General features: G+C 46.1%; 3 protein-coding genes and 1 pseudogene across 3 annotated transcripts; 3 read left to right on the top strand and 1 right to left on the bottom strand.

Moving 5' to 3' along the window:
- The first annotated feature begins 2,926 nt into the window (after positions 1-2,926).
- DEFB132 (defensin beta 132) lies at positions 2,927-6,283 on the top strand. Its single transcript, XM_010361276.2, has 2 exons — positions 2,927-3,033; positions 4,264-6,283. Exons 1-2 carry the CDS (start codon positions 2,976-2,978, stop codon positions 4,482-4,484), a joined length of 279 nt encoding a protein of 92 aa, XP_010359578.2. The 5' UTR covers positions 2,927-2,975; the 3' UTR covers positions 4,485-6,283.
- Positions 6,284-20,474: 14,191 nt separating this feature from the next.
- Positions 20,475-20,934, top strand: LOC115892848 (annotated as a pseudogene).
- A 9,343-nt stretch (positions 20,935-30,277) lies between these two features.
- On the bottom strand, positions 30,278-57,604 carry C13H20orf96 (chromosome 13 C20orf96 homolog). The gene is made up of 12 exons (XM_030915343.1): positions 57,469-57,604; positions 55,053-55,143; positions 50,794-50,842; positions 50,092-50,209; positions 43,803-43,921; positions 38,629-38,787; positions 37,957-38,056; positions 36,855-37,012; positions 36,673-36,774; positions 36,418-36,504; positions 35,596-35,714; positions 30,278-30,338 (listed from the first exon to the last, which is right to left on the bottom strand). The coding sequence occupies exons 1-12, from the start codon at positions 57,602-57,604 to the stop codon at positions 30,278-30,280; spliced, it is 1,299 nt and encodes a 432-aa protein (XP_030771203.1).
- A 5,710-nt stretch (positions 57,605-63,314) lies between these two features.
- On the top strand, positions 63,315-66,664 carry ZCCHC3 (zinc finger CCHC-type containing 3). Its single transcript, XM_010361279.2, has one exon. The coding sequence runs from the start codon at positions 63,947-63,949 to the stop codon at positions 65,153-65,155; it is 1,209 nt and encodes a 402-aa protein (XP_010359581.1). The 5' UTR covers positions 63,315-63,946; the 3' UTR covers positions 65,156-66,664.
- Positions 66,665-71,109: the final 4,445 nt, after the last annotated feature.

Raw genomic sequence — 71,109 nt, 5'->3', positions numbered from 1 at the left:
TCACCTGCCACTCACCTCCTGCTGTGCTCCCAGTTCCTAACAGGCCATGGCCCCCTACCAATCTACAGCCCAGGGGTGGGGACCCCTGGCCTAGAGGACATTATGTTAAGTGAAATAAGTCAGGCACAGTAATACAAATGCTGCACATTCTCACTTATCTGTGGTAACTAAAAAAGTTGAGCTTAACAGGCCAGGTGCTATGGCTCACACCTGTAATCCCAGCACTTTGGGAGGCCAAGGCAGGCAGATCACCTGAGGTCAGGAGTTTGAGACAAGTGCCCTTTCTCCTAGGAGCTGAAAAAAGACCTATCTCTACTAAAAATATAAAAATTAGCTGGGTGTGGTGGCAGGTGCCTGTAATCCCAGCTACTCAGGAGGCTGAGGCAGGAGAATCGCTTGAACCTGAGAGACAGAGATTGCAGTGAACCAAGTTTGCACCACTGCACTCCAGCCTGGGAGACAGGGCGAGACTCCATCTAAAAAAAAAAAAAAAAAAAAAATGTTGAGCTTACAGAAGTAGAGAGTAAAATAATGTAGCAGGTAGAAGGGGATACAGAGAAGTTGGTTAACAAATACAAAATCACAGCTAGATAGGAGGAATAAGTTCTAGGGTTCCGTAGCTCTGTAGGGTGACTGTAGCCAACAATCGTTTATTGCATATTTTCAAACAGCTAGAAGAGAGGATTTTGAATGTTCTCACACAAAGAAATGAGAAATGTTTGAGGTACCCTGATTTGATCATTACACATTGTGTACATGTATTGAAATATCACTCTGTATCCCATAAATATGTATAATTATTATGTCAATTAAAAATAAAATTTTTAATTAAAAAATACATTTTAAAAATCAATACAATATCTGACCTGACACTGCAATCTCAACTGAAGGAGGAAATGAATGCTATAAAAGGCATTATTGGGTCAACTGGCAAATTGGAATACAGATAGATAGATAGATAGATAGATAGATAGATAGATAGATAGATAGATAGATGATAGACTAGATAAAAGTGGTGTCCATTTAAATTTATGGAACTAATAACTGTAGTGTCATATAGAAGAATATCCCTATTCTTAGGAAATACACACTGAACTATTTGGGAGTAAAAGGCCACGATAATATAAGGCAATGAACATATAACTTATGCTTAATAGATTCAAAAAAGAAAATATACAAAGATATATAGAGAGACTAATATAGATATGTATATATCTATAGATACAGAGAGGTGGGGCAAATGCTAAAGCAAGAAAGACAAAATGTCAACAATAGGCAAATCTCAGGGGAGCTGGGAAAAGGGTATTGTACAATTTGTATTTTGTAGCTGGTATGTTTTAAATTATTTTTAAATGAAAAGATTTTTTAATAGGTTGAGGAAATTGGAGTGACTTACATTTATGACATCCAATGGACTGTGCATGCTGTATGGAAACAAGGAGAAAATAAATGGCATCATTGCTTAACAAGTGAAGGGTAAAAAGACAATTAACTCACTTGAAGACTATGCACAGAAACACAAAAGCCTTTGCTTCTGTGGTTGTAGGTTTACCAAAGGCACAAAGGGGGTTGTATATATTTTAGGATTATAATTTACATAACTTAATTGGAAAAATTACAGATTTTAAGATATTTTTACAAATCTGAGCGACTGTAAAGACTGCTAAAGTCTTGGGACATATTCTTACCAAATCCTGGATCTTTTGTTTTGTTTTGTTTTGTTTTGTTTTGTTTTGTTTTGTTTTGTGCCTGCAATCAAACCAGGTTTTTTAGACCAAGAAAACGTGAGAAGCTAGAGTTGCTCTACTCAGTTGACCCAAACCAGGACTCCTGAGATTATTCCCTTATACGACAGGCACCACATCCGAGAAAGGATTCTGGAAAAGTAGCTGGAACACGAAAGAACTGTCTCGACGGGAAACACAGTCCAAAGGACACCACTGTGGGGAGGAAAACACAAAATATTTCTTGAGAAGAATATGGAGATGGCAAAGTCTCTAACCTCCAGAAACCTTAAACTCTAGGGGAAGAAAGCAAAAATTTAGGGGCAAGAGTATTCATATTAAAATTCAAACAATAAGTAGTTTTTCTATAAACTATCTTTTTTTCTAATGGTGAAAGTACACACAATCATTCTCTCCAAACTCAGACATTTTAGACAAATAAATGATAGAGAGAGAAAGAGAGAGAGAGAGAGAGAGAGAGAGAGAGAGATAGATAGATAGATAGATAGATAGATAGATAGACAGACAGATATACGTACATACTATGTACGTATATACTTACATATGTTGGTACATAGATGTTTCTTTATCAAAGATTAAGTTATTCTAGATGCATATCTTGTAGCCTACATTTTTATACTTTTTCATCTTTTTAATAACTGCATACTGCTCTATTATATGCTATATTTTCTGTATTAGATTAGATCCATGTTTTATCACCATTTAGGTGGCTTTTGGTTTTCTGTTACTGTAATGTTGAGATAAACCTCTTTATGTACTTGTTCAATTATTCCCATTAAACAAAAGCCCAAGGTGCAAAGTTTCTGAGTAAAAAATTGGCACATTTTAAGGCTTCTGATGTATATTGCCAAATTGTGCTAAAAAGAAAAACTCTACCAATTAACACTCCCAGCAACAATGTCAAGAGAAAGCTTGTTTCCCTACATCTCACCAACACTGGCTGGAATGCATAGTTTTAGAGATGAATGCTGGGAACCGATGCACTCTTTGCTCTACCTCTCCCCCTCCTAACAGTCTAGAACACAGGAGCTCAATGAATCAATCCAGGCTCCAGTCCAGTAGACATTCTGATCTAATCTGACTGCTCTGGGTAACAGAAAAGTTTCCCTTGGTTCACTGCCCAGTATCCTGGCGTCATGAGAATCCTATAAAGGCAGTAGCTCCAGGCACATTACAGAGGGACCCAACTCCACTAAACCACCACCAGCTCCCCAAGTCACCCCTTCAGCCATGAAGTTCCTGTTCCTGGTCTGGGCAGCCCTTGGATTCCTGACCCAAGTGATCCCAGGTAAACTGGATAAACAGGAGGAAGGGAGAACTGGGAACAAGGAACACTAGCAGATCTGGTTGCTCTGGTGCTAGATGAGCCAGGTTGGGTGGAGGCAGGGCTCACCCCACTAGTTCCAGTCTAAGATAGAGGTCTCCTAACAACCACCACTAGCCTTGATATCCCACACCCAAACACCACCCTATATAACCTTTATAAAAATTTGTTTTCTATTCTAAAATGATAGTCACCCTCAACCTGAACCAAAATATCTTCTTTCAATGTATGTGAGCTCCTTTTATCTAACCTCCCAAGACACACTGAAGGCTTCTGTCATCACCATGTGCATCCACTGAAATCAGCCCTGGGTTGGAGCTCAAAGGAGATATTGAGCCTAGAAGGAAAAGTTTGAGGTTCCCATCCCTATGCTCAACAGAAAGCTGGCAGGTGGGGGATGGAAGTAGACCTCTTAGAGGGCTAGTTCCCACAGGATGGTAAGCAATGGGTTCAGCTCAAACCCTGGGGCTAGGAGATAATGCAGGGTCAGAAAGAGACAGACAGATACACAGAGAGCAGGGAGAGAGAGAGATCAGAGGAGGGCCAGGCAATGGATGTGAAGAAAGCCAGAGAGGCCTGAGGGTGCTCGAAGAGGCCCCTGCTGTGAGCCAATGGCAGACACAGAGCACTGAGGTAAACAGATTTTACCAGAGGGTGAAATGGTGCCCAGCACTGTGTGAATGCAAAAATGCCCTGTCATTAGCAACCATTATTTTCTTTTTAATGGTTTTGGAGAATGATTTGACTCCTCCCACTTTGCCCCAGGTTGACTGATAGTTTTAGAGTCTATGAAAAGAAGTAAGGCAGAAACACCTTAAAAGGGAGCCTGTGGGGTGAGTGAGAATAGCCCCATTTCTCCCTTTTGAGTATCCAAGCTCCTCCCTGACCATGAAGACCTGGCTCGTCACCCCTGTTTTTACCCATACATCTTATTCTGCAGTATCAAATTCAGCAAAAAGCTTCAAAGATGCAGATACTGGCAAAGAAGAAGAGCTCCTCAGACAGAGTTCCCCAAGGCCATCAATCCAGGAAAATTCTGTCTCGTCCTCACTGGGTTTCCCAAGTCTCATTTGCACAACATCCTAAGGATACATCTCAGAACAGAAAGCCAAACACTCCCATCTGGCGCTGACGGGTTAGCAGTCCTGTGCTGCTTCTAACCACGACTTCTCTTTCTTGTCCTCTCCCATACAGCCAGTGGGGGTGGGTCAAAATGTGTGAGTGACACCCCAGGATACTGCAGGACACATTGCCACCGGGAGGAGACAGCATTGTTCATGTGCAACCCTTTCAGAAAATGCTGCATCAACTACTCCTTCCTGCCGAAGCCTGACCTACCACAGCTCATCGGTAACCACTGGCAATCAAGGAGAAGAAACACACAAAGAAAAACGAGAAGCAACAAACGACCATAACATCATAATAACCACTCCTATCACCTCCACCAACTCAGAGAAATATCATTTCCCCGGTTCCAGTTCCTCCTACATTGTTAAGAACTAGCCAAGTCTCCTCCTTATGGGGCAGATATCTATAGCCAACCCCAGAACTTCTGTCTTCTATCATTCTGTCATTCATCTAATAACTAATTTGGAGTTTGTATCTATCTTATGAGAACAATCATCATGCAGACTTGTCCACAGGGGATCTGTCAGTTTGGGTCCTCCAAATGAAAAATGCCAAGACAGAATTAGACATGCGAAAGATTGACTGGGAGAACACACCTCTGATGGACAAAGGTGAGAGAGAGCAACCACAGGCAGGGAGAAGCCTTCAGACTGCAGTGCTGACCTAATACGTATCAAAGGAGAGAGGGATAGAGGAGGACTGAATAGAAGGAGACTGAGACTGCAGCTCTAAGAAAGTCTCAGCCAAACAGATGGGGAGGCCCAAAGCAAGGCTTGCCCCTCAGAGGAGCTCACACAGGGCAGGAATAGCCAGGTTCTCATATCCCAGGGGTTCAGTCTTTGGCTGAGAACAGCCGCTGGAGAACATGGGGCGACGGCTACCATTGGTCTGGAAGTATGACAGCTTGAGGCTGTCCACCAACTATCCCCCTGAAGCAAGTTCTCTTGAAAGGAAATCTGAACGGTGCTGCCATGGAGTATAAGGAGGAAGAGAAAGGAGCTAAAAGTCTAGGTTTGCCCAGCTAGGTAGATTGACTTGTGAGGTATTTATTTATTCATTTGAGTAACAAAGCAGACAGAATACATAGCCACCATTGGTAGTACACCCCGAAAGCAAGGAAGGCATGATGCTGGTGACTCAAACGTATCTACCCATGGTGTAAAATTGGCATAAGCCTCCTGGGAAGCTATGCAGAAATAAGCACAGAGAAGCAGAACTCTACTTGTTTAATCCACTAAACATTACTTCTGGAAATTGGTTCATCATAAATTATCCAAGAGAAGTAAAAAGTTATAGGCACAAAGTTTTTCCCATATAATATTATTTAAAATGCTGAGAAAATGAAAAAATCTAAATGGTGAAATATCATATACTAATGCCATCTATAAATACATACAAATAGAATGCTTATAGAATAATGGAACATAATAATATTATTCAAAATTGCATTTATGCTGTAGTTGTCAAAATTGTCTCCATATATGATACGAAAATCATTAAAATTATGACTTTTTTGTTTGGTTGGAAATCAGAATTACGCATAAATTTCCTCTTACAGTTTGATGCCCATTAGTTTTATATAATATTTATTTGACAGGTACTAACTTCTATTTGAGAAGAACAAACCAAAACACTCAGGCCTAAATAATTAAAAGCAGTCCTAAAAACTAGCAAACCAGATAAGAAAAGATGTTAATGCCTATTCCCTAACTTATATCTTAGACCAAAATTAATTCTAGATGGTTTTAAAATGACAGTGTAAAAGTAAAGTATTAAAAGATTGTGTGGTCAAATATTCAATTTAAGAGCAAGGAAATTCTTATAAATATAACAATAGAGGCAGAACTCATGTAAGATTAATTGATTAGGTGGCATTAAATATTAAGTTCTTGTGTATGTCAAAAGGTATCATTTTGAAATTCATCCATCTTACTGGGTATTGCAGGAATTCATTCCTTTTTGTTTATAAATACTCTTCTGTCATATGAATAGTATTTATTTATACACTGATTTGTTGATGGACATTTGGGTTGTTCCCAGTTTATGGCTATTACAAATAAAGCTTCTATGAACATTTATGTACAAATCTTTGTATGGATATATGCTTTCATTTCCCTAAGGTACATACCTAGGATTGGAATGTCTGAATCATATGGTAGGAGAATGTTTAGCTTTTTTTTTTTTTTTGGGGGATGGAGTTTTGCTCTTGTTGCCCAGGCTGGAGTGCAATGGCGCAATCTCAGCTCACTGCAACCCTCACCTCCCGAATTCAAGTGATTCTCCTGCCTCAGCCTCCTGAGTAGCTGGGATTACAGGCATGCACCACCAAGCCCGGCTAATTTTTGTATTTTTGGTAGAGACGGGGTTTCTCCATGTTGGTCAGGCTGGTCTGGAACTCCCGACCTCAGATGATCCGCCCACCTTGGCCTCCCAAAGTGCTGAGATTACAGGCTTGAGAATGTTCAGCTTTTTAAGGAAATACAAAATTGTTTTCCAAAATGGTTGTGCCAATGGATGTGCCCATCAGCAGTATGTGAAAGTTCCCACTGTTCCTCATCCTCACCAGCATGTGATAGAGTCAGTCTTTTGCATTTTCATCATTCTAATAGATGTGTAGTGGTATTTCATTATGCTTTCAATTTGCATTTTTAATAACTAGTTACCAAAAAAGTATATTCTGTATGATTCTATTTACATAAAGTTCTTAAAATTCTTTTAAAATGACATAAAATGATTTAAACTAGAAAGTAAGAATCTAACGACAGAAAGCAAATCACTGCTTGTCCGGGGATGTGAAAGGTGCATGGAGAGGGCTGAAAGAATGTAAAGGGACCAGAGGACACTTTGAGGGGTGATCAGTCAAGATACATTCATAATCTCGATTGTGGTAATGGCTTAACGGGGATGTACGTAAGTCAAAAAATTACCAAATGGTAAACTTTAAATGTGTTCAGTTTATTGTATATCAATTTAAACTTCCAAAAAAGCTATTATTTTAATAAAATAAATAAATCTCACAGTGAAACAGAAAAATTAAAGTATCATAAATAGTTTAAAGACATACGACAAACTGAGACGTGTGATGAAGTATTGATACCGATAAAATATCACAAGTTAGTATGAAGCAACAGGGAAAACATGAAACCCCTACTCAAAAATGAAAGTGACATGAACTAGCTTTTCAACTCCAAAAACGGCCCGAAAAATGGGAAAAAATCTGTCTGACTTGTGATCAAATAAATGCAGATTAAAACTACAATGAGATCTTGTTTTTTACCTATCAGATTGTCAGAGAATTAACAAACCCAAGTTTGACAAGGCATGAATAGAAATAAGTCTTATCATCAGATGCTCCTGTTTGTAACAAAATATGTCAATTCTGGAAGACATTGATCTATCCACCTTTCAAAACCCTTAAAAATGTTCATGTTCTCTGGCTCAGGAGACTCTACTTTTACGGATATATTCTGGGGAAATAATTAGAGTTCATATCAAAAAGATTAATGTATACACAGCACACTCATAGCTGCACGGTTTAAAGTAGTGAAGAGGCGGTGGTGTAAGATGGCCGAATAGAAGCCTCCACTGTCATGCTCCCCATTAGAACACCAAGTTTGACAACTATCTACACAAAAAAGCGCCTTCATAAGAACAAAAAAATGAGGTGAATGATCATAGTACCTAGTTTTAACTTCATATCACTTAAAGAGGCACTGAGAAGGCAGGAAAGACAGCCCTGAATTGCTGACACCACCTCTCCCGAATCCTCAGGCAACAGCTGTGTGGTGTGGAGGGAGAGTATGTGTACTTGCAGGAGGGACAGCATAGTGATTGTGGGATTTGACATTGGAACTCAGTGCTACTAACACCAGGCAGAACTCAGCAGGTGCCTAGAAAGGGATCATTTAGACCATCCCTAGCCAGAGGGAAATCACCCATCCCAGAGGTCGGAACTTCAGTTTCAGCAAGCCTCACCACCATGAGCTAAAGAGCTCTGGGGTCCTAAATAAACTTGAAAGGCTGTATGGGCCACAAGAATCGCAATTCCTAGGCAACTCCTAGTGCTGTGCTGGGCTCAGAGGCAGTAGACTTAGGGAGCACTCAAACTAGTGAGACACCAGTTGGGGAGCTGGGGTGTGTGTGTGTGTGTGTGTGTGTGTGTGTGTGTGATTCTCATGCCTCAGCCTCCCAAGTAGCCAGTGATGGCAGTGGCGGCCCATCTGGAGTGGACACTGCCATCATGCCAGCTGCAGCAGGGAGGTGCAGCTGGGTCTGTACATTCCACAGAGCTACGGAGCTGGGGACAATGGCAGCCCCACACCTTCCAAGTTGGTGGGGCAGGAGCTCGCCAGGTTCAAATGCAGACACCCAGGTCGCAGTTGTGAAGCCGAGCCTCCCTGTGCTCTTGCGGGTGCTGGGAGCAGGCAGGAGCCCTGCCCTTTTGGGTGTAGCTGCAGGTGCCCAAACCACGGCTGCGGAACCAGGCATCTCTACACTCTTGAGGGTCAGGGAAGTCCCCATTGCCCTCACAGGCTTAGAAGTCCCTGCTCCCATAGCCTGGCATCTCCTTGCTGTCGGTGCCGGCTCTAATCTTGGAGCAAAGTCGAGGCCAAGCCCAGGTGCTGTCATAGCCTGCTGGGTGTGCACACACTTGGGGCAGGGCTGACATACCAGCCCCCTGCCACCTGGGACCGCTACAGACTTTGGGTGCTGATGGGAACCCAAATAGAAGGGAAGCCGAAGTGGGGCTGAGGGCAACTTGGCACCTACAGCCTGGGTGCCATGAATGGCAATAGGAGTCTTCTCAGTTCTGTCTCCCTCCCTTCAGAGTGGATGAAGGGGTGGAAACGAGGTATAGCATCTCTCTTTCCCAGGGGTCGTGTTGCATCTTTTAATGGTTTACCACTGACAGCACCACCAATGATTTGGGGATTGTGTCTCTAGGAAGCAGTTTACCTAAATTTCATGTATCAATGAAACTGTTTCTCCTCATCTTTTATTTATTTATTTATTTATTTATTTATTTATTGTATAAAATAAATATGCTTTTAATATATAATGAAAGCCTGTTGATGTTAACATGCAAGGATTGAAAGAACACCTTGTTGGACTGCAAGATGGCTGCTCCCTCTACCCTCAGCTTCAACTGGCCTGTCAGCCAAGCTTTGATTTCCTAGGCAGAATATAAAAGAATTCCTCTCTGTGGTGGTCCAGGAGACCAAGGGAATTTGGGGAGGTGATAGAATTGCACCCTGATCATGCTGGTGGTGAAAACTCGTGCAACCGTACACCCAAATGTTGTCATTTTTACTGTATGTTAATTTTAGAAATCAAAAAGTAAAAGATACAATCACAAAAATATCATTTGGTGGGGCTAACTTATTCAGTATATGAAGATAATAGAGAACTTTTAATTTATACAAATATGGCTCTTATAAAATAAAATATTAATATAAAATATTAAAATATAAATTCTCAAGAGCTATAACTTAAACTTCTATGTTAATTTAGGTAAGCAATTCTCCTATGAAAAGACTTAAGGATTCTTTCCTTCTCTTTTCCTGTCTTTTCATTTTTCTACAAGGAACAGCATTAAAGCCAACTGAAACAGTTACTGTGACCAACATGTAATGCTTGAAAAGATGAAAATCGAGCTTTAAGTATGCTCAATCTCAATGACTTTTTTTTTTTTTTTTTTTTTTTTTTTTTGAGATAGAGTCTCACCCTGTCGCCAAGGCTGGAGTGCAATGGCACGATCTCAGCTCACTGCAACTTCCAACTCCCAGATTCAGACGATTCTCCTGCCTCAGCCTCTCGAGTAGCTGGGATTACAGGCACCGGCCATCATGCCCAGCTATTTTTTGTATTTTTAGTAAAGATGGGGTTTCACCATGTTGGCCAGGCTGGTCTCGAACTCCTGACCTCATTATCTGCCCGCCTCAGCCTCCCAAAGTGCTGGGATTACAGGCGTGAGCCACCACACCCAGCCTCAATAACTTTTTAATATTTATGTGCTTAGTTTATTCTTGTTTCTTTGCTAGTTTTTTCCCCTGAAAAGAAAAAGAAGAAAAATAATTTTAAATCTTATTTGAAGGATGATTGTACACTGATTGTGTTCTTGGCCTTTGAAAGGAGAGAAGGAGGAAAAGGAGGAGGAAAAGGGAAAATATCTTAAGAGGTTGTACTGTTAATCTACTTCAAGGCAGATTTAACCACTAATGCTAAAATGCTATTATGAAATTGAATATTTCAACTGAATATTGAAAATGGTCTACTGGTGCTGGGTGCAGTGGCTCACGCCTGTAATTCTAGCACTTTGGGAGGCCAAGGTGGTTGGATCACTTAAGGTCAGGAGTTCGAGACTAGCTTGGCCAACATGGTGAAATTCCATCTCTACTAAAAATAACCAAAAATAGCCAGAAATTGCTTGAACCTGAGAGGCAGAGGTTGCAATGAGCTGAGATCATGCCACTGCACTCCAGCCTGGGCAACAGAGCAAGACTCCATCTAAATAAATAAATAAATAAATAAATAAATAAATAAATATATAAATAAAATGGTATAGTGGCTTGAAGATGCAGGGGCCTGTGATGAAGAACGTGGATTTCCCCTAGAAACTGAAAGCAGCCCCCAGGTGGCAGCCAGCAAGGAAGTGGGGTCTTCAATTCTACACCTGCAAGGAACTGAATTCTGTCAACAACCTGAATGAGCTTGGAAGCTGATTCTTATCCAGATGCCTCAGATAAGAACTCAGCCTGCTGACACTTTGTTTTCAAATTCGTGATACCCTGAGTATAGAACTCACCTGAGCTTGCCCAGACTTCTGAGCTAACAAATAGGTAATGTTTTAAGTTGCTAAATTTGTGGTAATTTGTTATGCAGCAATGGCAAACTAATACAGATTTCCAACTAAAATATGTTTTGATTTCATGAACTGGCACCTTACAAATTTTGCTTCAAACAGCAGAAGGAATGGGAGATGACAAAGAGGTTCTCATCACACTCCTTTTAAGAGACCTCCCCTAGTCCAGGCACAGTGGCTCATGTCTGTAATTCCAGTACTTTTGGAGGCCAAGGCAGGAGGATCACTTGAGCGCAGGAGTTCAAGACCAGCCTGGGCAACAAATGAGACTTTGTCTCTACAAAAAATACAAAACTTAGCTGGGCATGGTAGCGTGCACCTGTAGTTCCAGCTATTCGGGGGGCTGATGTGGATCCTTTGAGTCCAGGAGGTCAAAGCTGCAGTGAGCCATGATCCCACTGCTGCACACCAGCCTGGTCAACAGAGGGAGACTCCAGTCTCAAAAATAAATTAATTTTAAAAAGGGAAACCTTCCTAGAAATCGCATATGGCATCTTTGTGCATACCACTGGCCAGAACTTAGTCACACGGCCACACTAGATTTAAGGGAAGCTGGAAAATGTCTTTATTCCTAGAGGCAGTGTCCGGATAAAATTTTGAGGTCTGCCCTTTTCTCTAAGATCTAGAATAAAACAAGGATGCCCACTCTCACTGCTTCTATTCAACATAGTAATGGAAGTCCTTGCCAGAGCAATAAAACAAGAAAAAGAAAAGGCATCCAAATAGGAAATAAAGAATTGAAAATATCACTGCTGATGACACAATCTTTTATGTAGAAAACACTAAAGATTCCACCAAAACACTGTTAGAACTGATAAATTCAATAAAGTTTCAGGATATAAAATCAATATATGAAAGTCAGTAATGCTTATCTACACTAATAATGAGCTTTCCAAAAATGGAATTGATAGAATAATTCCATTTATAATAGCTACCAGAATAATAAAATCCTTAGGAATAAATTTAACCAAGGAGGTAAAAGACCTGTACACTGAAAACTATAAAACATTAATAAAAAAAATTGAAGAAGACACAAACAAATGGAAAGATACCCTGTGTTCTTGAATTGGAAGGCTTAATATTGTTAAGTTGTTCATATTACCCAAAACAATACACAGATTCAATGCAACACCTGTCAAAATTCCAGTGTTATTTTTCATAGATATAAAAAAAATCCTAAAATTCATATGGAGCCTCCAAAAAACCCAAATAGCCAAGGTAAACATAAGCAAAAAGAACAAAGCTGGAGGCATCACACTACCTGATTTCAAATTATACTACAAAGCAACAGTATTTAAAACAGCATAGTACTGGCATAAAAATAGACACATTGAGCAATGGAACAGAATAGAAAGCCCAGAAATGAACCCACACATCTACAGCCAATTGGTTTTAAACAAAGGTGTCAAGTATATGCAAAGGAGAAAGGACAATCTCTTCAATAAATGGTGTTAGAAAAACTGTATATCCATATGCAAAAGAATGAAACAGATCAAAGGTTGCCAGGGGCTTGAGAAAGGGGAAAGTGACTTTAAAAGTGTAACTCAAGGGAGTTCCAAAAGGCTAAGCGATTCCGTGAATCTAATAAACATGTTAAAATGCATAAAGTTCGGGTGTGGGGGCAAGGGGAGGAAGAGCATTAGGACAAATACGTTCTTTTCTGGGTTCTGGCCAGGAGGCTTCTTGATCAGTTCAAATTGTTACAAAGTTCAGCTGGAGGCTTCCTTCTTCCTGTGGCCTCTCTGGGCATCTGGCAGCCCTCCTCAAGGAGCAATCTGTTTCCTTCAGAGGGTCTGTGGGTTCTCTTGGCTTTCCTAATGAGTTCCTGCAGTCCTTCTGAAGCAAAACTTCATGATGCGAGCCTCCACACGCTGCTCTGTCCATCTGAGTGGGAACTGCAGTCTAGTCCTGCCTCCCATCTGCCATGATCCCTGGTGGTTTCTGACTACAGTTCAATTATTTTAGATTCCATATATAAGTGAGAACATGAAGTATTTGTCTTTCTGTGTTTGACTTATTTCACCTAGCAGAATGTGTAATAAACATTAACAAAATGAATGTGTAAAATCAGGTAGTGATCACAGCTACAAAGAAAATAAAACAGAGTGATAGATGGAAAGTGATAGGGAGGAAGAACCTCTTTAGAAATGGTGGTCAGGCAAGACCACTCTAAGAAAGGAAAAGAGCTGATTGCGTGATGAGCCAGCCACGTGAAGACCTTGAGGACAACATGCAAAGCCGGCGACCTACTGGCCCTGCAAAGGCTGAGCAGGAAATAAGCTTGGTTGGCTCGAAGAGGAAGGCTGGAGGGAGTAGAAATGGGGACAGAAGCTGAACCCCGGGAGAGGGAGCTCAAAGCCAGCTCGTGTAGGCAGGGACCCGGCACCAGCAAGGCGAGCAGAACAAAGGCCTCTCTCTCTTTCGCCACACGAAAGGCCAAAATGGTCATCTCCAATTGCGAATTCTGCAATAAAATGCGCCCTTGGCGACTTACAACCAGGATGCATTCCACACCGCTCCCCCACGCCCTACAGCCCGCCCTTGAAGCGGTTGGCTGATTGATTTGTGTCAGTCTTTACCGCCATCTGCCGGCAATACTCGGTATACCCGCGCCTTGGCGGTCGCACACGTAGGCTAAACGCAGGTACACCAGACTCGGGGGGTCGGACCCCACTGTTCAGGGCCTTGCCAAAGCCCTCCCAATGTCTACTGGTGTCCCAGACACAAGAGATCCAGGTCAAGACTCACACTTCACAAGACACACAGACATGGGCCTTAGGGAACAGGAAATTCCGTGGAACATCCATTCACCCAATTAGTCAGACTCACTGAGCCCCAGAATAGGGTTTTCAATCAACTCCTGCTAAAATTAAAAAATAATGTGTAGTGGCCGGGCGCGGTGGCTCATGCCTGTAATGCCAGCACTTTGGGAGGCCGAGGCGGGCGGATCACAAGGTCAGGAGATCGAGACCATCCTGGCTAAAACGGTGAAACCCCGTCTCTACTAAAAATACAAAAACAAAAAATTAGCCGGGCATGGTGGCGGGCGGCTGTAGTCCCAGCTACTCGGGAGGCTGAGGCAGGAGAATGGCGTGAACCCGGGAGGCGGAGCTCGTAGTGAGCAGAGATCGCACCACTGCACTCCAGCCTGGGAGGCAGAGTGAGGCTCCATCTCACCAAAAAATAACAGTAATAGTAATAGTAATAACAATAATGTGTGGTATCGATTGGAATAATAGACATTGGAGGCCACAAACGATGGGAGGGTAAGTGGGGGCGGGGGTTCAAAAATTACCTATTGGATGCAACATTCACTATTCGGGTAATGGGGCACTAGAAGCCCACTCTACCACTATGCAATATATGCACTTGTACCCCGTAAATCTATAAAAATAAGAAAAGACTAAACATAATAATAATGTCTGGTCATCTAAATAGTACCTCTACAGCTTATTAAGTCCTCTGCAGATGCCCCAGTTGCCTGTCTGTCCCGTTAAAGGTGATACTCAGTGCTGATTTCTCCCTCAACCTCCGGGTTCCCATAAACCTCTTCTTTCTCACTCCTGTTGCCCTCCAGTACTCCAATAAAGAATGATAGACTGGCGGTGAGGTGGCTCAAGCCTGTAATCCCAGCACTTTGAGAGGCCGAGGCGGGTGGATCACCTGAGATCAGGAGTTCAAGACCAGCCTGGCCAACATGGTGAAACCCCATCTCTACTAAAATGCAAAAATTAGCGGGGCATTATGGCAGGGCGCCTGTAATCGCAGCTACTCGGGAGACTGAGGCAGGAGAATTGCTTGAACTCGGGAGACGTAGGTTGCAGTAAGCCAAGGTCGTGCCATTGCACTCCAGCTTGGGCAACAAGAGTGAAACTCCATCTCAAAAAAAAAAAAAAAAAAAAAGAATGGTAGATGAACTGAAGACGGACATTAGAGCACTCCTGACCCTGGCCCCTCAACACATACACACTCCTATGGCCCCAAGCATGCTGATTTAGAATCCCAGTGATCTTAATTTGCCTAGCCAGAATCTTTGCCTGAATTTCGTTAGTACACGGGACAACACATAGCTGAAAATAATGATGAGCTTTTACAAGAGGTAGAGGTAATTGTACCCCTGCCTAACAAACAATAGGGTGTAGATAGTGACAGTGATCAAGGGGCAAAGAAACTTAAAACTGACACACATGAGAAATATCCTTAAATAATATGACGTTGGATCCTTTCCACAAAGTAGGTGTCACCCTGGTCTACACTCCTGTTAACCCATGGGCAACTCCTTGTGCCCTTTGCCCCCTTCCTCTGAACCTGACAATGGTGGGGAAACGGGAGATTCTGCCATAATGGCCAAGATTGTGAAATGTCGTTGCATGGCCTTTTTTTGTTGTCATCGTTGGTGTTGAGACAGTTTCTCTCTTGTCTCCCAGGCTGGAGTGCAATGGTGCAATCTTAGCTCACTGCAACCTCTGCCTCCCAGGTTCAAGTGATTCTCCTGCCTCAGCCTCCTGAGTGTCTGGGATTACAGACGCATGCCACCATGCCCAGCTAATTTTTGTATTTGTAGTAGAGACAGAGTTTCACCATGTTGGCGAGGCCGGTCTCAAACTCCTGACCTCAAGTGATCCACCCACCTTGGCCTCCCAAAGTGCTGGGATTAACAGGCGTGACTGCTGGGATTACAGGCGTGAACCACTGCGCCCGGCTGCATGACCTTTTTGCCATGCTTGCCTTTGTTGATGCTCATTTGGTTCCTGAACTGGGTATCCACAGGGAGCTCTTAGGTGGAAATTAAGACACTCCCATCCAAACCCCAAGTCCACTGGTTCATCTTTTGCCCTCACTGACATCAGGTCTTGGCCAGGCACAGTGGCTCCCACCTATAATCCCAGCACCTTGGGAGGCCGAGGCAGGAGGATCACTTGAAACCAGGAGTTTCGGACCAGCCTGGGTAACATAGTGGGAACCTGTCTCTACAAAAAATTATTTTAAAATTTATTTTAAAATTATTTTTAAAAGTTAGCTGGGTATGGTGGCACATGCCCGTAGTCCCAGCTACTTTGGATGCTGAGGTGGGAGGATCACTTGAGCCCAGGAAGTCAAGGCTGCAGTAAGCTATTATTGCACCACCACACTCCAGCCTGGGCAAAAGAGCAAGACTCTGTCACAAAAAAAAGAGAGACAAAGACATCAGGACTGGCCCTTCTAGAACCAATTCTACCAGATAGATGAGCTCCTCTCACACACACTAGATCACCTGACAAGCTTGAATGCAATGCCTGAGATTTCCCATACAAGAGCTCCTTAGGGCGAGGCACAGTGGCTCATGCCTGTAATCCCAGTACTCTGGGAGGCCAAGGCAGGAGGATCACTTGAGCCCAGGAGTTCAAGACCAGCTTGGGCAACATGGTGAAACCCTGTCTCTACAAAAAATACAAAAATTAGGTAGGCTTGGTGGCATGTGCCTGTAGCTCCAGCTACTCCAGCTGAGGTGGGAGGATCACTTGAGCCTGGGAGTTCAATGCTACACTGAGCCGTGATCACACCACTGCATTCCAGCCTGGGTGACAGAATGAGACCGTGTGTAAAAAATAGAGCTCCTTAAAAGAGTAACCTCCCGGACTAATGAGAAAGCCGTTAATGCACTGGATTGTGCCCGGGTCTGTGACTCTCTATCTAACAAGGTTCTATGCCTCAATGTCCTTAAAAAGACTGATTCCCATTATTTCTCTGCCCCTGGGTCCAATCAGACCCAAATAGCTGAGATTTGGGATTTGTCCACCTTCACACCTAAGATGGTGTCGCTTCTCCGTAGGATTTCACCTGAGATGACACAACCCCTCCAGAAGCATCCACACGAGACGGCATTGCCTGGAACCCTCACCATTATCTGGAATCCTAACTTGGACTTTAGCTCCAAGAGACCCTGCCTCACAAGCTCCCTGTGCACACCCCCTTCCCTCACAGGATCTTCTGCCTGTTGGACTTGCCCTCCCGATGACCCTCAGGGAAAACTGCAGCCATTAGAGCATACAGGGGCTTTCCCCAACCAATCTAGGTTTGTCCGACATTGCTTGCAATGGAGAATGGCACTCACCACGTGCCAGCACAAAGACATTCAATTAAAACAAGTAGTGTCCAGGCACAACTGTCTTACAACCCTGCTGCCTAATATAGTGACACAGGTGGGTCGGATCATTATAAATTTAAGCTTTAGTTTCTGCACTTAGCTTTTGACTGTATGCTTGCCTGCCCACCCAAGGTACCTCCTTTCTTTTTAGCACCTCTTCTGCGCAACAGAAAAGCAGAATTCCCAAAGGATGCAACACCACCTAGGCAAAGACAGGAAGAGAAAACAAGCAGACCAATCTGGGATAATGACTCCCTGCTAAAGAGCTTTACACAAACCCACAAGACCAGAGGGCTTTTAAATGTTTGGGGGCAGGCTGGGCGCGGTGGCTCACGCCTGTAATCCCTGCACTTTGGGAGGCCAAGGTGGGTGGATTACTTGAGGTCAGGAGTTCAAGACCAGCCTGGCCAACATGGTGAAAACCTGTCTCTACCAAAAATACATTAAAAAAAAAAAAATTCAGCCAGGTGTAGTGGCGAGCACCTGTAGTCCCAGCTACTCTGGAGGCTGAGCCACGAGAATCGCTTGAACCCGGGAGGCGAAGGTTGCAGTCAGTCAAGATTGCGCCACTGTACTGTACTCCAGCCTGGGTGACAGAGCAAGATTCTGTCTCAAAAAAAAAAAAAAAATGTTTAGGGGCAGATCTAGACCCTCTAGGTCAGGAGTCCCCAGCCCCAGGGCCACGGAACGGTGCCTGTCTGTGGCCTGTTAGGAACTGGGCCACACAGCCGGAGGTGAGTGGCAGGGGAGCGAGCATTACTGCCTGAGCTCTGCCTCCTATCTAATGCCAGTTGCAGCATGAGATTCTCTTACGAGCACGGACCCTGTTGTGAACTGTGCATGCAAGGGATCTAGGTTGTGCGTTCCTCATGAGAATCTAACTAACAGTGCCTGGGGATCTGAGGTAGAAAAGTTTCATCCTGAAACCATCCCCGCCCCGCCCCCCACAGAAAAATTATCTTCCCTGAAACAGATCCCTGGTGCCAAAACGGTTGGGGATGGCTGCTCCAGGCTATCCAGATTGGCGTGACTTTTCTTTAAAGAGCAAGCCTTCCAAGGCTGCTCCCTGCTGGCCCTGGTGGATGATTACTAAAAATTAGGAATTGCTACCACTTTCATCCCCACTTGCCATTCTTTGAAAACTGCCAGAGACCCTTTGACTGTCAGTCACCCCCACACTGCCTCCCCTCACCCCACCATTCATCCCACTACCAATCCAACCTCAGCCCCCACACCCACCCCACGGTTCCGTTTTTCTGACTCTGCCTCTTCCCCACACTGATCTTCAAAACTTTTGTGTACAACTCACCTAAACCACTGCGCACGCTATTCCATCTCACCAAACGTCAGGCCTGCCATCACCTTCCCAGGTCCCATGTACACTTATATAGAGTCCAATCTCTCCCCTGCCCACCAGTCACCTCCCAGCTCAATGTACTAGAAGCTACAGCCAAGGAAAATAGGAAGTAAAATGAAATAAAGGGCATCCAGAGGTAACAGGAAAGAACACCTCCAGACAGAGCTTTCATGAATTAATCATTTCCCAAAATGCCCCAGCTCTTAATATATTGCATTGCAGATTAAGTTTCAACATGAATATTGGAAAGTTACAAACATTCAAGTGATATCATTACCCAAATGGTAATATTAACATTAAGAGATTCACTGAGGCCAGGCACAGTGGCTCACGCCTGTAATCCCAGCATTTTGGGAAGCCGAGGCAGATGCATCTCTTAACCTCAGAAGAGATCAGCCTGGGCAACATGGCAAAAACCCCGTCTCTACAAAAAATACAGAAATTAGCCAGCCTTGGTGGTACATGCCTGTGGTCCCAGTTACTCAGGAGGCTGAAGCCAGAGGATTGCTTGAACCTGGGAGGCGGAGGTTGCAGTGAGCCAAGATCGTGCCACTGCACTCCAGACTGGGCAACAGAGTGAGACCTGTCTCAAAAACAGAAGAGAAGGCCCGGCGTGGTGGTTCACACCTGTAATCCCAGCACTTTGGGAGGCTGAGGTGGGAGGATCTCTTGAACATGGAAGGCAGAAGTTGCAGGGAACTGAGATCGTGTCTCTGCACTCCAGACTGGGTGAGAGAGCAAGACTGTCACACATACACACACACACAAAAAAAAAAGACTAAGAAAATTAAAATACTTTTAAAAGAGAGAGAGAGAGAGATTCACTGTCAGGGAAACATACCCGAGATAAAATGCTGAGATTGTGGCGGTCAAACTTTTGCAACAAATACCTCATAAAGATCAAAGGGTCAGGGTGCTTGGTCTCACAAAAGGCTCTTTGAAATAAACCCACGAAAAGATGCTCAACATCATTAGTCATTACAGAAATACAAGTAAAAACCACAGTGAGCTACCACTTCACATCCATGAAGATGACCACTTTAAAAACACACACATGGCCAGGCACCGTCGGTCATGTCTGTAATCCCAGCACTTTGGGAGACCAAGCTGGGTGCATTACCTGAGGTCAGGAGTTCAAGACCAGCCTGCCCAACATGACGAAACCCCATCTCTACTAAAAATACAAAACTTAGCCAGGTGTGGTAGTAAGCGCCTGTAGTCCCAGCTACTCGGGAAGGCTGAGGCAGAAGAATCACTTGAACCCAGGAAGTGGAGGCTGCAGTGAGCCAAGATGACGCCACTGCACTCCAGCCTGGGTAACAGAGCAAGACTCCACAAAAAAAAAAAAAAAAAAAAAAAAAAAAAAAAAAAAAAAAAACCAGAGAAAAGAGAAAAGATGTGTTGATGAGGATATGGGGGAGGATATGGAACCCTCATGCATTGCTTGTGGGAATGTAAAACAGTGTAGCCACTGTGGAAAACGGCTTGGTGGTTCCTCAAAGATTTAAACAGAGAATTATATGATCCAGCAGTTTTGCTCCTAGACATATATCCAAAAGAATTGAAAGCAGGGACTCAAACAGATCTTGTACTCCAGTGTTCATAGCAGCATTATTCACAGTAGCCAAAAGGTGGAAATAACCCAAATGTACATCAATAGATAAATGGGTAAACAGAATGTGGTATATTTATGCAATGGAATGTTATTCAGCCATAAAAAAGAATGAAATTCTGATAACATGCTACAACACGGATGAGCCTTTAAAACATCATTTCAAGTGAAATAAGCCACACACAAAAAGGGAAATGTTGTATAATTTTACTTATATGAGGTACTTAGCATTGGCAAATTCACAGAGACAGAAAGCAGAATAGAAATTACTGGCCGGGCTTCCGCGCACTATGACCGCCAGCGCAGAGCTGCGGGAGCCATGCCCGGAGTCGGAGTCGCGGTGACCAGCTGCAAGCATCTGTGTTGCCTCCTCCTCAGGAAGAGGAAAGGCTCGGTTGGAGTCGGCAGTTTCCAACTCCCTGGAGGTCATCTGGAATTCTGTGAGACCTGAGAAGAATGTGCTCGAAGGGAAACCTGGGAAAAAGCAGCTCTTCACCTGAAAAAATGTTCGCTTTGCCTCAGTTGTGAATTCTTTCACTGAGAAGGAGAATTACCATTATGTTACTATATTAATGAAAGGAGAAGTGGATGTGACTCATGATTCAGAACCAAAGAATGTAGAGTCTGAAAAAAATGAAAGTTGGGAGTGGGTTCCTTGGGAAGAATTTCCTCCTCTGCAGCAGCTTTTCTGGGGACTATGTTGTTTAAAAGAACAAGGCTATGATCCATTTGTAGAAGAGTTGAACCATCTGGTGGGATACAAAGGAAATCATCTCTAGGTGGCCGAGAAGATTTCTTGATTTTCTTTAAAAAGACAAAAATAAGGTCTGGTTAAGGAATGAAAAATATCTACATTGCAGAACAACTCCATTTTATCTTTAAAAAGTTCCTGTGATTGCCAATTTATTTGCAGTCTCTTAATGTACCCACCACCCTTTCAGCTAGTACTTGAGAAAATTTTTCTGAAATATGTCATTGAATTGTATTCCAGACACAGAATATATGATAAACGCTGATATTATGGGTAATTTGCTTTCCATATTTACTTATGATGTGTACTGTGCGCTTTGTCATTACTAGCTTGCATGGAGTAGGAGGCAGTCGAATTTGCCTTAGTGTTTCTGTTCAAATAGAGACCCAAATTCACATATTATAGTTTAGATTCAAACACAGTATGCCTGTTGCAAAATTTACCAAGTTTGTTGATTACCTCTTTTATTTATTTTTATTTTTATTTTTATTTTATTTTATTTTTTTTGAGACAGAGTCTCGCTCTGTCGCCCGGGCTGGAGTGCAGTGTCCGGATCTCAGCTCACTGCAACCTCTGCCTCCCAGGTTTACGCCATTCTCCTGCCTCAGCCTCCCGAGTAGCTGGGACTACAGGCGCCCGCCACCTCGCCCGGCTAGTTTTTTGTATTTTTTAGTAGAGACGGGGTTTCACCGTGTTAGCCAGGATGGTCTCAATCTCCTGACCTCGTGATCCGCCCGTCTCGGCCTCCCAAAGTGCTGGGATTACAGGCTTGAGCCACCGCGCCCGGCCGATTACCTCTTTTATTAAAGAAATGGTGGGGAGGGTAATATATTGTGACAATCTTTGCAACTTACAGGGAATAGGACAGGTCATTAGGGTATATTTCCCAGGTTTTCAATTGAGAACCTAAACCAAGAGAAGTGAGACAAAGCATCTAATGTCGGTATCCTACTATTAATAGGCTGTGTGATGTTGAATTACTCACTTACTCTCTCTGAGGTCCATAGTCCTTATATGTAAAATGAAGAGATTCGTCTAGAGCAGTTCTCAAAGTGTGGTCTGGGGCCCTGAAGAGCTTTTCAAGGGTATTCTAGGTCAAAGCTATTTTTTTTTTTTTTTTTTTTTTGAGACGGAGTCTCGCTCTGTCGCCCGGGCTGGAGTGCAGTGGCCAGTTCTCAGCTCACTGCAAGCTCCACCTCCCGGGTTTATGCCATTCTCCTGCCTCAGCCTCCGAGTAGCTGGGACTACAGGCGCCCGCCACCTCGCCCAGGCTAGTTTTTTGTATTTTTTAGTAGAGACGGGGTTTCACCGTTTTAGCCAGGATGGTCTCCATCTCCTGACCTCGTGATCCGCCCGTCTCAGCCTCCCAAAGTGCTGGGATTACAGGCTTGAGCCACCGCGCCCGGCGGTCAAAGCTATTTTTTTTTTTTTTTTTTTTTTTTTTGAGACGGAGTCTTGCTCTGCCACCAAGGCTGGAGTGCAGTGGCCGGCTCTCAGCTCACTGCAAGCTCCGCCTCCCGGGTTCACGCCATTCTCCTGTCTCAGCCTCCCGAGTAGTTGGGACTACAGGCGCCCGCCTCGTCGCCCGGCTAGTTTTTTGTATTTTTTAGTAGAGACGGGGTTTCACCGTGTTAGCCAGGATGGTCTCGATTTCCTGACCTCGTGATCCGCCCGTCTCGGCCTCCCAAAGTGCTGGGATTACAGGCTTGAGCCACCGCGCCCGGCCAAAGCTATTTTTATAACACTAAGACATCATTTCATCTTTTATTGTTTTTCTTTTTTTTTTATTTGAGCAGGAGTCTTGCTCTGTTGCCCAGACTAGAGTGCAATGGCACGATCTCAGCTCATTGCAGCCTCCGCCTCACAGGTTCAAGCAATTCTCCTACCTCAGCTTCCTGAGTAGCTGGGATTACAGGCACCCGCCACCACACCTGGCTAATTTTTGTATTTTTGTATTTTTAGTGGAGACAGGGTTTCACCATGTTGGCCAGGCTGGTCTGGAACTCCTGAGCTCAAGTGATCTGCCCACCTCAGCCTCAAAAAGTGCTGGGAATTACAGGTGTGACCCACCATGCCCGGCCATCGTTTATCTTTTTCACTCTCATTTTTTCATGAGTGTGCAGAGGAGTTTTCAAGAGGCTATCTGGTGTGATATTGTAATAGGCTGAATGCAAAAGCAGATGAGAATCCAGCTTTCGTCTGTTGTCAGACATTGAAGAGATTTGGAGAAATGTAAAGCAGCAGTACTCTTCTAATGATTTTTGTTGTTGTTGGTTAGAAAAATGGTTATTTTTAGTGGGTTTTAATATGTGAAAAAAATAGCTATTTGTCAAAAATGTTATTTATGTGTTAATACATATTGGGTTTTTGTTACTTATAAGTGATTAAGAAAAATTTTAAGAAATTTAAAAAAAGAAGAAGAAATTACTGGCCAGGCATGATAGCTCACACCTGTATTCCCAGCATTTTGGGAGGCCAAGACAGGTGGATCGCTTGAGTCCTGGAGTTTGAGACCAGCCTGGGGAACATGGCGAAATGCCATCTCTACTAAAACTACAAAAAAAAAAATAGCAGGGCATGATGGCACCTGCCTATAGTCCCAGCTACTGATGAGACTGAGGTGGGAGAATCACCTGAGCCTGAGAAGTTGAGGCTGCAGTGAGCTGTGATGATGACACCACACTCTAGCCTGGATGACCGGAATGAGGTCCTGTCTCAAAATAAACAAAAAAATAAGTTACCAAGGGGCTGGGAGCAGGAGGAGGAAATGGGAAGTTATTATTTAATGAGTGCAGAATCTCTGTTTAGGATGATGAAAACTTTCTGGAAATAGACAGTGGTTCTGGAAATAATAGGTAGTAATAAGGTTATGCTACACTGTGTATATACTTAACGTGACTGAATTGTACACTTATCATGGTTAAAATGATAAATTTTGGGCCAGGCGCGGTGGCTCACGCCTGTAATCCCAGCACTTTGGGAGGCTAAGACAGGCAGATCACGTGGTCAGGAGATCGAGACCATCCTGGCTAACCCGGTGAAACCCCGTCTCTACTAAAAAATACAAAAAACTAGCCAGGCGAGGTGGCGGGTGCCTGTAGTCCCAGCTACTCGGGAGGCTGAGGCAGGAGAATGGCGTAAACCCGGGAGGTGGAGTTTGCAGTGAGCTGAGATCCAGCCACTGCACTCCAGGCTGGGCAACAGAGCGAGACTCTGTCTCAAAAAAAAAAAAAGAGATAAATTTTGTTTTCCGTTTATTTTACCACAAGTTTTTTAAAAGCTCTTGGAAGAAACTAAGCATGTGACTCATAGATTCCCTTAGTCATCTGAGAAGAAGCCAAAAATAGAGGTGAGCTTATCTAAAGAAAATATGTGGAAGAGCCTCTTATCTAATGGAGAGAATTCCCATGACATACACAGAGTACCCACAAGTTATTGAGCATGTTATATTAGCAGAAACACGGCCATTTTAGTTTAAAGGGGACAGAAAGAGGACAAAACTGAAGGCTGTCAATCTCCCAAAATTCTATAGAGAGGATATAGGCTGATGAAACTACTGAGCTACGAAAAGGTACTGTCTTTATCAAAAAGGAAAGATGGCTTAGAACATGGAGTCTTGAACCAGAGGGCAGAGCCACAAACCCAGAGGATTATTCCCAGGCTTTGAAAGCAGTTGGATTTTTTTTTTTTTTTTTTTTTTTTTAGAGACAGGGTCTCACTATATTGCCCAGGCTGGAGTGTAATGGCTATTCCCAGGAGTGATCATAGCACATTATAAGCCTTGAACTTTTGGCCTCAAGCAATCTTCCTGCCTCACCCACCAACCCCCCGACCCCCCGCTGCCAGGTAGCTGGGTCTACAAACATCTGCCACTGTGCCTGACTTAGCAGCTGAATTTTGAAATTGCTTAGGCCCAGTGATTCCTTTCTTTCTCTTTCATTTTCTTCTTTTTTTTTTTCTTCTTTTTTGAGATGGAGTCTCACTCACTCTGTCACTCATCCTGGAATGCAGTGGCACAATCCCAGCTCACTGCAACCTCCACCTCCCAGGTTCAAGTGATTCTCCTGCCTCAGCCTCCTAAGTAGCTGGGATTACAGGCGCCCACACCATGCCCAACTAATTTTTGTATTTTTAGTAGAGACAGGGTTTCACCATGCTGACCAGGCTGGTCTTGAACTGCTGACTTCAGGAGTGATCCGCCCCCCTCAGCCTCCCAAAGTGCTGGAATTACAGGTGCAAGCCACCACACTTGGCCCATTTTCTCCTTTTTGGAATAGGAAAGTTTATAACTGTTACCTTACACCCATCCACTATTGTATTTTGGGAGTGGGTAACTTGTTTCTTGAGTTTCACACATTCACAGATAAAAAATAATTGTGCCCAAGGATGAATTATTCTCAGAGTCTCTGTGATACCTGATTTAAATCATGAGATTTGGGATTTTTGATCTGATGAAATTTAAGTGAGTTTTTTTGCTTTGAGTTGATGATGTAATGAGATGAGATTTTTGGATGAGGTGAATGTGTTTTGCACGTGGGATGGACATAAATCTTTGGAGGCCAGCGCACAGACCATAGTAGGCAGAATAATAGCTTCCTAAAGATGTCCACATCCTATCCCTAGAATACCTGGGAACGTGTTGTCACATGGCAAAGAGGAATTATGGTTGCTGATAAAAGTTGCTAATCAGCTGACCTATATCTTATTTCTTTGAGACGAGGTCTCACTATGTTTCCAGGTCTGGTCTCAAACTCCTAGGCTCAAGCAGTCCTCCTGCCTTGGCCTCCCAAAGCGCTGGGATTACAAGTGTGAGCACCATGCCCGGCTGAGCTGACCTTCAAAAGGGGAGATTGCCCTGGATTATCCCAGTGGGCCCAATGTAATCACAAGAATCCTTTAAAGCAGGAAAAGGGGGTGGGCTTGATGGCTTACGCCTATAATCCCAACACTTTGGGAGGCCGAGACAGGCAGACTACCTGAGGTCAGGAGTTCAAGACCAGCCTGACCAACATGGTGAAACTCAATCTCTACTAAAAATACAAAACTAGCCGGGGTTTTGTATTTTTACATACAAACATGCCTGTAATCCCAGCTACTTGGGAGGCTGAGGCAGGAAAATCACTTGAACCCAGAAGGTGGAAGTTGCAGTGAGCCAAGATCACACCATTGCACTCCAGCCTGGGCAACAAGAGCGAAACTCCATCTCAAACAAAAACAAAGAAATAACAAGTCAAAAAGGGAGGCAGAAGAGGAAACCTTAGTAATATATGAGAATTCAACCAACAGTTACTGGTTTTGAAGATGGAGTGACTTTCTTTGATCGATGAAATGCTAGCACATGTGCAAGCAGAGGTCTTGTGTGGTTTAACATAACTCATACTCCAGTGGTCCTTCTTGAAAAAAGCGCATCTCTGATGGCCCCAGAACATAGGGAGCACCCCCGAGCCTAACCCACAGTCTGAAACCAGGACCATCTGACCTGCAACCTGAAGCAGAACCACCCAACCAAACCTAGTCTAGTTCAGCCAAAGTACAATTGTCCTGCAGACCCTGAGTATAAGAATAAATTGCTTTTGGCCGGGCGCAGTGGCTCATGCCTGTAATCCCAACACTTTGGGAGGCCAAGGCGGGTGGATCACGAGGTCAGGAGATCGAGACCTTCCTGGCTAACATGGTGAAACCCCGTCTCTACTAAAAATACAAAAATTAGCCGGGCGAGGTGGTGGGTGCCTGTAGTCCCAGCTATTCGGGAGGCTGAGGCAGGAGAATAGTGTGAACCTGGGAGGCGGAGCTTGCAGTGAGCCAAGATCACGCCACTGCACTCCAGCCTGGGGGACAGAGCGAGACTGCGTCTCAAAAAAAAAAAAAAAAAAAAAAAAAAGAATAAACTGCTTTTGAAAGGCCATTGAGTTTTGCAGTTGTTTGTTATGCAGCATTGTTATTGAGGATGAGACAGAGAATTCCTGACAAGGCATGCTGTTGGGAGTACTGCTTTCACTCATTCAAACAGTCCCGGCCGGGTTCGGTGGCTCATGCCTGTAATCCCAGCACTTTGGGAGGCCAAGATGGGTGGATCACTTGAGGTCAGGAGTTGGAGACCAACCTAGCCAACATGGTGAAACCCCGTCTCTACTAAAACACAAAAATTAGCTGGGAGTGGTGATAGGCGCCTGTAATCCCAGCTAATTGGGGGGCTGAGGCAGGAGAATCACTTGAACCCAGGGAGCGGAAGTTGCAGTAAGTGGAGATTATGCCACTGCACTTCAACCTGGGCGACAGAGCAAGACTCCATCTCAAAAAAGAAAAAAAGTAAAGAAACAGTCCCAGTATGCATCCATGTGCATGTGCATGCAGGTGTATCTGCCTGTGAGAGCTGCACACACGACTCTTGAGTACCTGGGAAGATACCCATGTGCAGATGCTGTACATGTGTGGGGTCACTCTCTGGCACATTTGGAGGCATGAGGGCTACATGCAATGTGAAGGAATCTATGTCCAGCCTTCCTTTCTTGGTTTTCCTCCTCTGAACTTATGCATCCCTTCACAAAAAGTCCTGCTCCTGGCTAAAAGCCTGTGTGTGATTTTTCAGCTCAACCACAGGCAATGACAGGTTTTACCTGGCAGGCCTCACAGCTGAGCTGTGCACAGCTGATGCATTGCAGTCTTTAAAGACAGTTGCAGGCACAGACTCAAGCCTCCTGGACAGTCGACCTCTCACACACATCTCCGCTCCTACCCCAGGTCTTCATTCAGACACGTCTTCATTGCAGTGGGGTAAGCCTTTGGCCAGGACCTCCTTACCATGGGGAGTGGGGAATCCTTGAAGACACTTTCCTCCATGCTGACTCAGAACTTTTCCCACTTGCCCTTCCCCCCTTCCCCCAATCCCTGACCCCCAGGTCTGTACAACTGCAGGAGCCTTTTGTTGGAAGCTCTTCTGCAGTGAGACCAACCCCACACCTGTGCTCATCCATCCGACCCCAGATGGCATCATTCTATGAGGAAATGAGAACAGGGTGGATCTGTGTTCTACAAAATAAAGCAAACCGGGTTCTCTGGTTTAGCCTCTTCCTTGTACTGTAATAATAAGAGATTTGGGGCTTGGCTATTGCTTTCATTTTGACTTTTTTTGTTTTGAGACAGGGTTTCACTCTGTCACCCAGGCTGGAGTGCAGTGGTGTGATCTCGGCTCACTGCAACCTCTGCCTCCTGGGCTCAAGCAATCCTCCTACCTCAGTCTCCCACTATAGTAGCTAGGACTACAGGCGCATGCCATCATACCCAGCTAATTTTTATATTTTTTATAGAGACAGGGTTTCACCATGTTGCCCAGGCTGGTCTCAAATTCCTGAGATTAAGCAATCCACTGGCCTCAGCCTCCCAAAGTGTGAGGATTACAGGCATGAGCCACCATGCCAGGCCATCATTAATCAGCTGCTCCAGCACTTGGAAGTTCAGCTCTCTCCTGCTCAGCTGAGCTCCTGATTATACAGAGGTTAAGAGCAAACTGCCTCTGCCACTTAGTAACCTGGTGACTTTGGAAAAGTCACTTTGCCTTTTCATCCTTTGGTTTCTTCATCTGTAAAATGAAAATAACAATACCTTATTTCACAGGGTTGCTGCTGTGAGGATGTAGTGAGTCGATATATGTAAAGCATAAAGTAGGTTCTATTGAAGTGTTTGCTATTGTATTCAACATGGTCCATTTCTGCTTGGAGATCCATATGACTCTGGGGAGTATCTGTTGGTTCAGCCTAGGTCACGTGTTCCATCTTAACCATCCCTTCCCTGCTCCAAGGTAGAGCCGGTGACCTGAATTAAACCAGCAGACACGTTCCACCTCCAAGACTGGCTCAAGATAGGCATGTAATATAAGCTGGTTCAATTAGAGTGAATCTTTTTTTTTCTTTTTCTTTTTTGAGATGGAGTCTCATCCCGTCACCCAGACTAGAGTGCAGTGGCACAATCTCAGCTCACTGCAACCTCTGCCTCCCAGGTTCAAGCACCTCCTGAGTAGCTGGGATTACAGGTGCCTGCTGCCATGCTCAGCAAAATTTTGTATTTTTAGTAGAGACAGGGTGTTGCCATGTTGGCCAGGATTGTCTCAAACTCCTGACCTCAAGTGATCCACCCGCCTCAGCCTCCCAAAGTGCTAGGATTACAGGCGTGAGCCACTGTGCCCAGCCCAATTATAGTGAATCTTAATACACTGGCTAAAAATTCTGGGACACAGTCAGTCTCTCTCTTTCCAACAGGACATGTACAAGGACCTGCACAACCCTGGGAGATGCTGGCATATTGAGGCCACAAGCAGTGCTGACCTTAAGGAAAGGGCAACACCTCAGAAAACAAAGTAGATAAATAGAAACCAAGTCCTTAGTGCCATCACTTGATTTCTGGATAAAGCCTCATCTATTTATTGACCTGAGCCCTTCATAGTTTAGGCCAATGTGATTTGGTTGTTTTGTTACCTGTAACCAAAAGTCTCTTAACACAAAGTGGATCTGTGAGTGACCAGAGTCTCTTGGGGGTTGTAGCAAGCTAGATCCCCAGAGAGGCCAACTCTGAGATGGAGTGTAGGGTGTACAACGTTGATCAATGAGTGCTCTTGGAACCAACAACTGAGGAAGACAGAAGTATGCAGGACTGGGCACAGGGAGAAGTCCAGCTGCAATGCAGGCCCAAGGGTAATTGCAGCTGAGCCTTCAGGAAGTTCTGGAGCCAGAGTAGCCCTTCTGAGTTGTTCCAAGCACTGAAGGCCTAGCAAGTTCCCAGGGGTATTAAACTCAATAAGCCTGTCAGCCTCCACAATGCCCGCAACAGGTCTGGGCACAGATTGGAGAGAAGCTGGGCTCCCAACTGCACCAGGAGGGAGTGGCCCAGAGCCAGAGCCATGGAGACTCAGGCAGGGGGTTGCTCCAGCACTTCTTCTGGAGAAGTTTTGAGTCCCAGATGCAGTTAGCACAGCTGCCCGCCCCTTATCTTAAGACGAAGTTCATTGCCACCACATCTTCTGCAAGGCCCAGCTGGGGACCCCGAGATACTGGCAAAAAAGCAAATGTAAATCCAGCTTTATCGGTAAAAAAGGAACAGCAGATTTAACTGGAAATTCCCACCTGGCCCAACAGCACCAACCAGAAAGAAGGGAAGAAGAGAGGAAAAAACTGCAGGAAGGAGAGAAAGGAGGGAGGGAGGGAGAGGAGGAAGGAGGGAGGGAGGGAGGGAGGGAAAGAAAGAGGGAGGAAGGGTACAGGGAGCAGGGAGACAGTAGATCAGGGTCTGAATGGAGACTTGGTCCTGGAAGTAAATGATCCAAGGCTCCAGGTGCTGGTGAGAGAGCAGGAGGGGAGGGCAGCCCATGGCACTGCCATCTAGAAGGGTAGCGGCTCTTCCACAGGAATGTTGAGGATGACATCCACGTCTGGGGTGCACCTGGTGGGAGGCAGCACAGAGGGCCATGAGAGACCAGAGGTGGGGGTGTGGGAGCACCCGCTCAGGGGAGCCCTGCTCTTTAGAACTCTGGTACTTACTTGGGTTGGGGGGCAATCCCAAAATACAATCTGTGACCTATCTGTGACCTCAAAGCCCAAATGTGCATACACAAGCATGAACACACACACACACACACATCAAAAATGGAAAATAAATTAGTTTGGCAGGATGAATGTTCCCCAGACAAGTCTGAGGTCAAGAGGCAGCAGGAACTCAGCTCTGAAATGCTGGGGGCCCTCAAGACAATCACTGGCTTTGGAGTGAGGATGACAGATTTGATAACTTGACTCCGTGTCACCTTGAGCAAGCTATTTCTACTCTCCCAGCCTCACTCCTTCAGTTGGCACTTAAATGAAAAGCACTCTTGAAGTGCCAGACCCCAGGTGAGCCTCAGTTTCCTCATCTCTCAAATGGGGTTAATATCCTAACCTCAGTTGGCCGAGCACAGTGGCTCACGCCTGTAAATCTCAGCACTTTGGGGGGCCGAGGTGGGCGGATCACAAGGTGAGGAGATCGAGATCATCCTGGCTAACCCAGTGAAACCCCCTCTCTACTAAAAATACAAAAAAATTAGCTGGACGTGGTAGCAGGCGCCTGTAGTCCCAGCTACTCAGGAGGCTGAGGCAGGAGAATGGCATGAACCCAGGAGGTGAATGGAGCTTGCAGTGAGCCAAGATTGCGCCACTGCACTCCAGCCTGGGTGACAAAGCAAGATTCCGTCAAAAAAAAAAAAAAAAAAAAAAAAAAAAAACCTAACCTCAGTCATTGGTGGAAAGATTAATTAAATGAGACCATGCCAGCATATAATAAGTGTTCAGTGAATGACAGGCATTACTATTTCCATGAAAGTAGCAAGAGAGGGCCGGGCGCAGTGGCTCAAGCCTGTAATCCCAGCACTTTGGGAGGCCGAGACGGGCGGATCACGAGGTCAGGAGTTCGAGACCATCCTGGTGAACACGGTGAAACCCCGTCTCTACTAAAAAATACAAAAACTAGCCGGGCGAGGTGGCGGCGCCTGTAGTCCCAGCTACTCAGGAGGCTGAGGCAGGAGAATGGCGTAAACCCGGGAAGCGGAGCTTGCAGTGAGCTAAGATCCGGCCACTGCACTCCAGCCTGGGTGACAGAGCAAGACTCCGTCTAAAAAAAAAAAAAAAAAAAAAGTAGCAAGAGAGATGGATTCCCATCAGCAATATATTCCCCATCGCAGGGACCAGCACAAATATTTAAGAGGTTGAAGGATTATACTCTCTTTCACTCTTTCTCTCTTCCAAGGAGACCATCCTCTCTCATAGTTTCAATAATCTACTGATACACATGAAGTATTTAGGCAGGAAATGTCAGGATACTTGCAATTTACAATACTATTCACCAAAAAAAAAAAAAAAAAAAGAATGAACATGAAACCAATATGGGGAAAAAAAAAACAATTTCTAAATCTAGATGGGTAAAACTGGCTATTCATTATATCATTCTTTTCTTTATATTTGAAATTTTTCATAATAATAGTTTTATAAAAAAGTGCATCTCTATGCTGGCAACACCTAAATTTCTACTTCCAGCCAATATCTGTCCTCTGAGGTCTACACTTATCTTGTCAATTGCCCACCCAATGACTCCACCTTGATATCTCATGTAAACCAAACTTACAGTCCAAGTCAACTGTATGGTTTTTTGTTTTGTTTTGTTTTGAGACATGGTCTCACTCGGTCACCGAAGCTGGAATGCAGTAGTGCGATCACAGCTCACTGTAGCCTGGAACTCCTCAATCGATCCTCCTGCCTCCCAAATAGCTGGGACCACAGGCATGTGCCACCACATCTGGCTAATTTTTTTTTATTTTTTGTAGAGATGGAGGTCTCCGGCCACTGCACTCCAGCCTGGGCGGCAGAGCAAGACTCCGTCTCAAAAAAAAAAAAAAAAAAAAAGAGATGGAGGTCTCACTATGTTGTCCCCTGGTCTCGAACTCCCAGCCTCAAGCGATCCTTCTTCCTCAGCCTCCTAAAGCACTGGGATTACAGGTGTGAGCCACTATGCCTGCCTCCACGTAAACTTTTGACTGTGCCTACATACACATCCCTCACCCCATCCCAGCCTTCCCAATCTCTGCATTTGACACCACTACCACCCCATTACAAAAGTCAAGAGCCCAGGGGTTATTCTTGATATCTCCCTTTCCTGTACTTCCCAAGTCATACAAGTCCTTCTTACCTTCCTAAATATTTCTACAATCCATCTATTTCTCCCACCTCTTCTGCCACACACTGGGCCAGGCCACTCCTCATGTTCCCCTGGACAACTGCCCTCACACCCAGTAGAATTCCAGCTGCCACTCTGGCTGCTTGTCAATCTCATCCCCCTGCTCTTTTATTTTCTTTTAAGAAAGAGTCTTGCTCTATTACGCAGGCGGGAGTGCAGTAGCACCATCTTGGCTCACTGCAACCTCTGCCTCTAGGACTCAAGCAATCCTCCTGCCTCAGCCTTCCATGTAGCTGGGACTACAGGCACACACCACCATGCCTGGCTAATTTTTGTATTTTTTGTAGAGATGGGGTTTCACCATGTTGCCCAAGCTGGTCTCGAACTCCTGGACTCAAGCAATCCTCCCACCTTGGCCTCCCAAAATGCTGAGATTACAGGCATGAGCCACCACACCTAGCCCACCATGCTCTTTTCAAATTGACTTTATCGGAATAGAAATCTGCTCATGTCACCACGTGGCTTAAGATCCTTTGCTTCTGGGATCAGGCAGAAAATCTGGCCCTACAGGGCACTGCACGGAGGTCCCTGGGGCTGAGTTGCCCTGTTCCCTTCCCGCCACTCTCCCTGTCACTCTGCATTCCAACCACACTGGCTTCACCAGCTCCGTGTCAATGCCAAGTTCCTTCCAACCACAGCTCCTTCACAGTTCAAGGCTCAACATGTGGTTGGTTCATAGAGCAGTAGCATAAGCATCACCCGGGAGCTTCTTAGAAATGCAGAATCAGGCTGGGCGTGGTGGCTCACACCTGTAATCCCAGCACTTTGGGAGGCCAAGGCAGGTGGATCATTTGAGGTCAGGAGTTCGAGACCAGCCTGGCAAACATGGTAAAACCCCATCTCTACTAAAGATAAAAAAATTAACCAGGCATGGTGGTGTACACCTGTAATCCCAGCTACTCAGGAGGCTGAGACAAGAGAATCACTTGAACTCAGGAGGTGGAGGTTGCAGTGAGCTGAGATGGCGCCACTGCACTTCAGCCTGGGAGACAGAGTGAGACCGAGTGAGACTCTGTCTCAAAAAAAAAAAAAGAAAGAAAGAAAGAAAGAAATGCAGAATCGTGAGCCCAACTGAGACCTACTGACTTGGAATCTGCTTTTTAACATGATCTCCAGATGTTTCCTGGGCATGTTCCAGTTAGAGATGCTCTGGTTAACAGCGTGCCATTTCCACTTTTGAGGAGTGAAACTCTGCTTCTTTACTCCTAGTGTTCCCTTCCGTGTGGAAGGGCATCCATGAGTGTATTGCTCCTGGCCTCTCTCTGCCCCTTCATATTCTGCTTTTGGAAAGGGGGTATGACCACCGGAATGGTGAGTGTGAGGAGAGGAAGGGGACACAGGGAGCCCAGTCCCTTCCTCTCTCAGCAGCGGGCAACCCAAAAGGACTCCACTCTTCTCTACCCCAAGGCCTGGCTCCACGTGGGTCCAGCTCCACCACGACTGGGTAGTTCAATTTGCCTAATTCTGGGTTCACTATTCAGAGACCCACATGCCTAGAAATATAAGCCACAGTCTCTAAAATCAGCTTCACCCGAACAAAGGTGATAACCTGGCCCGCATGCACCTTACCCCTTTCAATCTCATTCACTGTGTTCAGAGCTCAGGTAAAGACAACAGATGACTATTTACTACATCCCCTGGAGACTCTAGCACCACTCCCTAGAATTGCTCTTCCTTCAGCTCCCCCATCAGTCTCCTTTGCCTAGTGAGTTTCTATGCATCCTTCAGGCCTCAGTTCAAATGTCACATCCTCAGGAAAACCTTCTTGACTGCCCAGACTCACTGTCCTGAGTTGCTTTTTTGTCTTTTGAGATGGAGTCTCACTCTGTCGCTCAGACTGGAATGCAGTGGCACAATGTCGGCTCACTGCAACCTCTGCCTTCCAAGTTCAAGCAATTCTCCTGCCTCAGCCTCCCAAGCAGCTGGGACTACAGGCACCCGTCAACATGCCTGGCTAATTTTTGTATTTTTAGTAGAGTCGATGTTTCACCAACTTGGCCAGGCTGGTCTTGAACTCCTGACCTCATGATCCACCCACCTCGGCCTCCCAAAGTGCTGAGATTACAGGCATGAGCCACCGCACCCGGCCCCTAAGAGTCACTTTCACAGCGGCATATGGTACTCTACTCCACAGCTCCAGGCTCCGCTGCAACTCCACAGTTACTTGTGGCTCATTATCGACTCACGTCCAGTTCCCTCTTTGGCTCCATGAGGGCAGGGCCAAGAACTGTTTTCATTCACACGGTGCCTGGCATTCAGAGGCACTTCATAAATCCAATAGCATTTTGTTTTGGGGTATTTTTTTTAGAAATAGAAGAAAAGGAAGAGATGGCAATAGGAGAGTAGAAGGAAGGAAAAGGATAGGAGGGAGAGACAGATACAGATGAAGAAGAAAAATTAAAGAATTTGCAAATGCTAGGCTCTGCCACACATGGTCCTGTGGTGTCATCACGGAGAGGTAAGCCTGGGGGACCCCCAATCCAATCGCAGAGGGCTTGCCCCAAGGGAGGGTAGGCAAAGAATTGGTTTCTGCGGCCCAAAAACCTGCCAAGTGAAGAGGACATCCTTCTCTCCTTGTGGAGTGTCTTCCAGGCTATTCTTCCCTGAAGCCAACCACTCCACTCAACTCTGCCTTCCTCAAGAACCCAGAAGTGGAGGGCTGCACCCACTTGGTTGATACATGGAATCTGGGAACTACAAGAGCCCTTAGAGATTACACAACCCAGCCTGCTGTGTACAGATGGGAATCGGAGGCCTCTGCAGAGATGGGAAAGGTAACATCTGCCCCTGGTCAGTGGCAGATCCAAGGTGGAAACCTAGGCCCCTCCCTCCCTGTACAGGGTTCTGCCATCCACACCAGGCTGCCTTCCCCAAGAACAGAGAGCCTCTGTGAGGTCAGAGTGTGGCTGGTTTAAGAGGCAGTGGCAAAAAGATCACATACTTGGGTCTCCGTAGCAGAACATCCTCAAACACGACCTCTCGGGGTTCCCGGGTCTGGGCTTGGAGCTCTTCCACCTCGGCCCTTAATACGGGCATGTTCTCCTCAAACTGGTCAATAAACTGAGAGGAAAGGCATAGCAGGGGAGAAGGGAGAAGCCAAATGCCCCCCAACCAAAGGGAGAAAGGTCAAAATGAACAAGGAGCAAAGCTATCTGGGGAAATGGTATGGGCTCTGTTACTGGGACTTGCTGGACTCCAGAGAGGGGACCTCCCCATGCAGGGTGGGGCTGGCTTCCAAGTGAGTGACAATATTTAGTGGTGCTGAAACAGGTGAGGGATCATGGAGAATGGAGACAGGTTACAAACTGGCGGAGAATGCTCAATCATGGGAATAAATGGAGGCTGGCAGAAATAGCGAAGGGCATGCACATTAAAAACCGATGAAGAGGCAAGATAATGAAAATTAATTCAAGAAGGCAGTGATGGTGAAGTTCATTAACACTGATAATGGGTGGTGGGCAGTGACAAGAATCAAGGGGTAAAGATGCATGGTGGCTAATGGCTGAATAGGTGATTTGATGATGTTGCAAATGGTTCATAGCCAGCGATGCAGGCTAACGAGGCAAGGCCTAGGTCGGTGTCAATCACCTTCCCAGATGAAAGACAAGTGACAGTAACGGCACCGGCAAGGAGGCAGGCCAACACCAGAGTCAGAGACCTCCTGAGCGCCAGATCAGGAGAAGCCTGACCCATTCCCACAGGCCGTGGGGACTGCCCACCCACTGCTCCCCTACAGGGACCACCACCTTCCTCGCCCACGCACTTCTCTGAACCTTTGCATGCATTTCAGGAAGTCCTGGCTTTCCCACATCTTCTGTAGGAGAGCCTCCTCATAGGGACGCTGGGTTTCCTGTGGAGGAAGAAGAGGTCTGACCCCCAGGTGCCTCTTCCTGGGCAGCAAAACATGGTAGAGACCAATAGGGCTGCAGTGGGCCTGGAGGCAGAGGATGGGGAAGAAGGCGGGGTGGGAGTGGGACCTGGATTCCCCCCACCTCCCACACAGCAACTGGCTACTCACTGCCACCACAGAACTCAGAATTTTTTTCTTCTTCTTCTGAATCTTGTCAGACAAGGATTCCAGCACCTTTCTGCGCATCTCACTGAGGTCATCCAGCTCATCCTGGGATCCAGCAGAAGGGTGTTGGCCACCAGCCAGGACTTCCACACAGTCTGGTGGGGGAGGGGCAGGGGGTCCCCTACCTGCTGGCTGTCCTTATCCTGCTGCAGCTGGCGCACAAGGGTGGAGATCTGGACAGACTTGATGGAATACTCATGGTCCATGTAAGTGCTCAGGAAGTTCACTTCCTCCTGGGTCTTCTCAGTCTTGGCATTCAGCTGCTCTGCCTGCTGCTCTAGATCTGGGGAGAGGTTAGGGAGGTCGGCAGGGACAGGAGGCAAGACCTTCCCTCAAGCACCTGGGCCCCAGGAGGCCCAGGAGGCAAGGTCTCCTTGGCCAATAACTGGGGTCTGGGCTGAGGCGAGCTCACACAGGGCAGGGAGGTGGTTAAAAGATAAGGCTCTAGAGGGTTTTCCACCCCTGCAGGAGAAGAGGCAATGCTGGGTAGGAAAAAGGAAGGGAATTGGTGCACAATCCCTAGACTAGTCCCCACTCTGCCACTGACTTGCAGTGTGGCCCTCGCCAAGACTGTCCCTCTCCAGACTTCACTCTCCTCAAAGACACACTCAAGGAAGTGAGACCAGGCAGATGGGGTGACAGTGGCTCCCAAGACACAACCAATGGCAGGAATAAGGCAGAGTCTATCCTGTCTTCCTCCAGAGAGAGATCTCCAATGTCTGGGGTTGCCTGATCCACTGCCCCTCTGCTCAGCAGCTGTGTAGTCTGCTCAGGGAAAAGGAACCACAGGCCAGGCAGGATGGAAGCCAGGAGACCTAGGTTCTAGCCCAGCCACTGACTCCCAGAAGGACCTTGGCAGGAAACGGAGCCAGGCTAGGGTTGGATTCTGGCTCCTAGCTATAAAACCTTCCACAAGCTACTTCACCTCTCTTAGTCTCGGTTTCCTCACCTGTAAAAAGGACAGCTTCCCTGCCTCCAGGGAGTTGCAATGACTGGGTGTGTGCCTGTAACAATGCAGACATTGGTCCAGACCCAGACATGGGGCCTGGAAAGACCTAAGTGCTGGGTAAGTAGGCTATTCGCTCTGTATCTTAGCCTTCCCATCTGCCTAGAAGAGAGACGATGGGGCTGAGGGTTTCTGAATGTCACGTACAAGATGAATGCTGTGCTGCTAACCTCCCCAAGGTGCCACCGGGAGGGTCAAGGAATTCGCCCAGGGATTCTTACAGCTCATCTTGCATTTCTTCTTTTCTTCCCACTCCTGAAGCTCAGACTTCAATTGCTGCAGCCTCTTCTTGTTTGAATACTCCAAGATGTCGATGATGGTCTGCGGGAGGGGCGGGGTCAACTCACCCGCAGGCTCTGCTGGCTCTCAGAAGCCACCACCCAGCACTTCCTCAGAGGAGTCCCAAATCCCAACCTCACTCCCAGAAACCTGACCAGAGGCTAATCGGGATAATAACAGAGTCCACCCTGAGGATTGTTGTAAGGACTATATAAATACATACAGATCGCTTGCTATTATAAGTAGAGGTGTTAGCAAATGCTGGTGGTGGTAGCAGCTACCTCTTGCACGGGTACAATATGTGCCAGGTAAATCCCCTCTGGGACCGGTGCTATTGTGCCGCATTTCACAGAGCTCAGGGAGGCAAAGTTAACTCAAAGTCTCCTGGCTAGTGAGTGCTGGCGCGTTGGGATGAAACTCCTATCTTGGTCCTCTTGCAAAGCCCAGGTGAGGGGAGTGAAGGTTGAAGAAATGCGTCTTCCAGTTGGAGGAAGCAGCATGTGCAATGGGCAAGGAAGGGCAGGAGAGGGCGCGCGAGCACGTGGAGGGAGGGAAGGAGGGCGAGCGGATGCCGCGGGCACTGCCGGCACCGAGGGCAGAGGCGCGGGTCTCACCGCCAGGATGTCCTGCTGCTGCAGCAGAGCCCGCGCGTTCAGGGTCGTGCTGTTCTCCATGTCCTGGATGGTCTCGATCAGCTCCTCGTTGAGCTTGGTGAGGAAGTCCTCATGGCTTTGGAGCTCTCGCAGAGCGGTCCTCCCGTTCCTGAGCATCATCTGCGGGCGGACGGAAGAGTAGAGAGGCGGCGCTGCGCCCTGCCCGGCCGGAGCCCCCAAAAGCCCTCCGGACCGCCTCCCCAACCCCGCCAGACTCCCGCCCCCTTGCGGCCTTCTGCTGGTAAATGCGGCCCAAGCTGGGCGGCGGTTCCCCATTGTCTGCGCCGCCCAGGAGCTCCGGGACTCTCCTCAGTTCGGAAACGCACGTGTACCCATCATTTCACGTCCCTGAGGTGCGGGTGCATCTTACAGTTGGTGGCATGTCACCATATAATAAACAAATATATTAGTGGGTAAAGATGTGCCTTAATATCAATGGCTTCTCAGAATCAATGAAATATATAAATAATAATAAGGGCCGGGCAGGGTGCCTCACATCTGTAATTCCAGCACTTTGGGAGGCCAAGGTGGGCCGATCACGAGGTCAGGAGTTCGAGACCAGCCTGACCAACATGGTGAAACTCCGTCTCTACTAACAATACAAAACTTAGGCGAGCATGGAGGCGCATGCCTGTAATCCCAGCTACTGGGGGTGCTGAGGCAGGAGAATCGCTTGAACCTGGAAGGCGGAGGTTGCAGTGAGCCGAGATCGTGCCACTGCACTCCAGCCTGGGTGACAGAGGAAGATTCCATCCCAACAATAGTAACAAACGCCCCAGGTAGGTAAGAAGGTGGCAGAGCGACCACCATGTCTGGAGGAGAAGCAGAGGAGGCAATGTGGATGATAAACGTCAGCATTTCCTGGCAGACCGTGGAGCTAATGAGTACTCTCATTTCACGTAACAGCCCCCTATGGAACAAGGAGGGTCTGAGAGTTAAGTGACTCCCCTAAGGTTACACCCAGCAGGTGCATAAAATCTACAGTAACAATTAACAATTGTTGAGGCCCCTCTTCATGCCAGGCCAGTTGCCGTGCCTTGCTCCACAGGTGGCACATGGTATCGGTTCACCTGCCAACAGCTCTACGTTTACTAACTCTGTGTTGCTGATTAAGTGGAGGCTCACAGAGTTTAATGACTTGCCCAGTGTCACACAGTCACGAAGTGGCAGGGCTGGAACTGGAAAGCCAGACTTCTGAGTCCCAATGTCTGTCTTTCCACTATGCTAAAACAAGAACTGGGTAGCCTTAAAACTGCAAGGCATGGCTGAAACACGTAGCGACTAAGACTTGGATGTTGAACCTAGACACACCTTGGTTCAAATCCCAGCTCAGCCACTTACCATCTAAAAGAATCTGGACAAGTTAGTTAATGTCTCAGAGCCTCCTTATATTCATTCTAAAGGTAAGGAAACTAATACCTGTTTTAGAGAACCGCCGTAAAATATAAATGAGATTGGACAGGTCCGGTGGCTCACGCCTGTAATTCCAACAATTTGGGAGGCCCAGGTGGGAGGATCACTCAAGGCCAGGAGTTCAAGACCAGCCTGGGCAACATAGTGAGACCTCATGTCTACAAAAAATAAACAAAATTAGCTGGGCGTGGTGGTGTACGCCCACAGTCCTAGCTACTCAGGAGGCTGAGGTGGGAGGAATGTTTGAGCCCAGAAGATCGAGGCTGCAGTGTTGAGATTGCGCCACCACACTCCAGCCCAGGTAACAGAGCAAGAGCTTGTCTCAAAAAGCAAATAAATAAATAAATAAAATTTTAAAAAATTAAAATTTAGCTGGGCATGGTGGTGTGCACCTATAGTCCTAGCTACTTGGGAGGCTGAGGCAGGAGGATCTCTTGAGCCCAGGAGTTTACGGCTGCAGTGAGCTATGATTGTGCCATTGCACTTCAGCCTGGGTGACAGAGCAAGACCCTGTCTTTAAAAAAAAACAAAGAATAAATAAATAAATGAGATGAAATTTACAATCAAGCTGCTTAGTGAGAGTGCACTCATACGCACTCAGTGAACAATAGGTGATACTTCTGGCTCTAACCCTCTACCCCTGCCATAAATATTTGCTCTTTTATTTGTTCCTGTTCTTCCTCATTTCTCTATCCTTTACTAAAAACTACCCCTTCCTACCCCTCAGCTCCTTTATTTCTCATATAACAGTAATCATGCCGATGTATTGAGCGCTTACTATGCGGCTGATACTGTGCTAAGCACTTCATATGCACTGCAGCACATCAGCACATCACCCTCACAGCAACCCTAAGAGATGGGCACTATTATTAGGCCAACTTTATAAAAGCAGACAGCAGTCAGGCACAGTGGTTCACGCCTGTAATCCCAGCACTTTGGAAGAGCAAGGTGAAAGGACTACTTGAGCCCAGGAGTTAGAGCCTGGGCAACAAAGGGAGATCCCATCTCTACAAGAATTAGCTGGGCATGGTAGTGCATGCCTATAGTCCCAGCTACTCTGAGAGGCTGAGGTGGGAGGATCACTTGGGCTTGGAAAGTCCAGGCTGCAGTGAGCCATGATCATGCCACTGCCTTCCAGCCTGGATGACACAGCGAGACCCTGTCTCAATCAATCAATGTGGATACTAAGGATTAAATTCAGTGACTTATCCAAGGTCACACATAGCAGAGCTGTCATCCTTGAAGTCCGGGCTCCTAGCCACTCCACTATCTTGTCTCCACATCACCAGACCAAAATACCCAGAAGTATCTTGTGAAAAACGTTATTCTCCAAGTCCTGGGCCCACTGAAACAGCAGCACTAGGGTTTCAGTTCAAATGTCACCCACCTTAGCTTCTCATTAGCACCCTACCTAAAACAATTACTGCCACACTCTCCTCCGTGCCTCTAGCCCCCAACCTTATTCTTAGACTTCTCTTTGGCTCTTATCATCACTTCAAATATCTTTCTCTTGTTGATTGTCAGTCTCCCCCATCCAATAGAATGTAAGTTCCCTAATATCAGAGGCCACATCACTGGTGAATCCTCCCACTCAGAACAGAACCTGGCACATGGTAGGTGCTCAATCGATATTTGTTGATTCACTAAATGAATGAAAGATGGTAAGAGACAGTATTAAGAACTGGACTGGTTAGGAGCACAAGTTTTAGAGCCAAATTGTCTAGGTTTAGCTTCTTTTTTTTTTTTTTTTTTTTTTTTTTTTTTTTTTTTTATTTTATTTTTTTTTTTTTTTGAGACGGAGTCTTGCTCTGCCGCCCAGGCTGGAGTGCAGTGGCCGGCTCTCAGCTCACTGCAAGCTCCGCCTCCCGGGTTGACGCCATTCTCCTGTCTCAGCCTCCCGAGTAGCTGGGACTACAGGCGCCCGCCTCGTCGCCCGGCTGGTTTTTTGTATTTTTTTAGTAGAGACGGGGTTTCACCGTATTAGCCAGGATGGTCTCGATCTCCTGACCTCGTGATCCGCCCGTCTCGGCCTCCCAAAGTGCTGGGATTACAGGCTTGAGCCACCGCGCCCGGCCTAGGTTTAGCTTCTATATCAATCAAAAACACATAAACCCCTCTAAAGTTAGGATAAAAATAACAGAAATGGCCGGGCACAGTGGCTCACACCTGTAATCTCAGCACTTTGGGAGGCCAAGGCGGGCAGATCACCTGAGGTCAGGAGTTGGAGACCAGCCTGGCCAACATGGTGAAACCCCGTCTCTACTAACAATACAAAAAATTAGCTGGGCGTGGTGGTGGGTGCCTGTAATCCCAGCAACTCAGGAGGCTGAGGCAGGAGACTTGCTCAAACCTGGGAGGTGGAGGTTGCAGTGACCTGAGATCTTGCCACTGCACTCCAGCCTGGGCGACAGAGTGAAACTCTGTCTCAAAAAAAAATAAAAATAAAAATAACAGAAATATGAGTTCCTCCTTTAAGAATACTGGGCCACCTCTAAACCATTTTGCAAGATAAAAGGTTAAAGGGGAAAAAAAAACATTTCAAAGCAAATTGTATTTTCCCTTGTTCTTTTTTTTCTTTTTTTTTTTTTTTTTTTGAGACGGAGTCTTGCTCTGTCTCCTGGGCTGGAGTGCAGTGGCCGGATCTCAGCTCACTGCAAGCTCCGCCTCCCGGGTTCACGCCATTCTCCTGCCTCAGCCTCTGGAGTAGCTGGGACTACAGGCGCCCGCCACCTCGCCCGGCTAGTTTTCCCTTGTTCTTTATATAGTAGTCATTGTTCATTGAGCTATTAAAAACTTTCTTGAAGAATTATTATATAGTATTTTGTAGTCTTTATAATACTTAGTATTTTACTTTCTGCTATGTATGCTAAGGACTCGTCTTCCTTTAGGCATTTCAAATACTTTGAAACATTGTTCAGATAATTACAGAAGCCATAAAACAACCTATAGTAAGGTAATTAATTACTTATAATTGCATCGATTGATGTGAATAAAAAATTAATTGTCAGTTTCTAAGGCTTGCTTCAAAGTACACTATATGAAAGTTTAATTTACTGGAATTTTTTATTTTGTTTGGTTTTTTTGAGATGGAGTCTCACTCTGTCCTCCAGGTTGGAGTGCAGTGGCACCATCTCAGCTCATTGCAACCCTGCCTCCCAGGTTCAAGCGAGTCTCCTGCCTCAGCCTCCCGAGTAGTTGGAACTACAGGTGTGTGCCACCATACCCAGCTAATTTTTGTAGTTTGAGTAGAAATGGGGTTTCACCATGTTGGCCAGGCTGGTCTCGAACTCTGACCTCAAATGATCCACCCACCTAGACCTCGCAAAGTGCTGGGATTACAGGCATGAGCCACCAGACCCGGCCAAGTTACTGGAAATTTTAAGATAAAGAAGCCACTAGATCGTGTTCCTAATGCAACAAAATAACAAGCAATTCTGATAATTTCTTGAGTCTTAAATAGAACAGCAAATGCTTTGTATAACTGGCTTTGACCCCTGATCCGGCCATTTCCTGACTGTGTGACCTGGTGCACGTCATGTATCTCCCTGCACCTCAGTTTCCCTGTTTGTAAAATAGGAACGAGGATAAGCGTGCTCGCACGGTTCCTGTGAGGAAGCAATGAGTCAAGTCTGGCACCCACAAAGTTCTCAGCACATGTTTGCTAGAGCCATCATCCCCATCCCCGCCCTGGGCCCAGTGTCCAGGGAAGATGTGCCTCATACCTTCATTAACCAGATTTTGGCCTGCATCTTCCCAGGGTTCAACTTCCGCCTTCTATGTAGTTCTCGTGGATTCTTCGGCTGGTGGCTTGTCATCACTGTAGTGGGCTTGGAGTGGAACACTAGGGGTAGACAGGAAAGGACAGAGAGAGAGTAAGGGTACAGGCTGGCCTGAGGCCAGGTTCCCGGGAGTGCACCTTTAATGAGAGGCGGGCCAGGCCCCAGCTCCACCCTCTGGCTGCCTTATACTGTGACACTAGACTGAGAGTGAAATTCATACCCTTCATTAAGCTCCCAGGACCTACTCTGGGCCTCGATATAAGGGAGGGACAAGCCCAGGTGAAAGAAGTAACTATGAGCATGGGCAGAGGGGAGGGCGGGGCAGCCAGGAACCCCGCTCCCAACTGTCCAGTCAGAAAGAGAGTCGGGAACTCCCACTCCTCGTGTCTTTCCAGTAGCTGCTGCAGCACAGGACGGCAGAATGACCAGAGTCTAGCAGGCCTGAATCCAAATCCCTGCTGTCCCACCAACGTGGCTGACAGAAGGCCTGATGGGGTAGGGGTTAAGAACAAGAACTAATGAGCCAGACAGTCTAAGTTTAAATCCAGGCTCTTGGTCAGGCATGGTGGCTCACGCCTATAATCTCAACACTTTGGGAGGCCAAGGCGGGAGGATCACCTGTGGTCAAGAGTTCAAGACGAGCCCGGCCAACATGGTGAAACCCTGTCTCTACTAAACATACAACAAATTAGATGGACATGATGGTGGGTGCCTGTAATCCCAGCTACTTGGGAAGCTGAGGCAAGAGAATCGTTTGAACTCAGGAGATAGAGGTTGCAGTGGTGCGAGATCGCACTCCAGCCTGGGCGACAGACAGAGACTCCATCTTAAAAATATATATATATAATCATAAAAAATAATTTTTTTAAAAATCCAGGCTCTGCCTTCTACTAGCTGTGTGACCTTGAGCAAGTCAAATGACCTCTGTGTCCCTCCATAATCATCATGCCTACCTCGTAGGGTCTTCGTGAAGATGAACGAAGAAGTTACTATACCTTAAAAGTGTTTGGAATAGTGCCTGATGTATATTCAGTGCTGGATACGCATTACCAGTTGTGACTCTTACTTCTGGTGACCTGAGAAGTGAGACCTCAACACCAGACAAAGGCACAGCGGCTATGCAAAACTCCAACTGGCTGTCTCTGAAACACTCTAAGAGCTGTGGTTCTGCCAGATAGGGAGTATAGGCATCTGGGGGGCATATTCTTAGAATCCCTGTTTTCTCTCCGCCTGTCATGCAATGACATGAGACAAATCACCTAGGTGGATCCAGCTCTACTCTCAGTCCCCACCGAAATCCCTGCTTCAGGTACAACCCAGCTCATCTGGGAAAGATATTAATCTCTTTAATAGATCAATGTCCTTCATCTTGAGAAATGGTGGCATTAACTATGGAGATGATTAAGTAAATTAATTTTGTGTTTAATTTATAAATTACCTGTATATATCCGGTTTTTAGTTGTATTGTATAAGAGAGAATGATTAATAGGTTAATCTTGTGATTCTAATTTTAAAAGTGTAAGTGGGATTCTGATTTAGATTTAAGTTGAAAGGTTTAAGGCACTCTTATTAAATATGTATAAATGACTTTTATTATTTAAGAGAACATAAGATGACCTATATTAATTATTATTATTTTTTTTTTTTTGAGGAGGAGTCTGGCTCTGTTGCCCAGGCTGGAGTTCAATGGCGAGATCTCGGCTCACTGCAACTTCTGCCTCCCAGGTTCAAGCAATTCTCCTGCCTCAGTCTCCCCAATAGTGGGATAACAGGCGCCCACCACACCCGGCTAATTTTTTTATTTTTAGTAGAGACGGGGTTTCGTCATGTTGGCCAGGCTGGTCTTGAACTCCTGACCTCAGGTGATTCAGCTGCCTCAGACTCCCAAAGTGCTGGGATTACAGGTGTGAGCCACCGCGCCTGGTCAGATTACCCATATTTAGAAGTTTAAGTATTAGATATACAAGAATTATGTAAATACCCAATGGGTTTTTGTTAATCAGACAAGTGAACTATTTGAAAATGAAAATGAATACGTTAAATTTTAAGATGTGGCTTAAAAGGTTTAGGAGAATTTAATTAACCAAGTTCCAAAACCCCCTTACAAGTATTTATAAAAATTGTAAGATTCTTAAGTTGAATTTAAATGCTTACGGAAGATTTGCACTTTTAATAATGAGTATTTATTTTCATTATTGGTAGTAGCCCTGATTTATCTTTTTTTAAAATTCAACCTTTTATTTCAAGATAGCTCAGATTCACAAGCAGTTTTAAGAAATAATACAGAGGGGGCCGGGTGCAGTGGCTCACGCCTGTAATCCCAACACTTTGGGAGGCCAAGGCGGGCGGATCACAAGGTCAGGAGATTGAGACCAGCCTGGCTAACACGGTGAAACCCTGTCTCTACTAAAAATACAAAAAAACTAGCTGGGCATGGTGGGAGGGCGGCGCCTGTAGTCCCAGCTACTTAGGAGGCTGAGGCAGGAGAATGGCGTGAACCCAGGAGGTGGAGCTTGCAGTGAGCCAAGATCGTGCCACTGCACTCCAGCGTGGGGAACAGAGCGAGACTCCGCCTCCAAAAAAAGAAAGAAAGAAAGAATACAGAAGGGCTGGCTGTGGTGGCTCATACCTGTAATCCCAGCAGTTTGGGAGGCTGAGACAGGTGGATCACCTCAGGTTACGAGTTCAAGACTAGCCTGACCAACATGGGGAAACCCCATCTCTACTAAAAATACAAAAAATAGCCAGGTGTGGTTGCGCACGCCTGTAATCCCAGCTACTTGGGAGGCTGAGGCAGGGGAATCGCTTGAACCTGGGAGTTGGAGGTTGCAGTGAGCTGAGATCACACCACTGCACTCCAGGCTGGGTGTGAGAGAGAGAGAGACTCTGTGTGAAAAAAAAGAAAGGAAAGGAGAGGGGAGGGGAGGGGAGGGGAGGGAAAGGGAAAGGAAAAGGAAAAGGAAAAGGAAAGGAAAAAGGAAAGGAAAGGAAACAGAGGGAGTCTATGTACCCTTTGCCCAGTTTTTCCCAATGTCAACATCCTGCAAAAGTACAGTACAATATCACAACCAGGATATTGACATTAAGATGGGCAAGATATAGAACTTTTCCATAACCACAAGGATCCTGCCTGTTGCCTTTTACAACCACACCCACTTCCCTCCCCTTACCACCCTCCTCACAACTCTGGCCTAACCCCTGCAATCACTAATCTGTTCTCCATTTCTACAATTTTGTGATTCCCAGAAGGTTATATAAATGGAATCATCCAGTATGTAACTGTTGGGATTGACTTTTTTTTTTTTTTTTTTTGAGACAGAGTCTTGCTCTGTTGCCCAGGCTGGAGTGCAGTGGCCGGATCTCAGCTCACTGCAAGCTCCGCCTCCCGGGTTCATGCCATTCTCCTGTCTCAGCCTCCTGAGTTCATGCCATTCTCCTGTCTCAGCCTCCCGAGTAGCTGGGACTACAGGCGCCCGCCACCTCGCCTGGCTAGTTTTTTGTATTTTTTATTAGACACAGGGTTTCACCGTGTTAGCCAGGATGGTCTCGATCTCCTGACCTCGTGATCCGCCCGTCTCGGCCTCCCAAAGTGCTGGGATTACAGGCTTGAGCCACCGCACCCGGCCGGGATTGACTTTTTTTACTTGGCATAATTCTCTGGAGATTCATCCAAGTTGTTGAATATATCAGTAGTTCTTTCCTGTTTATTGCTATATAGTTTTCCATGGTATGGAAAGCACCATAGCTTGTTTAAACATTCACCCATTGAGGGACTTCAAGGTTGTTTCCAGTTTTGAGGTATTATGAACAGGGCTGCTATGAACATTCACATACTGGCTTTTGTGTGAATGTAAGTTTTCATTTCTCTGGAATAAATGCCCAAGAGTAAAACTGCTGGGTCAGATTACTAGGAAGTGCATGTTTAATGTTGTTAGAGACTGCCACACTAGTTTCCAGAGAGGCTGCATCATTTTACGTTCCCACCAGCAATTGCGCACAATCTGATTTCTCCTCTTTGCTAGCATTTGGTGCTATCACTATTTTTTTATTTTAGCCATTTCGACAGGTATGCAGTGATATCTCACTGTGGCTTAATTTGCATTACCCCAGTGGCTAATGACGTTGAACATCTTTTTAATGTGCTTATTTGACATCTGTATATCTGCTCTGGTGAAATGTCTCTTCATGTCTTTTTCCCATTGCCTAACTGAATTGTCTGTTTCATTGTTGGGTTTTTAGAGTTACTGAGATATTGTACATAGTAGTCCTTTGTCAGATACATGGTTTGCAAATATTTTCTCCAAATATTATCTCTTGTCTTTTCATCCTCTTAAAAAGGTCTTTCATAAGCCGGGTGTGGTGGCTCCCGGCTATAATCTCAGCACTTTGGGAGGCTGAGGCGGGCAGATTACTTGAGGTCATGAGTTCGAGACCAGCCTGTCTCTACTAAAAATACAAAAATTAGCCGGGCATGGTGGAACACGCCTGCAGTCCAGCTACTCCGGAGGCTGAGGCAGAAGAATCACTTGAACCCGGGAGGCAGAGTTTGCAGTGAGCTGCACTCCAGCCTGGGCAACAAAGCGAGACTCTTTCTCAAAAAAAAAAAAAAGTTCTTTCACAGAACAAAATTTTTAATTTTGATGCAGTCCAATTCATCTATTTTTCTTTTATGGGTCAAGCTTTTGGTGTGATATCTAAGAACGCTTCACTTGGCCCTAGGCCCCAAAGGTTTTTCTATCCTGTTTTTTCTAAAAGTTTTTCAGTTTCACATTTTACATTTAATTTCTATTTTATTTTATCTTTGAGCTAATTTTTATATTTGTTGTTAAACCTAAATTTTTTTTTTTTTTTTTTTTTTTTTTTTTTTTTGCCTATGGATGTCCTATTGCTCCAGCGCCACCCATAGAAAAGGCTTTCTTCCTCCATTGAATTGTTTTTCCACTTTCTGAAAAACCCATTGGGAATATTTGTACAGATTTATTCCCGTTTCCTCACTGGGAAGTGCTGGCAGTGTCCAGCAGGGAGCTGATCCTTCATTCCCTGCTTGGTGGTGCTGATTCCAAAACTGGGATAGTGCCGGCAGGAATGAGTGGGGAGGTCATCTTCTAATCCCTACCTGGCAGAAGAAGGTAGTGCTCTGACTCTCTCTAGGGTAGTGTCAACAGAGTCCGACAGTGACAAGATTTCATGAAGTGTCATGAGGTGGGACTCGTCACCTCTGGACTTCACTCAACTCCCCCAGCCTACCTATGTCAGTAGAGCCTGGTGGGAGCCTGAGCCTATATCCCTACCCAGCATCAGTGAGGTAAAATAAGGTGGTGAGATGCAGGGCAACTTGGCATTCTACTCTCCCATCTCCTTTTTGTGTTTCAGTGTTGCCCACAGGGGAGCTGATCTAACATTACTTACTTGGAGGCAATGAGGTGGTATGAGTGATTTTATACATAGGTGTATACATAAGTATGCTATATTGTCTATGAAGTTCATTTCAGGATACCAAAGAAATATTACAAAATATTTGCTATTAATTCTTACAACAATCCTATGCAGTATTAGCATCCCCATTTCACAAATGAGAAAACCAAGGCTCAGAGAGATGAATGATTTTTCCAAGTGAGTAAATGGCAGAGTCAAAATCTGACCCCATGTCTGCCTGAGCCTGACCCAAGGCCTCAGAACTCCCCTGTAAAGCATGATAATGATGTGGCAGAGATTATTCTATGAGTTCACCAAATCTTGTTTTCTTTTCTTCCTGGAAAAACAGAAGGACTACATTTCCCACCTTCCCTTGTGGTTAGCAGAGGTCATGTGGCTAAATTATGGCCCCTGAAACATGAGTAGGAGTAACATCTGTCACTTCAAATCTGGACCCCCCCCCCCAAAATAATGCCCACATAATTGTCCATGTTCTTATTCTTCTCTTCCCTCTATGCCAGCTGAGTGCAAAAGTATCCAGCAGAAGACTTCGAGACCTTACAAAATATCAGATCCACAAGGTCAAAGGAACCTGGATCCCTGAATGACCATGTGGAACAGAATCCCTCCTTCCTCAGATCCACAAATGTACTGTGACATAAATGAGATGTAAACTTCTATATCAATACTTGCAATTTGGGCATTGTGTATTATATCAGTTAGCCTACCATAATATAAGTGATGTCACCAAGAGCCAAGAGCAGCCACTCTATCCTGTCTCCAACCTCCACACCAGCTCCCAGGTGCCTCCACCCACCTGGTTGGACCCTAGTCAAAGTCTTCATTTTGCTTGTATGAAGGCTGTTGGCTTGTTGGACTGGAGGCAGAGTAGATGGCTTGGTTTCCTGCTTGGACTGCTGCCATGGAACATAATCCTACAAAATAAACAAGCAGTCACATAGCACCATGAGTTCATATCCCAGCTGCACCCTTTTCAGATATCTGCAACCTCAAGCAAGTGACTTGACCTCCCTGAGCCTCGATTTTCTCATCTGTAAAGTGGATCTAATAATAAAACCTACTTCTGCCAGTTGGCACAAGAATTCCGAGAGATATTTATGAAGCATGTGGTAAGTGCTCCATAAATGTTAGCTATCACTTTTTTTTTTATCAGCCAGCCAGAATTTACTAAGCACATCCAGGCTGTGAGGTGCTAAGAACTGTGAGAAACAGAAGGCATGGAAAAGACGCAACATCCACCCTCAGGAAACCAGAGTAGCAATCAGATGAATAAGAGAGCAGCATAATACACCCTTACATTCTGATAAGACAGTGAGAGGAGAAAAACGAGGTTCTGAGGTTTGCTCTGGCTCCCACAGCAAAGTGTGTGACCCGGCTGGGACTGGAATTCGGGTCTCCAGTCTATATCCATGGAGCAGTCACGACCGTGAGAGTGGAGGGCAGGTGGACTGCAGGGCCAGCGAGCCTCCCACCCCAGCCCTAGTCCCTCAAGACTCACCGGAACCTGGAACTCGTGGACTGTGGAGTGAGTCCCAGAGTGGTTGAGTCTGGAAAGAGTTGGGAAGGGAAAGAACTTCCATTATCCCCAACCCAAGGGGCAGCAAGCAGCAACTCGAAACAGGATTGGAGTCTTAAACCAGAAACTGCAGTTCACCGGGTAGAATAGCGCCGCGGGAGTGGGGCGGGGCCAAAGAGATGTGGGCGGGGAGAGGGCGGGATCAGAAGACCGAGGGCCGACCTCTAGGCGAGGGCGGGACAGCGGCGGGGTGTGAAGTACTCATGCGCATTCCGCCTTTCTTCCTTTTTTTTTTTTTTTTTTTTAACCTACTTTTGTAAGACATGCGCCATTGGGGAAGACAAGCTACCAGTCTGTGAGACACTGATCTTCTAGAATAACTACTCGGCTTTTCCAACTTCCTTGTCTCAGTGTAGATCGCGCAGTAACCCAGGCCACACAAAGGTCCGGACACCCGTTGCTTTCGCCAGCGTCTCGGTCTCCAAGGAAACGTGACGCCAGGCTACCGAGCGCCTAGAGGGACTAACCTCTCAAGGCAAAATCTAGTTCGGCCCTCTTTTCAATTTTCAAATTCCCTTCAGTTTGCTCTGCCCATAATCCTAAAATATTATATCATATTTCTCCACTCTCATCAAACTTCCACCACTTCCTTCGCCATCTTCACTCTTGACTAATGAGTTTGCTTCCAATTTTACTAAGGAAATTTTGGGAATCGGTAAACCCACTAGTTCACAGCACCATTTACTCGCCTACTTGCCTCCCTCCTGTAACTACATATAAACTGCCTACTAAGACCAATTCCTACATTTGTGCACCGAATCCTATCCTCTCACATTTTCTCAAGGATATTGGCCGAGCAGTTCTCCCCGTTTTTTCTTCCTCTTTTCCCTCTCCTTTGTATCATCAGTATACCAACGTATTTTTAAATTTCTTCTATTTAAAAAGCTTGACCACAGCCGGACACGGTGGGTCATGCATATAAGCATGAGAGCACTTTGGGTGGGAGGCCAGAGGTGGGAAGATCGCTTGAGCCAGAAAGGTCCAGGCTGCAGTGAGCCATGATCCAGCCACTGCATTCCAGCCTGGTTGACAGAGCAAGACCCTGTCTGTAAATAAACAAACAAACCACTTCCCCTCCAGTCAGCTCTCATGTCTGCTTCATTTTAAAGCAAAACTCCTAGGTTTGCCTATTCTGTTTCCCATTGTTTTCCCTCCACTCAATCAGGCTTTCACTCTCCACTGAAACTGCCCTCATCAACATCATTGGTGACCTCTACTTTGCTAAACCCTATGGTCACTTCTAGGTCCTCCCCTTATTTGGCCTGTCTGCAGCATTTGACACAACAGATCACTCCCTCCCCTGAAACACTTTCTTAGTATCCAGGAAACCACTCTTCAGTTGTTTCCTGCCTCCTTTTCAGCCTCCTTTGCTGATTCCTCCTCTTCTCCCTTTATTATTGTAGTATCCCAGGACTCAGTCCCAGCCCCCTCTCTTCCAGTCTCATGGTTTTGAATACCATCTGTACCCAGATGCCTCTCAGACTCGTCTCCAGCCTCCCCCTGAATTCCAGTCATATAATAATGTGCAATATTTTTCCAGAAACATTTTTCCCAAACTCAAAATAGGGCAACTCTCTTCTTGGAATCATCCTTAACTCATCTCTCATCCCACGTCCATCAGCAGATCCTGTTGCAATAACTTCAACATATATCTGGAATAGGACCACACACACACACACACACACACACACACACACACACCTCTTTCCTTTTGTACCCCAACTAAAGTACTAGCTGCCACCTTTGCCCTACACACCAGATTTGCTAGTTAGAGCAAGGATTTAAAAGTGAATTCCAGTTTAAAAGATAATTGGGAGGGAACAATAATTTTAAATCACTTAAACTTCAATAGGGGAACATTACTACAGAATACCATGTCAGAGCTCCCAACCTTTTCTGCCTCTTAAAAATCACAGGAGAATGTGTTTAAGTGCACTGTGGTAAATAGAAGCAGCCTCTAGGATAAAAAGCAATTAGCCCGGGTACTCTGGCTATTCAGGCCCCTCCTGGCTGACCCTAGAGCTAAGGGAAACCCTATGTTGGGTACCCTCATTTGCAGAGCACACCATATGACAGCATTCTTGCTGGGAAACTCTATACCAGGAAACCATTAAAAAGTAAAAGATAAAGGCTGGGCGCGGTGGCTCACACCTGTAATCCCAGCACTTTGGGAGGCCGAGGCGGATGGATCACCTGAGGTCAGAAGTTCGAGACCATACTGGCCAACATGATGAAACCCCATCTCTACTAAAAATACAAAATAGGATTAGCCAGGAGTGGTGGCGGGTGCCTGTAATCCCAGCTACTTGGGAGGCTGAGGCAGGAGAATCACTTGAAACAGGGAGGCTGATGTTGCAGTGAGCCAAGATCGTGCCACGGCACTCCAGCCTGGGCAACAATAACGAAACTCCATCTCAAAAAAAAGAAAAAAAAAAAGTAAAAGATAGGAATACATGACAGATCCAGGTAGTGACTTACTCAACAGCCATTCCTCCCTGTCATCACAGCTATTGGATCCTGATCTTGTCCATGTATGCACTTGCCTTAAGGGAGGCAGGCACCAGGCCCAACCCTAGTCCTAGTCCCAGCTTCCATAGTCATGACTGTTGAGGCTGGGCTTGGTGGGCCAATTTCCCTTTCCAGTTAGAGATGGAGTCATAGACACATGATGAAAGTCTGGCCAAGGAGACAGAATGAGAAATCTACTCAGAGGCTTTTGGGAAAGGTTTTCATCACACTTTTTAAAAAAGGCATTGCAGAAAAACATTCCTTCGTCTGCTGGTAGACATTGTCATATCTGTGTGGGATTCCTGGAATTGTGGAACTGTGAGGGGAGTTGGCCAAAGAGGATATACTGTGAATGGTAGAGAGGAAAATGTAAAAACCTTCTTCCTTGATAGCACTGTCGAGCCATTAAATTAACCAACCCTAGCTTGGCACAATAGTATCTGCCTATAATCCCAGCTACTTGGGAAGCTGAAGCAGGAGGATTGCTTGAGGCCAGGCATTTGAGATCAGTCTGGACAACATAATGAGACCACATCTCAGAAAAAAAAAAAAAAATTTTTTTTGTTTTAATTAGCCAGATGTGATGATGTGCACCTGTAGTCTCAGCTACTTGGGAGGCTGTGGTGGGAGGATTGCTTGAGCCCATGAATTTGAGACTGCAGTGACCTATGATTGTGCCACCGCATGCCAGTCTGGGCAACAGAGTAAGATTCTGTCTCTAAAAGAAATTAATTAATTAAATTAACCTGTCACCTATCTAGAAATTACTTGAGATTAAATAAGAAATCACATTACTGGGTGAGCAAATTTGAGTTGAGTTTTCTGGTACTTGCAGACCAAAAGCATTTTACTGAAATCTGCATCTAGAGGAACAACAAGATAGAAGGAACCTGGGTCCCTGACAACCTTGCAGGAGACAGTCACCTAACTGTCCTTACTGCCTGCCAAATTCTGAGCTGCTTCATCAAAGAGAAATAAACCTCCACCTTGTCTGAGACCCTGTATTTGAGAGTCCCTTTGTCATAGTATCTTAACCTGTACCTTGATTAACACAAATAAGAGCTTGTCCACTGTCACACAGCCTTCCTCATCAGACGTGCTGACCCCAGCATGGACACCCACTGAGAGCTGCCTGTGCCCCACATCTCAGGTGCTTAACCAGTAATATTACTGCCTCCCACTTCAATTTTTTTTTTTTTTTTTTTTTTTTTTTTTTTTTTTTTTTTTTTTTTTTTTTGAGACAGAGTTTTGCTCTTGTTGCCCAGACTGGAGTGCAATGGCGTGATCTTGGCTCATCACAACCTCTGCCTCCCCAGCTCAAGCGATTCTCCTGCCTCAGCCTCCCGAGTAGCTGGGACTACAGGCATGCGCCACCATGCCCGGCAAATTTTGTATTTTTAGTAGAGACGGGGGTTTCTCTATGTTGGTCAGGCTGGTCTCGAACTCCCGACTTCAGGTGACCCGCCCGCCTCAGCCTCCCAAAGTGCTAGGATTACAGGCGTGAGCCACCGCATCTGGCCCCACTTCAAATTTTAAAATAAATACACAAAAATATTTGCAAAAATGCTGCCACTTTAATCAAAGCCAAAACACACTTGAGGGGCCACCGACAATCACTTGTAACAAAACTGTTGGAACTGGAACTGAATAAGATGGAGTCCATTTGCACTTACACCTGTTCAGGTGGCATTTCTGTGTTCATGAACACCTGATGGAACTTCCTGCCCCCAGCATAGATGGGCAAGACGAACTGGCCTTTCCTTCCTGTACATGTGAGGTGATAAATGTGGTAGAGGGCCTCTCAGGCCTGCTTGGCTCCAGGCTCAGCAACAGCAACCTGGGCTCTCATTCCATCAACATCTTGCTGAGAGGTGGACTAGGCTGAGCAGGCAATCTCAGGTTTCCATCCATGTCATTGGATGTGCTGACTTTGTGGCAAATGTGCACACCATCCTAAACCCACAATCCCTACCGTCGTCACTGGGTAAGATGCCATGGTTCTTGTGGAGACACCTGCTACACTCAACATAACAAGATCCTAGACATTCCTTCTTATCAACTGCACAGCACTCCAGAGCTGCCTGCTCTTCCATCCTAAGACCCCCCCACCCCCCACTGAATTCACTGCTAGGCCCCAGCACACTGTTGTCTTCCTGCTGTGCATGGATGCTGCTCTTCAGCTGTCCTTGTGCCTTCTTGTAATCCTATTCAGTCCTGATTGTGAGCACAATTTCATCCCATAACTTGGAGGTGGCCAGGCCAACCTTGACTTTGCTGTTAAACATGGCTTCGTGGGGGCTGTGGCAGATAACCCTGTGGTAAGCCGAGTTTTTCATCATCTGAATGAACTACAGATCCTGAAGCCAATGATGTGTGTCATTGGTCTGTATCCAGGTAGTCAGCATGTAGTGTGTGTACTGGGTTGAATAGTATTTCCAAAAAATACATACCATTCCCAGAACCTTATTTGGAAATAGAGTTGTTGCAGATGTAATTAGTTAAGATGAGGTCGGCCGGGCGCGGTGGCTCAAGCCTGTAATCCCAGCACTTTGGGAAGCCGAGACGGGCGGATCACGAGGTCAGGAGATCGAGACCATCCTGGCTAACACGGTGAAACCCCGTCTCTACTAAAAACTACAAAAAACTAGCCGGGCGACGTGGCGGCGCCTGTAGTCCCAGCTACTCGGGAGGCTGAGACAGGAGAATGGTGTGAACCCGGGAGGCGGAGCTTGCAGTGAGCTGAGATCCGGCCACAGCACTCCAGCCTGGGTGACAGAGCGAGACTCCGTCTCAAAAAAAAAAAAAAAAAAAAAAAAAAAAAAAAAGATGAGGTCGTACTGGAGTGGGCCCTTAAAAGACTGGTGCCATTATGAGAAGAAGAGAAGACACACAGAGGCAAACACAGTGAGAATGCCTTCTGATGACACGGGCAGAGATTAGAGTGATGCATCTACAAGTCAAGGAATGCTGGCAACACCAGAAGCTAAGGGAAAGGCATGGAACAGATTTTCCCCTAGAGCCTTCAGAGAGAACATGGCCCTGCTTACACCTGGATTTCAGACTTTCAGCCTCTAGAACTGTGAGATAATAAATTCCTGTTGCTTTAAACCACTCAGTTTATAGCAGGGGTCCCCAACCTTTTTGGCACCAGGGACCGGTTTCACAGAAGATGATTTTTCCATGGACGGGGCTCGAGGGTGGTTTCGGGATGAAACTGTTCCACCTCAGATCATCAAGTATTAAATTCTCATTAGGAGCATGCAACCTAGATCCCTCGCATGTGCAGTTCACAATGGGGCTTCCACTTCTATGAGAATCTAATGCCACTGCTGATCTGACAGGAGGAAGAGCTCAGGTGGTAATGCTCGCTTGCCTGCCACTCACCTCCTGCTGTGTGGCCTGCTTCCTAATGGGTAGACCCAGGGGTTGGGGACCCCTGGTTTATAGTTTGTTGTTATAGCAGCCCTAGGAAACTAATACAGTCTGCATGATTCCATTGACTACCACCACAGAGCTCTGTCCCTGTTCATGAACCATCTTCAGCTGAGTTAGCTCCCCGACCATCTGGATGAAGAAATACCCTCAGTGGTGTCTGCAAGAAACTGGGGGCCCTGAAGAGTGAAGATGTCCTACAGGATGTCCTCCTGGAGGCACCTAGAGGTCAGAGGATATAAGACAAACTTGGTCGGCCGGGGGTGGTGGTTCACGCCTGTAATCCCAGCACTTTGGGATGCCGAGGCGGGTGGATCATGAGGTCAGGAGATCGAGACCATCCTGGCTAACATGGTGAAACCCTGTCTCTACTAAAATTACAAAAAATTTAGCCAGGAATGGTGGTGGGCACCTGTAGTCCCAGTGACTCGGGAGGCTGAGGCAGGAGAATGGCGTGAACCCGGAAGGTGGAGCTTGCAGTGAGCCGAGATCGCGCCACTGCACTCCAGCCTGGGCGACAGAGCTAGACTCCATCTCAAAAAAAAAAAAAAAGACAAACTTGGTCAAGTGGTCCTGAAGAGCCAGAATAAATGTGCACAGCCTGGCAGGATTTGTTTGCATGCTGATGAACTAGACTTGGTATCTGCTGCTGAGCACCTTGGAAACCAATCAGCTTGGACATCAAGCCACAGTTAACAAGGTGTTCCTTTGCTGGCAGAGTCTGCAGAGTCAGGTAGAAGCTGCTGCTATCACAGGAGATGTCCTTGCAACTGTGCTCCATCTCCTTCCCCATGCACATGCACCTGCCATGTCCAGTGCCAAGAAGGGTCTCAGAAAAAATGTCAAGGAGTTTATCCACATGGATGCAATACTGGCCTTCTGATGACATCTCCTTCACGGACTCCACCAGCTTCTCATTCCCAGGTGGTTGGGATGATGTTGATCCAGGCCAGACGCTGACAGTGGAGTGTCTCTTTCTTCCCTTGGCCTCAGCCTCCTTCTGTCTCCTGGGTCAGCTGGCTTTACTTCCCTTTGGTGAAGAGATTGCAGTTTGTGGACTTGCTTTCTAACAGCTACTGCAAGTAGCCAAGGAGCAACACACACATGTGGCCCCACTGCATCCCGGCCTTGGAAAGGCCAGTATCTCCTCCCTCTGACATGATCACAATGCCAGACAGTAGGCATCCAGAGGCAGATTCGCAGTCCAGGGAGTGGAGACACTTGCTAATGGCATACTACTGAGTGAGAAGGAAATCAGTGAGAAGCAGCAACACTCACAAAACACAATTCCAATGAAAAGGTATAGAATACTGTGGGTCAAACATGAGTCAGGATTACCCTTAAATTGCTCCACCTCTCCGAACCTCAATTTACTCATCAGTAAAATAGGAACAATAATGCTTATTTTACTGGTTTGTTTTAAAGATTAACTAGGCCGGGTATGATGGCTCATACCTGTAATCTGAGAACTTTGGGAGGCCAAGGCAGAAGGATTTTCTTGAGGCCAGGAGTTTAAGACCAGCCTGGGCAACATAAAGAGACCCCTTCTCTATAAAAAATTAAAAAATTAGCTGGCCATTGTGGCACAAGCCTATAATCCAAGCTACTCAGGAGGCTGAGGCAGGAGGATCACTTGAGCCCAGGAGGTTGAGGCTTCAGTGAGCCATGATCACACCACCGCACTCCAGCCTGGGTGACAGAGTGAGACCCTGAAATAAATAAATAAATAAATAAATAAATAAATAAATAAATAAATAAATCTATCTTAACTAACAGTATCATAGCCGAGATTGCTAATACCCTCCCACATCCTACACTTCTGTAGTATTAGAATTTTTATTGGGCACATGGGCTGCCCATCTAAAGACCTCATTTCTTAGCCAGGCATGGTGGTTCATGCCTGTAATCCCAGCACTTTGAGAGGTCGAGGCAGGCAGATCACCTGAGGTCAGGAGTTCGAGACCAGTCTGGCCAACATGACAAAAGCCCGTCTCTACTAAAAACACAAACATTAGCTGGGGGCAGTGGGCATCTGTAATCCCAGCTACTCGGGAGACTAAGGTAGGAGAATCACTTGAACTCGGGAGGTGGAGGTTGCAGTGAGCCGAAATCATGCCACTGCATTCCAACCTGGGTGACAGAGAGAGACTCCTTCTCAAAAAATAAAATAAGATAAAATAAAATAAAATAAAAACCTAATATTCCGGCCTCCCTTGCAACTAAGGTGGCTGCATGATTAGGTTTTAACAAATGTGATGTGAGTAGAAGAAGCATGTGCAAGTTCTTGGTCATGCCCTTAAAAGCAAAGGATCCTAGCTTCTGTGCTAATACAACTACAAATGCAAGTTATCAATAAATAGTAACCTTAATGTAGGCATTATCTCCATTTTATAGATACAAGGCAGAACTGTGTAAGTGGCTAAGCATATAATCCTTGGAGTCCTCTTGATGTGGTTCACTAAGGCACTACTAGCTTTGTGACATTGTGACATTGGGCAACTCACTCTACCTCTCTCAGCCTAGTTCTGTCATCTGTGAATAGAAGCAATAATTCTAACCTCATAGGTTTGTTTCTGTATTGCTTTCCAAAACCTACTTCTTTTTTCAAGGTCCATCTCAACCCATGCCTCCATCTCCTGACTCTCTAAAGGTCACTTCAAAAATAATGCAAATCCAAAAATTCATCATTAAGAACTTGGACTGAGATGCAGATAGGCTTGATCAAGTTCTAGTCAATGGAATATAGGCAGAAGTGCAACATCCGCAAATGTCCTTATACAGGAAGTGGAGGACACATGCCATTCTCTTCCACTTGTTCCTTTCTGCTGCTGGAATGGAATCTCATAGTTGGAACTCAGCAGCCATTTGGGCCATTAAATATTGTCAGAAATGTAGGTCATATATGGCAGAACATAAAGACAGAAGGAGCTTGGATCCCTGACACTATGCAGCCATGATACCAGCTCTGAGCTGCCTACCTCCAGACTTATTCTATGAGAGAAAAAAAAAAAAACTTCATTTGCATATGTTACCATAATTTTCTGTTATTTAGCTATTCCCAACTAGCATTAGCGAGTTTCTTTTCTTTTCTTTTTTTTTTTTTTTTTTTTTTTTTTTTTTTTTTTTTTTTTGAGACAGAGTCTGGCTCTGTCTCCCAGGCTGGAGTGCAGTGGCCAGATCTCAGCTCACTGCAAGCTCCGCCTCCCGGGTTTACACCATTCTCCTGCCTCAGCCTCCTGAGTAGCTGGGACTACAGGCCCCCGCCACCTCGCCCGGCTAGTTTTTTGTATTTTTAGTAGAGACGGGGTTTCACCATGTTAGCCAGGATGGTCTCGATCTCCTGACCTCGTGATCCGCCCATCTCGGCCTCCCAAAGTGCTGGGATTACAGGCTTGAGCCACCGCGCCCGGCCTTCTTTTCATTTTTAAGACAGAGTTTCTCTCAATCTGTTGCCCAGGGTAGCATGGAGTGATCACAGTTCACTGCACTCACTGTGGCCTCAACCTCCTGGGCTCAAGCAATCCTCCCACCTCAGCCTCCCTAGTAGTTGGGACTAGAGGTGGTGCCCATCACAGCTGGCTAATGTTTTTCATTATTTTTGGTACAGATGGGGTTTCGCCATGTTGCCCAGGCTGGTCTACAAACTCCTGTACTCAACTGATCTGCCCGCCTCAGCCTCCCAAAATGCTAAGATAACAGGTGTGAGCCACCATACTGAGCCCAGTTTCTTAACAATTCAAAAATCAAAAATCAGCTGCCATTTACTAAGTGCTTACAGAGCACTGGGCAATTGTGTTGTCTTTTCTTTTTTCTTTTCTTTCTTTCTTTTCTTTTCTTTTCTTTTTTTTTTTTTTTTTTACAGGGTCTCACTCTGTTACCCAGGCTGGAATACAATGGTGGGATCACAGCTCACTGCAGCCTCAACCTCCTAGGCTTAAGTGATCCTCCCATCTCAGCCTCCAGAATAGCAGGGACTATAGGTGCATACCACCATACCTGGCAAATTTTAGAAATTTTCTGTAGAGATGAGGTCTCACTATGTTGCCCAGGGTGGTCAAGAACTCCTGGGTTTAAGCCATCCTCCAGTCTTAGCATCCCAAAGTGCTGGGCTTACAGGCATGAGCCACCTCACCAGGTCAGTTATGTTGTCTTCACAGCAATTGTCTGTGAAGACAGACAGCAAGACATGCCCCAGTTATCAAAGACCTCACAGATGCTCCTAAGACAAATCCCTTCACCTCTCTGAGCCTCAGTTACCTCCTTTGTAAAGTGAGGATAATTGTGCTTAAGCCAAAGATGGCAAACTAGTTGGTCAGGTCTATTCTGAACACATTTATCTGTCTTTTTTTTTTTTTTTTTTTTTTTTTTTTTTTTTTTTTTAACTAGAATGACTGAGCCAGGCATATTCTAAGCAGTTTACATGATAGTGACTTGGAGAACAGGTGAGAGTGGTCAGATTGGGGATATATTTTGGAAGAATTGCCATCAGGATTTGCCTAAAGAATGGATGTCAGGTTCGAAGGAAGAAAAGGAGATAGAAATACTAAAAAGGAACACAGGTGGAAGCCAGCGCACTAAAGACATAAGAACATGAAGAGGCCTCACAAGACAGACTCTAGACCCTCACGTGTTCAAGCTGCTAAGCTCACACCTTGTTCCAGGCAACCAAACACTGGATTTCCGATCTCTCTTAGAAAAGCAGACATCTGGCAACACTGGGCCTGTGTCCCTCTGTGACAATAATCTGCCAGAAATGAATAAAGGCTGCTCTCTTCATATGGCCTCAGTGCCCACCCGGACTGCTTTCCTTGCAGGGTACCTGCCTGGCCCCTGTAGCTCCTGATTTAATAATCTCTGCAAAATTTGACCTGGAAAAAATGAAACTGACCAAAAGGATGGCCCTACACATAACAATGAAATCTTACAATAGAAGAAGATATGGTTAGTAAAATTGGACATGGAACCAGAACATAATCCACAAGTCAAATATTTTCAAAACACAAACAGATGCCTTTAAAGTCCAACACAAAACAAAAATGCTCAAAATACATTGATTATATGAAAGTTCCTGACTAGTGCAGTAAGACAAGAAAAAGAAAAAGTGTAAGATCTGAAAAAAGAGACAAAACCTTCATTATTCACAGACAATATGACTGGCAATACAGAAAAGTAAAGAGATTCCAAAAACCACTGGAACTTTTTAAGGTTTCAACTTTGGTGCCAAATATGGGGTCAGTACACAAAATTCAATTGTGTTCCCTCTAAAGGACACCAAGAAACAATATATAACTTCTGATTTACAATAATTTCATTTACAATAGCAGTCAAACCATGTGGTACCTTGGAATAAATCCCCCAAAGTATGTAAGACCTTTATGAAGAAAACTATATTTTATTTAAATGCATAAAATAAGACATAAATAAGTGAGAAATCAAGTGGGGACATTGACGGAAAGATTCGGTGTTATGAAGTGGCAATTCTGTACAAATGCAATGCAGCTCCAATTAAGATCTCATAGTTTCCTGGAACTTAGTAGACAGGTTGTAAAATTTATATGGAGGTTCCAAATACAGCTGAGACCATCTTAAAGAAGACAAGAGAGAAGAATGTTTCCCATAAAAGAACAAACTGGAGTTCAGATTTCTCTTTGGAAACTGAAAGCTCTGCCCACAGTGGACCCTCACTTCTGGAGAGGAATAATCGGCTAGAGTTGACCAGCAGTTGCCCCTTCAGATAGAATATTCGATCTCCAGTTTACCCAGTATATCTTCTACTTAAGGTACCTGCCTGACCCTTGCAGATATTTGATTATGTGATGGTTACCTGGAATGAGGGCTTAAGGTAAGAGGAATGGAAGAGATTGTTTAAAATACATATATTGTTTAGTTGAGTAAGTATTCTCCTCATGGTGAAACTTGACCAGGCAAGTTGAAAAGAGCAACAGAGAAATATGTGAATCTCTAAGACTTGGATGTTTCTGGTAATGGTGAAGTTCCGAGTATGATCATGGGAATGTGTGGCTGAGAAGGGATGAAGGAAAGGGTGTCTGAGGATATAAAGTGAAAGGACTGGAAAGTGCAAACAGCACAAGAGTCAGGGATGGTGGCTCCCCTGAAACCAATACCAGGAGTTGGGGTGAAGGGAATCTGCCTGTTGACAAAGTTTCCTAGAGTCTGATGCACAGTTCTTGATCCACAGCGTCAGAAATAGTGGTTAAAGAAATATAAGCTACCTATACGTGGGGCTGCCTATTAACTCCACCAAGTGACTTAATTCCTGCCTCCTTATCTGTAAAATGGGCATAATTACGGCATCGTTTTTGGAAGATTCCATGTAATAAAGTCTGAAGTGTGCTTAACACAGTACCGGGAACGTAAGAAGCACTCACACTTCATCCTAAGTACGACAGAGGTCTTTTCAAAAAAAATAAAAATAATGCAATATGACTTACTTGGAAACATATCAAAAAATAAAGACTGATGAATGCATCGAGGTGTAGTGTGATAAAACAGAGTAAAATTTTAATGATAAAAAGTTAATGGTAAAATGTTCACTGTAAAACTTTCAACTTTTCTGCTTGAAAATATGCATAATCCGACGCGGGAAAAAAATAATGCATTGCAGTCAGTTCTGGGGAAAGGGAAAGCTAAGTTTTAATTTTGCTATTGTTTTTGCTTTTTTAACAGGAAAAAGTACAAAGAAAACAACAAAACGGGGAAGATGCTTCTGAATTCGTCCCGCCTGTGGGCTGTGGGCCGTTAGCAAAGCTGCTTGCATGAAATCATCGAGCACCGCTTGCGAAATGCCAAATCCTCGAGAGCGAGGCCGGAGGCTGCCAAACCCGCGCTGGGGAAAGGGACGCCTCCGGGCGCCCCATCCCGCTGCGGACGGAGGTGAGGTTGGAGCGAGCGCTGGCGGAAGAGAAGCTCAGCAGTTACCAGGGGGCGCAGAGCCGGCGCTGGCCAATATGCGCCGCATGCGAATACCTTTGAGGGAGCGGCGGGGGAGGGTAGCGTCAAATTTCAAAAAAAAAAAAAAAAAAAACCCAAACCCCCACAGCCTCGGCGGGCGGGCGCGCGCGATGGGCGCCCTTTGGCTGCGGGAGCGAGTGGAGGATGCTGGGAAGGAGGTAAAATGGCCACCGGCGGCGGCGCGGAGGAAGAGAGGAAACGTGGGCGGCCGCAGCTTCTGCCCCCCGCGCGGCCCGCGGCCCGGGGAGAGGAGGCCGACGGCTGCCGCGAGAAGATGGGCTGGGCCCAGGTGGTAAAGAATCTAGCCGAGAAGAAGGGCGAATTCCGCGAGCCGCGGCTGCCGCGGCGGGAGGAGGAAAGCGGCGGCGGTGGCGGGAGCGCCGGGCTCGGCGGTCCCGCGGGCCTAGCGGCGCCGGACCTCGGCGACTTCCCACCTGCTGGCCGCGGGGACCCGAAGGGCCGCCGGAGAGATCCAGCCGGCGAGGCGGCGGACCCCCGCAAGAAGAAGGGCGCTGCCGAGGCGGGTAGGAGGAAGAAGGCCGAGGCGGCGGCGGCAGCCATGGCGACCCCGGCCAGGCCCGGCGAGGCCGAGGACGCGGCCGAACGGCCCCTCCAGGACGAGCCGGCGGGGGCGGGCCCGGGCAAGGGTCGCTTCCTTGTCCGCATCTGTTTCCAGGGAGACGAGGGCTCCTGCCCGACCCGGGACTTCGTGGTAGGAGCGCTTATCCTGCGCTCCATCGGCATGGACCCGAGCGACATCTACGCGGTCATCCAGATCCCGGGCAGCCGCGAATTCGACGTGAGCTTCCGCTCGGCGGAGAAGCTGGCCCTGTTCCTGCGCGTCTACGAGGAGAAGCGGGAGCAGGAGGACTGCTGGGAGAACTTTGTGGTGCTGGGGCGGAGCAAGTCCAGCTTGAAGACGCTCTTCATCCTCTTCCGGAACGAGACGGTGGACGTGGAGGACATTGTGACCTGGCTCAAGCGCCACTGCGACGTGCTGGCCGTGCCGGTGAAAGTGACCGACAGGTTTGGGATCTGGACCGGGGAGTACAAGTGCGAGATCGAGCTGCGCCAGGGGGAGGGCGGGGTCAGGCACTTGCCAGGGGCCTTCTTCCTGGGGGCCGAGAGGGGCTACAGCTGGTACAAGGGGCAGCCCAAGACATGCTTTAAATGTGGTTCCCGGACCCACATGAGCGGCAGCTGCACGCAGGACAGGTGCTTCAGGTGCGGGGAGGAGGGGCACCTGAGCCCTTACTGCCGGAAGGGCATCGTGTGCAACCTCTGTGGCAAGCGAGGACACGCCTTTGCCCAGTGTCCCAAAGCAGTTCACAATTCCGTGGCAGCTCAGCTAACCGGCGTGGCCGGGCACTAAACACCCGCCTGCCTGCCAGGGTGAACACACACAGCCAGCTTACCCCTCTTAAGTGCCAAAACTTTTTTTTAAACCATTTTTTATCGTTTTTGAAGGAGATCTTTTTAAAACCTACAAGAGACATCTCTCTATGCCTTCTTAAACCGAGTTTACTCCATTTCAGCCTGTTCTGAATTGGTGACTCTGTCACCAATAACGACTGCGGAGAACTGTAGCGTGCAGATGTGTTGCCCCTCCCTTTTTTAAATTTTATTTTCGTTTTTCTATTGGGTTTTTGTTTTATTTCTTGTACTTTTTCTCTCTTTCCCCGCCCTCCCCGCCCCATGCCTTGTCTTCCCCTGGATTTTCACCCTTTGGGCTGCCTTGCTCATCTTTATGCCCCAGCACTAGGTACGGGGCCCAACACGTGGTAGGCACTCCATCAGTGTTTGCTTAACTGAAAACATTGTTGACTGTGGCTTCTATCAGAGTGTCTACCTTTTGCAGCTCTTCCCCTCCCTCATTTAATTTGCTGCTTTTAATCTACGTGGTCAGAATTTGTGAAACCAGTGTTGTTAGAAGTGTATATAATCTGAATCAATAAGCTCTGAATGGTGGCCAAGGGCCTCTCTTTATGGCACAAAAATGCATGGACTTCATGACAGCTCTTTTGGTGGCTCAGAAGCCATTTTTCATAGAATCATGGAATCCAGAATATTCCTGCTGGAAAGAACCTGAGAGTTGGTTTAGACCAATTCCGTGGTTTTCCAGCAGATGAAAGAGGCCCAAAGAGGTTAAATGACTTGGTGAAAATCACATAGCTGTCTGGTGCCAGAGCCAGCCTATAGTAGAGTCCCCTGACCCCAAGCCCGGTGCTCATTCCACTACCTCTCACACTTCACAACAATTTCCTCAACACTTGAGGGCCCAGAAAGTCTGATCTCTCCAGAATGTTGAGCCCAGAGGAATGCTGAGAAATCATCTGGAAGAGGGAGCAGAAAGAGAAGGTTTTAAGGAGGGGTGTTCTGAATACTTGGGAGATACGGAAAGGACCAAGGAACACACTCCAGGGTGCATGTGTTGCTCCCTGGGGTACCATTTCTGGATTAAAGTGTGCCAGGTCCTTTGGAGGCCCTACCCCTTCCCCATTCATTGTCACCAGTGAGAAATGGGGGTGCCCCTGTGTAAAGAAACCTACCAAAGGTTTACATTTGCACCTTAGCCTCAATAACTAGGAACCCTAGAGAAGCAGCTAGCTGGAGCTCATCTGCAACTCCTGACTCAGGAGAAAGATGGATTTTAACCCAAAATTATGAGTGAGCTGTTAACTCTAAAATGTACTTGGGAGATAGGCCAAGCGAGAGGTCATGGGCCAACTAAGTGTTATCAAGTAGAAAGGACAGTACACTGCTTTTCTTTTAGTGTTTGCTTTTCCTTTGCTATATGTTTTGCTATTTCCTTGTGGCTTAGAATGTACAATTGATTGTTAAAAGTTTGTTCTGAATAAATATTTATCTTTTGTATTGCTAACACTGGTGCACGATTTCCTTTCCAAGTGTTAGATGCACAGTTACCCAGATCCAGACCGTATTTCAATCCCACTTCCCCTACACTCCATTTGTTTACCCTGCTAAATTCATTTCCCACCCCTGGAGGCAACACTTAGCACCTACTACGTTGTGCCGGTCCCTTTGCATCACAATCAGTTAGCACACTGTTAAAACAGGTTTTAGGTCCTAACACAGCTCCAAGAAATCAGAATCACTGTTAGAGGAAGTGAAACATTTTAGTTAATCTTCAAGCAATTCTGATGGGCAGCCAGGTTTGAGACCAGAGTGTAAGATGTGTGAGCTGAACCCTGCCCTCAGGGAGATTACAGACCTGTGGGAAAGAGGGATGTGGTTTGCCAGCTTCCTGGTCTTTCTGTTATTGTAAGCGCCGTGGATGGGATGCAAAATATTCTTGGGTTCTGGGAAAATGCCATTTCTTCCAGCTGTTGAAAAAGAGAAGGGGGGGTCCAGGGAGCTGACTTACTTATCCAAGTTAGCCCCCCACGGAGACTGGGCCTGCAAGCAGAATAGGGTCAAGGTCTCTGGACTTTGGGTCCAGTACCCTGCAGACCCCAGGTACAACCCTCTGACGGATTTTCCAGCTGGTGATGTTAGGATGATCTGATCCTAAGAGTTAAACATTCCCAGTATATTGACTCTCAGACTCAGTGATTTGAGGATATTTCCAGAGCTGATCTGGAGTTGGGACCTGGTAGGCTCTTGGGAATCCTGTCTTTCAGAGCCAGTTAAGCCCCTCTCCTTGTCTCCCAAAGCAAGCGGACTCTCCTCTTTCCCTCCCTTCCATCCCTCTTTCCCTCCCTTCCATCCCTCTTTTCCATCTTTGCCAGCAGTTTCCCTCCCTCTCACAGAGCTGGAGGCCAGGGGCCAGGAGAAAGCCTGCATTCACCATGCTGTCCACCCCGTTCCTCAAAGCAGGCACTGTGCCAGGGAGCCTCCTAGAAGGAACCTTCCCTCTCCTGGCCCCATCCCCCCACTCTCCAGGAGGGAGCAGAGGAAGAAACTGTTTCCCTGCCCATCCCCCACAGGATCTGCTTCAAGGCCTCCTGCCTGGTGACCCAGGGACAGCCAGGGACTGGAGCTGAACAAACTTCCCCCAGCTTCCTTTCCTGATCAAGCAGCCCTCAAATTACAATTCTTCACTGTGTTTGGGCTCCTGGGAAGTGTGCAGAGATGCCCAGACTGAGGCTGGTTGAGTAGAGGACATTGCATCATTCAACTTCAACAAATACTGAGGGCATTAGAGCTGGGCCCCATGCAAGGCCCTCTCCATAGGCTGCCTTGAGCAAGACAGTGCACTTGCAATGGAAGGTACAGATAAGTAACAGCAGGCAATGTTTACAATCATATATTTAACAATATTTTTTTTTTGAGACAGAGTCTCACTCTGTTGTCCAGGCTGGAATGCAGTGGCATGATCTTGGCTCACTGCAACCTCTACCTCCCGGATTCAAGCAATTCTTGTGACTCAGCCTCCCAAGTAGCTGGGATTACAGGCACGTGCCACCACGCCTGGCTAAGTTTTGTATTTTTAGTAGAGATGGGGTTTTAGCATGTTGGCCAGGCTGGTCTCGAACTCGTGATCTCAGGTGATCCACCTGCCTCAGCCTCTGAAAGTGCTGGGATTACAGGCGTGAGCCACCGCGCCCGGCCAACATTTGTCCTGTATAGAATTGTCTGAAGTAAAAGTTTCCCTAGAAGAGAAAACATCTTGCTGAAACCTGCAAGATGAGGAAGAACCAGGCTAAGAACGAAGAGACACCCAAGCAGCAGAAATAGTAGATGTAGAGACCTGGACACCAGAGAGCACACAGCGCGTTCGGACTGGCTGAGAGGCAGGGAAAGATGTGGTTGGGAGAAAATGCCGAGAAGAGGTGTCACAGGGCTTACCAGCCATATTTAAAAACGTGGATTTTGTCCTCAGAGCCTCCATTCTGGCCTCCTCCATTCCATTCATTCTTTCAACACATGCCTGTTGAGCACCAACTCTATAGGGGCCTTTAAGCAATGGAACACAGCATTGAGCAGGATAATTAAGTCCCTGGGGCTCAGATTCTAGAGTCACACAAGTACATAATTACAGACGATGATGATGCACTAAAAGAAACATAAAGGGTGAGATCCCTGTTTAACAAGGAAAGCTGATCCAGTCTTAAGGGTCAGGGATAACTTCCCAGAGAAAATGTTTGAACTGAGATGGAAAGGACATACAAGGAGTTATTCGAGAGATGGGGCTGAGGGTTAAGGGATAGCAAGGGTATTAACCTAGGCCAAAAGGATAGCAAGTAAAACAACCCTATAGTGGGAGGAGGCATGACCAGTTCTAGAGACTAAATTAATCAGTCTGAGTTTAGAAACAGAAACCACTCTAGCTGTTGAAGAAAATGCTGGTCCCTAGGCTAGGTATTAGGAATGACTCCTAAAACACCATAGAACTGACCTGTCAAGGCAGTTACTACGTCTCACAGTCAGAAAGACAGAAGCCAGGAGGCCACCACTGGAAAGGCTGAGCATGAGGACACAATGGTGAAGCTGCCACCCAAAGACAGGATTCTGGGATCAGAAAGTCACTGCCAATGCCATGGGCAGGACAATGAAATGCCAAGTGCTTTCCCTGCCTCTACAAAGCCAGGGACTGTGCACTACTGTCTCCACAACCATGTTTACAAGTAAAAACAGCCCAAACCATCTGGCTTACTTATGCCTCCCTTCAATCTTTTATGCAAATACATCTAAGTGCTAGAGCCCTAGCTGCAACTGAAGAGTTGCAGAGTTGCAGAGAGAACTGAAGAGTGCCCTAGGGTTGAGTAGTGTGGAGGTTATCAAGGGAGTTGGGAGATGTTTTAGCTTTCCAGCATCTGTAGCATAGGAAGGCATACAGAATGGGGATGGGTGCTGTCTGTCAAAAGACAATATCCATCACAACAAATGTGACTGCAATGCAGAGAAGGGGAGGAGATTGTGGGGGCATCCGGTAGGCCATGTTAAGAATGTGGGTCTAAGAACAATGTGCCATTGAAGGACTTGTAAGCAAGACAGTAACATGATTAGATTGGTTATGTTTTACAAGTATCATTCAGGGTGGTTGGTGGAGACTGGGTCAGAGGAGAGCCCAAGTGGAAATACAGTATAGTTATCCCAGGTGAGAGATGAGGACATCTTAGGCATGGAAGGCGGAGATGGACGGAGAGAAACAGCAGGGTAAAGAGATCTTTCGGAGTTAAATCAACAAGATTTGGAGCTATATTTGACATAGGCTGGGAGAAAGTTAAGTACCAAGGATGATGCCCAGATTTCTAACTTCTGCAGTTGGGTGGACGGTGGGGCTTTTCCCTGAGATGCGAAACAGAGAAGAAAGTCCAAGTTTAGGGTGAAGGGCTTGAATTTGATTTTGAATATATTGGGTTTAATGTCTCCATAGAGGGTATCTAAGAGGAGATGTGGAGTAGGCGGTTGGACACACACAGATCTTACATTCCTAGGAGAATTCTGGCCCTGAGAAATAAACAGAGGAGATGTACAGCCATGGCTTTCAAACTGTTTCACCACATCCCACAGTAAGATACTATTTTACATTGCAGTTGTCATACATATGCATGTGTGTATTTATATCTAAATCTGAAATAAGCTTCCTCAAACAATATTTACCCTATGCACAATGCACCTTGACACTTCTATTCTGTTGCTTCATCATTTTGTCAATGCTTATATGACGCTGTTAAACTGATTTCACACTCTCCTAATGGGTCAAGAGAGAAAGCAGAAAGAAAGCTTATACCAACTAAGATAGTGCCTCGAGCAACTTTGACACACAGTTTTCCCTGATGGAAAAGGAGATGGTGAAAAACTAGTAAGGGACAGCCAGAAAGGGAGAAGGAAAACAAGAACGTGCAGAGACACATAAACCAAGGGAGGACATTTCAGGTGGGAGGGGTTAACAACTGGTGTTGAGGGCTGCAAGAGATCAAGTAAAATCAGCTCTAAGAAATGTCAACTGAGGCCGGGCGCGGTGGCTCAAGCCTGTAATCCCAGCACTTTGGGAGGCCGAGGTGGGTGGATCATGAGGTCAGGAGTTCGAGACCATCCTGGCTAACACAATGAAACCCCGTATCTACTAAAAATACAAAAAATTAGCTGGGCATGGTGGCAGGCGCCTGTAGTCCCAGCTACTCAGGAGGCTGAGGCAGGAGAATGGTGTGAACCCAGGAGGCGGAGCTTGCAGTGAGCCAAGATTGAGCCACTGCACTCCAGCCTGGGCGACAGAGCGAGACTCCATCTGAAAAAAAAAAAAAAGAAATGTCAATTGAGATCAGAACTGAAGAGTGCCCTAGGGTTGAGTAGTGTGGAGGTTATCAATAAGGGCCTTTTAGAGGAAAGTGATGGGGGCAGATTAAGGAGCAAATGATC

The sequence above is a fragment of the Rhinopithecus roxellana genome, chromosome 13 (genome assembly GCF_007565055.1).
Source record: "Rhinopithecus roxellana isolate Shanxi Qingling chromosome 13, ASM756505v1, whole genome shotgun sequence".
In the NCBI taxonomy this organism is placed as follows: domain Eukaryota; kingdom Metazoa; phylum Chordata; class Mammalia; order Primates; family Cercopithecidae; genus Rhinopithecus; species Rhinopithecus roxellana.
The sequence above is the reverse complement of the archived record's forward strand: the minus strand, read 5'-3'. Positions and strand labels throughout refer to the sequence as shown.

Coding starts and splice junctions, on each gene's coding strand:
- ZCCHC3 (XM_010361279.2), top strand. CDS start 63,947: ATGGCCACCGGCGGCGGCGCGGAGGAAGAGAGGAAACGTGGGCGGCCG.
- DEFB132 (XM_010361276.2), top strand. CDS start 2,976: ATGAAGTTCCTGTTCCTGGTCTGGGCAGCCCTTGGATTCCTGACCCAA. Junction 3,034..4,263: donor CCTGACCCAAGTGATCCCAG/GTAAACTGGATA, acceptor TCTCCCATACAG/CCAGTGGGGGTGGGTCAAAA.
- C13H20orf96 (XM_030915343.1), bottom strand. CDS start 57,604: ATGGGGAAGGAGATGGAGCACAGTTGCAAGGACATCTCCTGTGATAGC. Junction 43,922..50,091: donor TTTGACTAGGGTCCAACCAG/GTGGGTGGAGGC, acceptor GTCTACCCCTAG/TGTTCCACTCCAAGCCCACT. Junction 38,057..38,628: donor AGCAGCAGGACATCCTGGCG/GTGAGACCCGCG, acceptor CCCCTCCCGCAG/ACCATCATCGACATCTTGGA.